The 71,345-nt window shown below is 49.9% G+C and overlaps 1 protein-coding gene across 1 annotated transcript; it reads left to right on the top strand.

The window, feature by feature from the left end:
• Positions 1 to 21,135: 21,135 nt before the first annotated feature.
• LOC135880040 (class I histocompatibility antigen, F10 alpha chain-like) lies at positions 21,136 to 54,146 on the top strand. The gene is made up of 8 exons (XM_065406130.1): positions 21,136 to 21,261; positions 27,567 to 27,830; positions 39,423 to 39,698; positions 42,151 to 42,426; positions 43,961 to 44,062; positions 44,479 to 44,511; positions 51,381 to 51,422; positions 51,996 to 54,146. Exons 1-8 carry the CDS (start codon positions 21,201 to 21,203, stop codon positions 51,998 to 52,000), a joined length of 1,059 nt encoding a protein of 352 aa, XP_065262202.1. The 5' UTR covers positions 21,136 to 21,200; the 3' UTR covers positions 52,001 to 54,146.
• Positions 54,147 to 71,345: the final 17,199 nt, after the last annotated feature.

Consider the following 71,345-nt stretch of genomic DNA (forward strand, 5'->3'; position numbering starts at 1 on the left):
ACCACTGAGAACAACTCTCCTGCCAGAACGGGCGCCCCTCTACTCCTGTCATGCTGAGCCAGACACGCCAGTCAGCTCCAGCACAGACCCAGAGGTTGGGCCACGCCCCTCTGCAGTTCACAGAACCTGAGATTCACTCAGCCCAGGGGCTGCACAGTTAACTGGGACTTTCCCAGTGCCCAGTGTTCAGCCTTTCTGGGAGCCTGAACCCCAAATAAATCCGTTTTACTCCGTATAACGCTTATACAGGGTAAATTCATAAAATGTCCGCCCTCTATATCACCAATAGAGAGATATGCACAGCTGTTTACCTCCCCCAGGTACCAATTACTTACTCTGGGCTTATTAATAAACAAAAGTGTTTTTATTAAGTATAAAAAGTAGGATTTAAGTGGTTTCAAGTAATAACAGACAGAACAAAGTAAGTCACAAAGCAAAATAAAACAACATGCGCAAGGCTAAGCTGATTATACTAAGAAATCAGTTAGAAATGTTAACTTCTCACCCAAGCTGTTACTTCAGATAAAATCCTTCTCAGGTCAGATTCCTTCTGTGACCGGGATCCAGCCTGTTCTCACCCACCTCTGTGATTACAGTCCTTTTGTTTCCAGGTGCTTGCAGGTATCTCTCTGGGGTGGGGAGGCCAGTCTCTTAAGCCAGCTAAAGACTCCTATTGTTTGCTTCCCCCACTTTATATAGAACTTCCCTAAGGTGGGAAACCTTTGTTTGAAATCCCATCCACCTCTGGAAAAGTACCAGCTTCAAGAGGAATTTCAGTATCAGGTGACAGGGTCACATGTCTCTGTAAGACCCCAGCCTCCATTCTTCCTGGGTTAGCCCACAGGTACACAGGAAGGCTTGCAGGTAAACAGGGCCATTCACAGCTCATTGTTTCTGAAGCACCCTTAACGGCTTCCACTTAATATGTTTACATCAGTAATACAAGTTTGTATCTTATATTTCTAACTTTAGATATAAGAATGATACATGCATACAAATAGGAAAATCAAATTCAGCACATTATAACTTTTTCAATGATATGTTACAAGAGACCTTTTGCATAAAGCATATTCCAGTTATGTCATATTCACATTCATAAGCATATGGAGTGCAATGTATTTATTAGCAATCAACTATTGATCAGCAGAATACACACACCAAGCATCTAATGCTCACCACTCCCAATAAAGCAGACAGACATCTCCTAAGGGCCAGTCAGTGTTGTGTCATCTGGGGCTCTGGCGTCTCCACAGTCTGGTCGTGCACGGGTTAAAAATCCTAGCAGTTCTGGCCTTGAGCTGTATCCCTGAGTTAAGTTCCAATGATCTTGTTTTCTCACCCCCATTATATAGTTAAAATGAGAGTTCTTTTCATAATACCTTCACACTGTACCCTACATCTAACCAATCATAACCCCTAATGGGCTAAAACAATTTCTCTAGCAACAGCAAAACCTTATAATTTCTACTCATCAGCAAAAGCAACTTTTAACAAAAGCTCACACAGGCTCCCAGTAAGAAAGTTGCAGAAACTCAAGGTTAGCTTGTCCATAATCCTTTCCATTCCAGTGAATCTGTGATTTTACTGTATCTATCCCTGTTAGTAATGCTGCAGCTGCAGCTAATACTTCTCTATCTGTGTGAGCCAGGGATCTCAAACCCAAATCACCACACGGGCCACATGAGGACTAGTACATTGGCCCGAGGGCCGTATCACTGAAACCTTTTCATACAATGATACAAAAGTATAGTAAAAAATGAAGAGTAATATAGTATGCTATATAGTATAGTCAATGTATTAACTTTTTAAAAACTGTAATGCGAAGAGGGGTTTTAATACAATATAAACACTCAGTAATCCACCTCACTCAAACGACAAAACACATATTTACTTTTAGAATTACTTTGGTTAAAGCCCCCTCCTCTGCCCCCGTCCCTGTCCCCACTCCACCCCATCCATGAGGCCCTGCCCTGGCCCGCCTCTTCCCCCCTTCCCCGCCCCCATTCCAACCCCTTCCCCAAAGTCCGCGCCGCAACTCCACCCCTTCCTTGCCCCTATTCCCAAATCCCGGCACTGGCCCTGCCTCTTCTCCACCTCCTCCCCTGAGCATGCCACGTCCCCACTCCTCCCCCCTCCCTCCTGGAAAGTCCAAAGTGCTGCCAAACAACTGTTTGGCGGTGGGAAGCGCTGGGAGATAGGCGAAGGAGTGGGGATGCGGCGCGCTTGGGGGGGCGGGGAGTGAGGGGAGCTTGGCTGCCAGTGGAGTTGGCGCCTGTGGCGTGGCCGCCGGAAATAGCCCGCGGGCCACGTGTTTGAGACCCCTGGTCTAAGCCAAGGCCAAATTCTCCTGACTCTATAGTTTGTTTCCAACTTATGGTGGTTGAGCCTACAAGGTGTCTGCAGGATATGCCAAGTCCATACAGAAAATGGCTGTGATTAATGTCAAGTCCAGGTCTATCCTTACACCTCCAATCCAACATTATTTGGTTAATAGTTACTCTTTGTTTGTGGTTGTTTAACTAATTATGTATCCACTTAATGGTAGTTCTACCAAGCCTGCATTTCTCCATCTTACTTATCAGAATGTCATGTGGGACTGTTTCAAAAACCTTGCTGACTTCCAGGTATATTCTATCCACCTTATTCCCCTTATCCACCAAACCAGTTACCCTCAAAGAAAGATATCAAAGAAGGAAATCAAGCTGGTTTGGCATGATTTGTTCTTGGTAAATCCATGCTGGCTGCTAGTGATCACCCTTCATCCTCCAGGCATTCACAAATTGAATGTTTTGTACATTGGTCTAGTAGTTTCCCAGGTATCGAAGTCAGGCTGACTGGTCTATAGTTCCCTGGCTCCTCCTTTCCCCCCTTTTTAAAGACAGGCACTTTGTTAGCCCTTCTCCAGTCTTCCGGGACCTCTCCTGTCATCCATGAGTTTGCAAACATTACTATTGGCTCTCAGATTTCTTCAGCTAATTCGTTCAGTACCTTTGGGTGAATAACATCTGGCCCTGCTGATTTGAGTTAATTCAGATTGGTCAGAAGCTCTCTGATGTGTTCTTTACTTATCCTGATCTGCATCCGTTCCCCTTTATTGTCTATGGTAACTTCGCTAGTTGTCCAGTGCGCTCAGGAGCACTGCAGGGGAGCTGCCTTGTTCCTTCCCCCATAGTGGGGCTGCATGGACCCACCACAGGTTGGTGAGGGCTGCAGGTGAGAGACAGAGATGGCCTGGAGACCCCTCCCCTACCAGCTCCACAGACTGGGCCAGTCCCCTTTGCCTGTCCCATGGAGCCTGCAGCGCTTGCTGGGTGGGGCTCTAACCTCCTGCATGACTCTGTATCACACCACAGTGTAATGGGGACATGGTGGGGCCTCGGGTGCTGGTGGCTCCTCCCTTGGGAATGTGGGTGCTTGGTGCCCAGGGTTCATCTCTCCCAGTGCAGAGAGCACAGGAGCAGCCAGTGCAAGTTTAAAGATGCCTCTGAACCAGGCACCTTCACCCAAAAGGGAGCTGATTCCCTGACCCATGCCAGGGCGTGAGCTGGCATCAAACAGCTCACTCTGGGCAGGGCCTTGTACCTTTACCTACCCCTATTTCTCCAGAGTTCAAACGTCAAAATCCCCCTCAAAACATCCTTTACAGTAAGAGATGAATAGCGTCTGAGCTGCGTGGACAGTGATTTGCACTACTTGGGGGGGGGGGGAGCTCGGTGTTGGTTGGGGTTGGGGAGCTCCCTGTACATAGCCTCAGAGGTGGATTTACCATAAAACACAGGGTGCCCTGGCATGGGGCCCCCCAACAACAGGGGGCCCCAGGGCCAGGCTGCTGCGGGGGCAGAAGCTTGCTCCTTCCGGCTCCAGGGTAGGGTGACCAGATGTCCCGATTTTATAGGGATAGTCCCAATTTTGGTGTCTTTTTCTTATATAGGCTCCTATTACCCCGCCCCCACCCTGTCCCGATTTTTCACATTTGCTGTCGGGTGGCTCTGAACCCATCGGCAGCCAAGCTGCCCCCTCCCCCACCTCTTCCCCGCCTCCTTCCCTGAGCACACCGCATTCCCGTCCCTTCCCCTCCCCCTCCCCCTCACCCTCCCCCGCCCAGCGCTGTCCCCACCGCCAAACAGCTATTTGCTGGTGCTCAGGTCACTCCAGGAAGGGGGGAGGAGGGGGAGGAGCGGGGCCGTAGCGCGCTTTGGGGAGGAGACGGGGCAGGGACTAGGAGAAGAGCTGGAATGGGGGCGGGGAGGAGTTGGAGCGGGGCAGGGAAGGGGCCTGTCAATATGTTAAAATTCCCTATAAAATAGAAATTCCAGGTTTTGACCAGCTCACCCCATAATTCCTGCCTCCCAGCCCGCATTATAACACGGCTTTCGCCTTCATTATCACAGTCGATGCTGGTCAAACTATAATGCAACTAAGACGGTTTAATCGAGTCTGAGGAAGAAACCAGGGATAGTCTGTTCTGTGTTTGTACAGCACCTAGCACAATGGGACACTCGTTCATGCCCATGGCCACTATGGTAAAACATATGACAAATGAAAATTCTGTTGGCAGAGGGATCTTGAATGCTGGGAGTGGGGTGTGAAGAGTCCTGGAGCCAGCAGAGGGCAGCAACAACCTCCTGAGCGACCTGTACTGCAGCTAGTGTCTCTGGGGTCATTAGTCGTGATTCTGTACTTAGCCTGTATTGGAAAATGCACAAAAAGCAGGACTGACCTGCCTCTCTACCACAGTGTGATCATCACACAGAGACTCCAGCTCTGGCACAACAACACGTCACAGGACAGCTGAACTTTCTGGGGAAAAATTGGCTAAATATAGGGTTAAAAACCAAGCATTTCTTAAAATGTTCCCTTGTGTCTCACGTTCCTAACCGTGCCTTTCTCAAAGGCCAGGTGAGATGATCAGAATGGAGCCTTCTGTCCTTAACATCTTTGAATTGGGGGAAAGGTGCAAAGTTAAAATGTTAGTAACCACTTGTTCATTCGAACCCTAATTTGGCCACATTGATTTGTATTTATTTATTTATTTTAATATGACGCCAAATAGTGCGAAGGGGGCAACCTGCCTTCATCACCTGCTCCATACAAAGTGGCCATCAAGGTCAGCAGTGAGAATATTTGGAGCTGACCCCAGCAATCTCTTCCATCAGCACTGGTTTGGTTTCGGCCGTTTTCTAGTATGGATCTATGAGGATAGAGGACCAATGACTCCCAAAATGTGTTTACAAAGGAATGGCACCACACAGAGTGGCCAAAGGCTGCAGTGGTCTGATAAGATCGCCAGCGAAGAACATAGACTGATCTTCCTGTGAAACCATCTGCAGGACTGAGCTGGAGATTGATACGGCTGGAGCTCAGTCTGCAAGGAGACTACGGCCCTGTGGGATTTGCATTGGGGAAGATTAGGATGATTTAGGGTATGTCTACACTACGGGATTAATCCGAATTTACAGAATTCGATTTTTTGCAACCAATTGTATAAAGTCAAGTGTATGTGGCCACACTAAGCACAGTAATTTGGCAGTGTGCGTCCATGTACTGAGGCTAGCGTCGACTTCCGGAGCGTTGCACTGTGGGTAGCTATCCCATAGCTATCCCATAGTTCCCACAGTCTCCTCCGCCCATTGGAATTATGGGTTGAGATCCCAATGCCTGATGGGGCCAAAAACATTGTCGCGGGTGGTTCTGGGTACATCCTCCCCCTCCCTCCGGGAAAGCAACGGCAGACAACCGTTTCACGCCTTTTTTCCTGGGTGAACAGTGCAGACGCCATACCACGGCAAGCATGGAGCCCGCTCAGCTCAAGATAGCAGTCATGAACATTGTAAACACCTCACACGTTATTGTGCAGCTTATGCTGAACCAGAATCTGCAAAACCAGGTGAGGAGGAGCAGGCTATGGCAGCGCGGCGACGAGAGTGATGAGGACATGAACATGGAATTCTCTCAAACTGCGGGCCCCGGCGCTTTGGAGATCATGCTGTTAATGGGGCAGGTTATAGCCGTGGAACGCCGATTCTGGGCCCGGGAAACAAGCACAGACTGGTGGGACCGCATAGTGTTGCAGGTGTGGGACGATTCCCAGTGGCTGCGAAACTTTCGCATGCGTAAGGGCACTTCCATGGAACTTTGTGACTTGCTTTCCCCTGCCCTGAAGCGCCAGAGTACCAAGATGAGAGCAGCTCTCACAGTTGAGAAGCAAGTGGCGATAGCCCTGTGGAAGCTTGCGACGCCAGACAGCTACCGGTCAGTCGGGAATCAATTTGGAGTGGGCAAATCTACTGTGGGGGCTGCTGTGATGCAAGTAGCCAAAGCAATCACTGAACTGCTGCTACCAAAGGTAGTGACTCTGGGAAATGTGCAGGTCATAGTGGATGGCTTTGCTGCAATGGGATTCCCTAACTGTGGTGGGGTGATAGATGGAACCCATATCCCTATCTTGGCACCGGAGCACCAGGGCAGCCAGTACATAAACCGCAAGGGGTACTTTTCAATGCTGCTGCAAGCCCTGGTGGATCACAAGGGATGTTTCACTAACATCAACGTGGGATGGCCGGGAAAGGTACATGATGCTCGCGTCTTCAGGAACTCTGGTCTGTTTCAAAATCTGGAGGGAGGGACTTTCTTCCCGGACCAGAAAATAACCGTTGGGGATGTTGAAATGCCTATCGTTATCCTTGGGGACCCAGCCTACCCCTTAATGCCATGGCTCATGAAGCCGTACACAGGCAGCCTGGACAGTAGTCAGGACCTGTTCAACTATAGGCTGAGCAAGTGCCGAATGGTGGTAGAATGTGCATTTGGACGTTTAAAAGCACGCTGGCGCACGTTACTGACTTGCTCAGACCTCAGCCAAACCAATATTCCCATTGTTATTGCTGCTTGCTGTGTGCTCCACAATCTCTGTGAAAGTAAGGGGGAGACCTTTATGGCGGGGTGGGAGGCTGAGGCAAATCGCCTGGCCGCTGATTACGCGCAGCCAGGGCCGGCTCCAGGCACCAGCTTAACAAGCAGGTGCTTGGGGCGGCCAAGGGAGAGGGGCGGCACCTGCGGCAATTCGGGGGCGGCAGGTCCCTCACTCCCTCTAGGAGCGAAGGACCTGCCGCTGAACTGCCGCCGCCGATCACGGCTTTTTTTTTTTTTTTTTTTGCTTGGGGCGGCAGAAATGCTGGAGCCGGCCCTGCACGCAGCCAGACACCAGGGCGATTAGAAGAGCACACCAGGTAGCGCTGCGCATCAGAGAAGCTTTGAAAACCAGTTTCATGACTGGCCAGGCTACGGTGTGAAAGTTCTGTTTGTTGAAAACCCACCCCCTTGATTGACTCGTTACCTGTAAGCAAACCACCCTCCCCCCTTAAATCACAGCTTGCTTTCAAAGGAAATAAAGTCACTATCATTTAAAAATCATGTATTCTTTATTAATTGATTATAAACATAGGGAGAGAACTGACAAGGTAGCCCGGGTGGGGTTTGGGAGGAGGATAGGAGGGAAGGAAAAGGCCACTAAAAAAGTTCAAAATAATGACAGCCTTTTGGTTGGGCTGTCCACTGGGGTGGAGTGGGAGGGTGCACGGAGCCTCGCCCCCGTGTTCTTACACGTCTGGGTGAGGAGGCTATGGAACATGGTGAGGGGGGAAGGAGGTTATACAGCGGCTGCAGCAGCACTCTGTGATCCTGCTGCCGTTCCTGAAGCTCCACCAGACACCGGAGCATGTCTGTTTGATCACGCAGCAGCCCCAGCGTTGCAGCCTGCCACCTCTCATCTCGAGCGTCCCTCATGACCTCACGTTCACTGGCATCTTTCCTGTACTTTGATACCGTGTCCTTCCACTCATTCAGATGAGCTCTTTCATTGCGGGTGGATTCCATGATTTCAGATAACATTTTGTCTCGCGTCCTTTTTTTTCGATGCCTTATCTGAGATAGCCTTCAGGAAGGAGGAGGGAGGCTTGAAAAATTTTCAGCTGCAGGAGGGAGGGAAAAAAGGTAGGGAAGTATTTAAAAAGATACATTTTACAGAACAATGCTTATACTCTTTCACGGTGAACAACACTATTCACATTACATAACACATGTGATTTCGGTACAAGGTCACATTTTGCATCTTAATATTGAGTGCCTGCGGCTTTGGTGTTAGAGAGCACAGACGCAGGTCTGGGCAACAGAATTCGGCTTGCATGCGGCCATGGTAAGCCATTGTCTTTCGGCTCCTTTCCCACATACCAAGCAAAGCCCATTGAGTGCTGCGGTTTTCCTGTTAACATGCAGCAGCAGAAACCAAACTAACCCCCCCATCCAATTCTCTGGGATGATCGCTTTATCCCTCCCCCCACCGCGTGGCTGTTATCAGGGAAGATCCCTGCAGAAACCAAACTAACCCCCCCATCCAATTCTCTGGGATGATTGCTTTACCCCTCCCCCCACCGCATGGCTGGTATCAGGGAAGAGCCCTGCTAGCCAAACTCTAGCCCCCCCCTCCCCCCCCCTCCCCCGCTTGGCTAACTGCAGTGAAGGATTTCTTTTCAGCCATAGGCAAACAGCCCAGTAGGAACGGCCACCTCTGTCCCCTTAATTAAATTCCCATATTTCAACCAGGTTACCATGAGCGATATCACTCTCCTGAGGATAACACAGCGAGATAAAGAACGGATGTTGCTTGAATGCCAGCAAACACCGGAACCATACGCTGCCAGGCTTTGTCATGCAATGTTACCAGATTACTTGCTACTTGCATGGCGTGGTCAAGTGTCCTACCATGGAGGACGGAATAAGGCTGCCCTGCCCAGAAATCTTCTGGAAAAGCTTTTGGAGTACCTCCAGGAGAGCTTCATGGAGATGTCCCTGGAGGATTTTCGCTCTCTGTCTCTGTGTGTGTCAGCAGCAGCCGCATTAAGACTTGTCTCTTCACACCTGTCCTTCCTTTAGCTCCAGGTGCAGCCTTTTCACTTTGCTTCTCTGCAGAGTTGGGGGAAGTCACCTGCCCCGAGGCCTGGTCTACACCTAAAAATTGGATCAATCTAAGCTTCTGAGAGCGTTCATGGCCTGTGTGACAGATAGGCTGACCTAACCCCCACTGCAAGCACCTAGGTCAATGAAAGAAAAACCCCTCTAAACCTGTAGCTGCTATGGTGTAGACATGCCCTTCGTCCCATACCCTGGGCTGCTCCCCTTGCCCAGGCACTGCCCAGCTCTGTCCCAGCAGTGACCCGAGTTTCTCTGAAAAGGCAGAGGCACCTGATATGCTCCAAGACTGTGCTGATGACTCAAAGATCTACCTCTGCTCGTGACCTGTCTTCTTCTGTCCGGATGAAAATCTTGGCCTATGTCTCTGTCTCCTTGTGGATGTCTCGCCATCAGCTAAAGATCAATGTGGCTAAAACAGAGCTCCTAATACCCCACCCCCAGCCCCCAGTTCTCCCTGCTACCGCCTTTCTCAATCACTGTGGACAACACCAGCATCACTCCGGCCCATAACTGGGTGTCATTTTGGACTCGGACCTCTCTGTAGGTTCTCACATCGAGGCGATGTTGAAATCTTGCTGAGTCTTTCAGAATTCTCAGTTCATCTCCAGCTGTATCTCCCACCCCCCATGCTGCCCCGCACACTTGGCAGAAGCCCCCTATAAACACCCGCATGGCTACCTTATTATCCTCCTCCTTCAAATCCCGCCCGGCAGACAGACAGCAGAGAGGGGCTGCATTCGTACCGGCAGCTGTTCTCCAGCCTGCCTGGGCTCACTAACCGAGCTGTCCCCTGGGCGGACAAGGGAGCCAGGCCTCCCATCAGTGTTCCTCATTCAGAGTAACTGGGAACACAGCCCAGGCCCCGGAGGGAGAGGTCAGAGACATGCTGGCTTTAGGGGTGGTCCAGCCACCCACCAGTCCCAGGGTCTCTTCCGTGGTGCTGGTCCCCAGGAAAGATGGGTCGATCCGATTGTGTGGGGCTATCGGAAGCTCAATGCCATCACCATGTCTGGTGCCTGCCCCATGCCTGGGCCTGACGAGATCCTAGACAGGTTGAGGGGGACTCGGTACCCCATGAACAGGGATCTCACCAAAGGCTACTGGCAGGTGCCTTTGGATCCAGATGCCAGGTTGAAACCTGCTGTTGTCACCCCTTTGAGGCTGTACCAATCCCTGGTTCTACCTTTCGGCCTCAAGGAGGCGCCGGTCACTGGCCAGCGTCAGGTGGATCAGTCACTGCGGGGGACGGAGAACTTTATCTTAGCGTACATTGATGATATTTGTGTTGTTAGCCAGACCTGGGAGGACCATGTGTCCCAGGGGAAGCGGGGCCTGGTCGCCTCCAGGAGGCAGGGCTGACTGTAAAAGCTGGGCCACAAGGTGGGGAGCGGCTGCCTAAAGGCAGAGCCGGCCAAGATGGAGGTGCTCAGAGATTGGGCCGCTCCCCAGACTAAGAAACAGGCCCAGGCCTTTATTGGGATGGTGGGGCACTACTGGAGGTTCGTGCCCCACTTTAGCTCTGTGTCAGTTCCCATCACAGAGTTATGCAAGAAGGGCAAGCCAGGCAAGCTGGTCTGGACCAGGCAGTGCCAGAGGGCTCTCTGTGCGCTGAAGGAGGCTCTGCTCAAGGATCCAGTGCTGGGAAACCGAGACTTTGACAAGCCCTTTATGGTGTTCACCGACGCCTCAGACACCAAGCTGGGCAGGGTGCCGATACACACTGATGCAAAGGGGGAGAAACACCCCATCGTATACCTGGACAAGAAGCTGCTGGCCCGGGAGCAGAGCTATGCAGCCATAAAGAAGCAGTGTCTGGGCCTGGGGTGGGCTTTTAAAAGGCTGCAGCCGGATCTATTTGGGTGCCGCTTCAGTGTGTGCACTGACCACTTGCCCTGCCATGGCTGCACCCAACGAAAGGGATCAATGCCAAGCTGTCCCTCCAGGAATATGAGATGGAGGTGGCCCCTATTAAGGGAAATGCAAATGTTATGGCTGATGCTTTGTCCTGGAGAGGGGACCTGGACTTCCCCACCTCACTGACAGACATAACCAGGAAGAAAAAGCTAAATGCAGTTCAGTGGACTGAGGAGTGTCAAAAAGCCTTTAACCAGCTTAAGGTGGCCCTTATGTCTGACCCTGCAGCCAGGTCCCTCCCTCTCAGAAACTAGAGAGAGTCTGTCTACTTGAGCTCTTGGCTCAAGCCTTTATAGGGCCAGCTGGGCCTTGATTGGGGCATGGTGGTTACCCGCTCCTGCCCTAAGGGGTTTAAAACAGCCCTGTGGGAGGGCTGTGAAAGGGCAAGAAGCCTGGGCTGATTGGGAGGAAGCAGGCTCAGGTGGGGCCATGCCCCAATCAGGGCCCAGCTGGCCCTAAAAAAGGCTTGAGCCAAGAGCTCAAGTAGACAGACTCTCTCTAGTTTCTGAGAGGGTGGGACCTGGCTGCAGGGACCCAAGCAGAGTACCTAGATTGGAGCAGGGCTTGGGAAGGGCCTGAGGAGCTCCAGCCAGGAAAGCCCCAGGCTGCGGCCTAGTATTAGGCCCAACAGATACTGAGGTTGCAGGGGACAGCCCAAGGTTAGACAGAGGTACCCGCATGGCCCCACAGTATGCCAACATTTTTATGGCTGACTTAGAACAACGCTTCCTTAGCTCTCATCCCCTAACGCCCCTACTCTACTTGCGCTACATTGATGACATCTTCATCATCTGGACTCATGGAAAAGAAGCCCTTGAGGAATTCCACCATGATTTCAATAATTTCCATCCCACAATCAACCTCAGCCTAGATCAATCCACACAAGCGGTCCATTTCCTAGACACTACTGTGCTAATAAGCGATGGTCACATAAATACCACCCTATACCGGAAACCTACTGACCGCTATACTTACCTACATGCCTCCAGCTTCCATCCAGGACACACCACACGATCCATTGTCTACAGCCAAGCTCTAAGATACAACCGTATTTGCTCCAATCCTTCAGACAGAGACAAGCACCTACAAGATCTCTATCAAGCATTTTAAAAACTACAATACCCACCTGCTGAAGTGAAAAAACAGATTGACAGAGCCAGACAAGTACCCAGAAGACAGGCCCAACAAAGAAAATAACAGAACACCACTAGCTGTCACCTTCAGCCCCCAACTAAAACCTCTCCAGTGCATCATCAAAGATCTATAACCTATCCTGAAAGATGATCCCTCACTCTCACAGATCTTGGGAGACAGACCTGTCCTCGCTTACAGACAACCCCCCAACCTGAAGCAAATACTCACCAGCAACCACACATCACTGAACAAAAACACTGACCCAGGAACCTATCCTTGCAACAAAGCCCGATGCCAACTCTGTCCACATATCTATTCAAGTGACATCATCATAGGATCTAATCACATCAGCCATGCCATCAGGGGTTCGTTCACCTGCACATCTACCAATGTGATATATGCCATCATGTGGCAGCAATGCCCCTCTGCCATGTACATTGGCCAAACCGGACAGTCTCTACGCAAAAGAATTAATGGACACAAATCTGACATCAGGAATCATAACATTCAAAAACCAATAGGAGAACACTTTAACCTGTCTGGTCATTCAATGACAGACCTGCGGGTGGCAATTTTGCAACAGAAAAGCTTCAAAAACAGACTCCAACGAGAAACTGCTGAGCTGGAATTGATATGCAAACTAGATACAATCAACTTAGGCTTGAATAGAGACTGGGAATGGCTGAGCCAATACAAACATTGAATCTATCTCCCCATGTAAGTATTCTCACACTTCTTATCAAACTGTCTGTACTGGGCTATCTTGATTATCACTTCAAAAGTTTTTTTTCTCTTACTTAATTGGCCTCTCAGAGTTGGTAAGACAACTCCCACCTTTTCATGCTCTCTGTATGTGTATATATATCTCCTCAATATATGTTCCATTCTATGCATCCGAAGAAGTGGGCTGTAGCCCACGAAAGCTTATGCTCAAATAAATTTGTTAGTCTCTAAGGTGCCACAAGTACTCCTGTTCTTTTTGCGGATACAGACTAACACGGCTGCTACTCTGAAACTAGATGGGGAAGTTTCCCATTAGTCTGGCTTCCTAGACAGGGCCGCCCGGGGGCGGGGGGGCAAGTGGGGCAATTTGCCCCAGGCCCCGGGCCCCGCAGGGGCCCCCACGAGAGTTTTTCGGGGTCCCTGGAGCGGGGTCCTTCACTCGCTCCACCCCCGGAAAACTCTTGCGGGGCCCGGGCCCCTGGAGCTTCTTCCGCTCTGGGTCTTCGGCGGCAATTCGGCGGCAGGGGCCCCCCGCTGCCAAAGACCCCAGGCCCCCTGAATCCTCTGGGCGGCCCTGTCCCCAGACCAGGAGAGACCGGCCCAGGACAGTATCCAAAGCCCAGTGATACTAACGCCCACAGTGACTGTACTGCAGCACGGGGCAAACTTCACAGGCCCCAGAGCCTTGGTACCTCCTCTCCCTGCAAGAGGAGACTAACCAAAAATAGTTCCCAGAAATGATGTAAACAGCCGAGTGACTTGCTGTCAAGGCTGTATCCCTACTTTGAACTTTAGGGTACAAATGTAGGGGCCTGCATGAAAACTGCTAAGCTTATCTACCAGCTTAGCTCTGGTCCCGCTGCCACCATTCTCGATGGATTCCCTCCCTGGGAAGCCTTGAGAAACCTTTCACCAATTCCCTGGTGAATACAGATCCAAACTGCTTGGATCTTAAACAAGGAGAGATTGACCCTTCCCCCCTCCTTCCTTTCACCAACTCCTGGTGAATACAGATCCAAACCCCCTTTGGATCTTAAAACAAGGAGAAATCAATCAGGTTCTTAAAAAGAAGGCTTTTAATTAAAGAAAAAGGTAAAAATCATCTCTGCAAAATCAGTATGGAAAATAACTTTACAGGGTAATCAAACTTAAAGAGCTCAGAGGAATCCCCTCTGTCTTAGGTTCAAAGTATAGCAAAACAAGATAAGCACTCTGGTAAAAGGTACATTTACAAGTTGAGAAAACAAAGTAAATCTAAGACGCCTTGCCTGGCTTTTACTTACAATTTTGAAATAAGAGAGACTTGTTTAGAAAGATGGGGAGAACCTGGATTGATGTCTGGTCCCTCTCAGTCCCAAGAGCGAACAACCCCTTAAACAAAGGACACACACAAAAACCTTTCCCCCCCCAAGATTTGAAAGTATCTTGTCCCCTTATTGGTCCTTGGGGTCAGGTGTCAGCCAGGTTACCCGAGCTTCTTAACCCTTTACAGGTAAAAGGATTTGGAGTCTCTGGCTAGGAGGGATTCCATAGCACTGTACACAGGAGAGCTGTCACCCTTCCCTTTATAGTTATGACACGCCCCCCAAATCACAGATAGTGTTGGACGTCCGGTTCCACACTGGCTGTGATTTCTTCCTGGAGCTTTAGGAGAAAACAGAGTTAATAAGACACACGTACCTTTAGACATACTACTGATTATATAAAAACTAACAATATGTTTCATTTCAAAAACAATTGTTAACCAGTTAACTCTGGGAAACTTTCCCGGGAGAGTGCATCAGCCACTTTGTTAGAAGCTCCCGAAATGTGTTGTATTTCAAAATCAAAATCTTGCAGAGCTAAACTCCACCGAAGAAGTTTTTTGTTATTCCCCTTGGCGGTATGAAGCCACTGTAGCGCAGCATGGTCTGTTTGTAGTTGGAAGCGCCGTCCCCAAACATATGGGCGTAGCTTTTCCAGCGCGTACACAATGGCGTAGCATTCCTTTTCGCTGATTGACCAGTGGCTTTCCCTCTCAGACAGTTTCTTGCTGAGAAACACGACAGGATGGAATTCTTGATCTGGTCCTTCCTGCATTAAAACTGCTCCCACGCCTCGCTCGGAAGCATCTGTGGTTACTAGGAACGGTTTGTCAAAGTCTGGGGCCCTTAGCACAGGGTCAGACATGAGTGTTGCCTTAAGCTGGTTAAAGGCCTTTTGACACTTATCAGTCCACTGAACTGCATTTGGCTGTTTCTTTCTGGTTAGGTCTGTCAGCGGGGCGGCGATTTGGCTGTAGTGTGGTACAAATCGCCTATAATATCCGGCCAAGCCTAAGAAGGATTGGACCTGTTTCTTTGACTTTGGAACCGGCCACTTTTGGATAGCATCCACTTTGGCCTGTAGGGGATTTATAGTTCCTTGACCCACCTGGTGCCCCAGGTACGTCACTCTGTTTTGGCCTATTTGACACTTTTTAGCCTTAACAGTTAGTCCTGCCTGCCGGATGCGCTCGAAGACTTTTTTCAGGTGCTCCAGGTGTTCTGTCCATGAATCAGAAAAAATGGCCACATCATCGAGGTAGGCAACTGCAGATTCTCCCAATCCTGCTAGGAGACCATCTACAAGTCTTTGGAAGGTGGCGGGTGCATTTCGCAACCCGAAAGGGAGTACATTGAATTCATACACCCCTGCCTGGGTGACGAAGGCTGACCTTTCCTTAGCGGGTTCATCTAGTGGTACTTGCCAGTACCCTTTGGTTAAGTCTAAAGTAGAGATGAATTGGGCATGTCCCAATTTTTCCAATAGCTCATCTGTGCGTGGCATTGGATAGTTGTCAGGACGAGTTACAGCATTTAGCTTACGGTAGTCCACGCAAAAGCGTATTTCCCCATCTGGTTTGGGAACTAGAACCACTGGAGATGCCCATGCACTGGTAGAGGGGCGGATTATACCCATCTGTAGCATGTCCTGGATCTCCCTTTGTATAGCCGCTTGGGCATGAGGTGACTCCCGGTAGGGTGGGGTTCTAATTGGGTGAGCATTACCTGTGTCAATGGAGTGGTATGCCCGTTCGGTCCGTCCTGGAGTGGCTGAGAAAATCGGTGCAAAGCTTGTGCACAGCTCCTTTATCTGCTGTCGCTGCAGACGTCCCAGGGTCGTGGAGAGGTTCACCTCTTCCACGCCACCATTCCTTTTTCCTTCATAGTAGACACCTGCAGGCCACTCCGCGTCATCAGTTTCCTGGGCTGTAAACTGGCAAACGTTTAATTCTCTAGAATAAAAGGGCTTAAGAGAATTAACATGGTATACCTTAGGCTTTATGTTGGAGGTGGGGGAGGCTATGAGATAGTTAACAGCTCCTAGGCGCTCCTGGACCGTGAATGGTCCTTCCCACGACGCTTCCATTTTATGGGCCTGGAGCGCCTTTAAGACCATGACTTGGTCTCCTACTTTGAAGGACCGTTCTCTGGAATGTTTATCATACCAGGCCTTTTGCTCTTCCTGAGCATTCTTTAGGTTTTCTTTAGCAAGGGCTAAAGAGTGTCGGAGGGTGTTTTGTAGGTTGCTTACAAAGTCTAGAATGTTAGTTCCTGGAGAAGGCGTAAACCCCTCCCATTGCTGCTTCACCAACTGTAATGGCCCCTTAACCTCGCGGCCATACACAAGTTCAAATGGTGAAAACCCTAAACTGGGATGTGGTACAGCCCTGTAGGCAAAAAGCAACTGCTGCAACACTAGGTCCCAATCATTGGAGTGTTCATTTACGAATTTACGTATCATGGCCCCCAAAGTTCCATTAAACCTCTCCACCAGACCATTGGTTTGATGGTGATGAGGGGTGGCAACCAAGTGATTCACCCCATGAGCTTTCCACAGGTTTTTCATGTTCCCTGCCAGGAAATTAGTTCCCGAATCTGTAAGTATGTCGGAGGGCCACCCTACCCTGGCAAAAATGTTTGCTAATGCCTGGCACACACTTTTAGTCTTGGTGTTGCTTAAGGGTACAGCTTCCGGCCATCGGGTAGCAAAATCCATGAAAGTCAGTACGTACTGCTTTCCTCTGGGTGTCTTCTTTGGGAAAGGACCCAGAATATCCACAGCTACTCGCTGAAATGGGACCTCAATTATGGGTAGTGGCTGGAGAGGGGCTTTAACCTGGTCTTGGGGCTTTCCCACTCGTTGGCACACCTCACAAGACCGGACATAATTAGCAACGTCCTTGCCCATTCCCTCCCAGTGGAAGGACTTCCCCAACCGGTCTTTGGTTCTGTTCACCCCAGAATGGCCACTGGGATGATCATGGGCTAAGCTCAAGAGTTTTACCCGATACTTAGTGGGAACTACCAGCTGTCTTTGAGGATGCCAGTCTTCTTGGTGCCCACCAGAAAGAGTCTCCTTGTATAAAAGTCCTTTTTCTACAACAAACCGGGATCGGTTAGAAGAGCTGAGAGGCGGTGGGGTGCTCCGTGCCGCTGCCCAAGCTTTTTGAAGGCTGTCATCTGCTTCCTGCTCGGCCTGGAACTGTTCCCTTGATGCTGGAGACATCAGTTCCTCCTTGGACTGTGGACTGGGGCTTGGTCCCTCTGGAAGCGATGCAGGTGCTGGGGCTTTTTCCATTGACTGTGAACCGCTGTCCGCTGGTGCACTATGTGGTATTTCAGGCTCTGGCTGAGCCTCTTGGGTAGGGTTATCTGCTGCTTCCGCCAGTTTAGGCTCGCTGGTGTCCTCTGGCATTGGAGTTGTAGACGGGGTTGCAAGCGCTGGACTCAGTGCTGGCAATGGTTCTGGTGCTGGTTGCGTTGCCAGTTCCGGTTCTGGGACTGGCTTTGGCTGGGTCTCTGGGATTGGATCCACTATGGCTGTTGCAGTCGTTGGCAGGGGATCCGGTTCCACCACCTGGTTTTGGGTCTCCGGTAACACAGACGGGGCCCTGGTGAACGGCTCAGGAACAGGGATGGGGGTGAAAGCTTGCTTAGCCTGGCTGCGGGTGACTATTCCCACCCTCTTGGCTAGCTTCACATGGTTGGCCAAGTCTTCCCCCAGCAGCATGGGAATGGGATAATTGTCATAGACTGCAAAAGTCCACATTCCTGACCAGCCCTTGTACTGGACATGCAACTGGGCTGTAGGCAAGGTTACAGACTGTGACACGAAGGGTTGAATTGTCACTGTAGCCTCAGGGTTGATGAGTTTGGGGTCCACTAGGGATTGGTGGATAGTTGACACTTGTGCCCCAGTGTCCCTCCAAGCGATAACCTTCTTTCCGCCCACTCTCAAGGTTTCCCTTCGCTCCAAGGGTATGAGAGAGGCATCTGGGTCTGGGGTTCTTTGGTGTGATTGGGGTGTAATGAACTGTAATCGGTTGGGGTTCTTGGGGCAGTGAGCCTTTATATGCCCCAGTTCATTACATTTAAAACATCGCCCTGCTAAGGTATCACCGGGGCAATGTTGGTTGCTGGAGACTGGTGTGGTGGGGTGAGAAGGCGTCTGGGGTTTCCCTTGGGATGTGGGTGGGGCCTTGGGTTGTCCCCGGTGATAAGGTTTTGTTTCGGCTTGCCCCTTCTGATATTCGCTCCAACTGCTACTAGCTTTTTTCTTTTCTGTCACCTCCACCCATTTGGCTCCAATCTCCCCCGCCTCGGTTACAGTTTTGGGCTTCCCATCTAGGATGTACCTTTCTATTTCCTCAGGAACACCCTCTAAAAACTGCTCCATTTGCAATAGGAAGGGCAACTCTTCCGTAGATTTAACATTTGCTCCTGATATCCAGGCATCCCAATTTTTCCCAATGTGGTAGGCATGTCGGGTAAATGACACATCAGGTTTCCACCTTAGGGCTCTGAACCGCCGACGGGCATGCTCAGGTGTTAGCCCCATTCTGATTCTGGCCTTGTTTTTAAAAAGTTCATAACTGTTCATGTGTTCCTTAGGCATTTCAGCCGCCACCTCTGCTAAGGGTCCACTGAGCTGCGGCCTCAGCTCTACCATGTACTGGATTGAAGGGATGTTGTATCCAAGGCAGGCCCTTTCAAAATTTTCTAAGAAGGCCTCAGTATCATCGCCTGCCTTGTAGGTGGGGAATTTCCTGGGATGGGAAGTGGTACCTGGAGAGGAGTTGTTAGGATGGTCTGATGCACCCTGCCTAGTCCTTGCTGCTTCCAGTTCCATCTCTTTTTCTTTCAGCTCCATCTCTCTTTTATGGGCCTCCTGTTTGGCTTTTTCTTCTCTTTCTCTCAGCTCCATCTCTCTTTTATGGGCCTCCTCTTGGGCTTTCTCTTCTCTGTCTCTCAGCTCCATCTCTCTCTTGTGGGCCCCCTCTTTGGCTTTCTCTTCTTTGTCTCTCAGCTCTATCTCCTTTTCTTTCAGCTCCATAGCTCTCTTGTGGGCCTCCTCTTTAGCTTTTTCTTCTTTGGTAGTCATTTTCCTGGTTTTCTTGTGCTGGGTCACACCCCTCTGCAGTTGACTGAAACTGGGATGTACTTAGCTCAGGCTCCTGCTGAGTGCTGCTGAGTTAACAGAGACTTTCTAACAAGCTACTCCCGAGGATGTAAAAAGAAAAAAAACACAATTCAGATTGTAAATTACCTTTACCAGATCAAAGTTTGCTCACTGATTGAACCATTCTCTTAACAAAGGACCTTGTTAAAAAAAACTTAACACCTCTGCCTTCAGGCAAGGAGAGATAAGATATGCATCTACCTTCAGCTCTGCTCTCCAAGCAGCTAGAAGGAAAAAAAAATCTTACTGGCTTTTGGGTTTAAAACGATCCCACCGCTGTGCCACCATGTCAAGGCTGTATCCCTACTTTGAACTTTAGGGTACAAATGTAGGGGCCTGCATGAAAACTGCTAAGCTTATCTACCAGCTTAGCTCTGGTCCCGCTGCCACCATTCTCGATGGATTCCCTCCCTGGGAAGCCTTGAGAAACCTTTCACCAATTCCCTGGTGAATACAGATCCAAACTGCTTGGATCTTAAACAAGGAGAGATTGACCCTTCCCCCCTCCTTCCTTTCACCAACTCCTGGTGAATACAGATCCAAACCCCCTTTGGATCTTAAAACAAGGAGAAATCAATCAGGTTCTTAAAAAGAAGGCTTTTAATTAAAGAAAAAGGTAAAAATCATCTCTGCAAAATCAGTATGGAAAATAACTTTACAGGGTAATCAAACTTAAAGAGCTCAGAGGAATCCCCTCTGTCTTAGGTTCAAAGTATAGCAAAACAAGATAAGCACTCTGGTAAAAGGTACATTTACAAGTTGAGAAAACAAAGTAAATCTAAGACGCCTTGCCTGGCTTTTACTTACAATTTTGAAATAAGAGAGACTTGTTTAGAAAGATGGGGAGAACCTGGATTGATGTCTGGTCCCTCTCAGTCCCAAGAGCGAACAACCCCTTAAACAAAGGACACACACAAAAACCTTCCCCCCCCCCAAGATTTGAAAGTATCTTGTCCCCTTATTGGTCCTTGGGGTCAGGTGTCAGCCAGGTTACCCGAGCTTCTTAACCCTTTACAGGTAAAAGGATTTGGAGTCTCTGGCTAGGAGGGATTCCATAGCACTGTACACAGGAGAGCTGTCACCCTTCCCTTTATAGTTATGACACTTGCAAAAGCAAAGAAAATACAGGGGTTAGGTCATTGTTATCCCCTGTGCATAGATCAGGGGGGTGGAGCCAGGACTCCTGGGTTCTATCCCTCTATTTGCTGCTTCCTTGGCAAAGCACTTTCCTGTCTTCGTGCCTCTCTCCCCAGCCACAAACTGGGGGCGATGATGCTGTAGAAGTGCCAGGGGTTACTGTGTTATCACTCACTGCAAAGGGAGAGTGGCGGGAAGGGCTTAATTAATTAAATTTCATAAAGTGCTTAAAGTTCCTAGCCTGACAGACAAGTTACTGAACTCCATGAAGGAGTCATGGGAAGGTCTTAGGCCTGGGTGCTTCGGGGGGTCAGAGTAGATGAGCTGAGGGTGCCGGGGCGCTGCTGGGACAATGTGTGTGTGGGGGGGGGGGCTGAGAGCCACTGACCTGAACTGTAACCCCATCACCTAATGCCAACCGCTCCCAGCCAGGGGGTGCGGCACCCCCCGAGCTCCAGCCCCAGGCACGGTAACCTCCAGCCTCAGAATACATGGAACAAATACATCTATGGAGGGGGGCCAAAGACGGGCGGAGCTAATCTCTGCTCCGGTCATTAAAGCCCCGAAGCCAAGTTCTCAGCGGCGCCAAACTCCCATCCTGCCCCCAGCCCCCCTCGCTCAAACTTTCGCTTTCCCTTCGCCCCAGCCTGCCCAGCGACCGGTGATGGGTTGGGTCTATGCGTCGCTATTGGCGGGATGTTCCCCTCTCAGCCAATCGCTGCAGACTGGAGGCTCCCACGGCCAGTAGCTGGCTCAGCGCCCCACGAAGTTCTCGGGTTGCGGGGCCGAGAGCGGGTCCATGGGTTAATTCCTGCCGCGCTGCGGGGCTGAGACCGGGCATGGCCCTGGCGCTGCGCCTGCTGCTGCTGGGGGCTGTAGCCCTGCAGGGGGGCCACTCCCGTGAGTATCGGGGTGAGACCCGGGGGGGGGGGCAGAACGTGGGCAGCCGGGCCGGGGGGGGGGTACAGGGAGGAGGGAGCTGGGTGTCGGGGGGGGGGGGGGCAGCCGGGCCGGGGGGTGCAGGGAGGGGGGAGCTGGGTGTCGGGGGCAGTTCTGGGCTCAGCGTTCAGAGGTGTCGGGATAACCACACTGCGCTCCCCCCCAGCACTGAGCGGTCACTGACATCGAACAGTGACGTTGCTATAGTGACTGGGGGGGGGTCCTGGCCCCCTTGTGCCAGGTGCTGCCAGGGGTGCTGCTGGGACAATGTGTGTAGTGGGGGGCTGAGAGCCACTGACCCGAACTGTAACCCCCTCATCTAATGCCAACCACTCCCAGCCAGAGGGTGTGGCACCATTAGGACCAGCACCCATGGGTGCTGCACACGCTGACAAGTCTGTCGTAGCCCCGTGAGGCTCCCAGGCTGCAGGGAAATCCCTGGTTCCAGGCACTGCCCAGGCTGTTTCATTCCCAGTGTGTCAGGGCGGGGCGGGGCTTTCAGACAGGATTCCTGTGTGCAGAGCTCAGGCTGATGGTTCCTGAGAGGGAGTAAATTATCTCCCCCTCCCCCCGTCCCATAGATCACGGTTAACTGAAGGGAAAAGGCTTCTTGGATCTCTCTGACCTTTAATAGGTCCCAGAAGGTTCTTCACGCTGGGTTTCACCCCAGTGCCTGGAACTCCTGAGTGTGGCTTGTCCTTGGCTACGGACGGCTAAGTTGTGTCAGCCCCAGTCTAGTTGCTCCCACAGTCAGCCATGACAGTGGGTCATATCTGTAGTGGAAGCAGGTCGTTAGAGGTGTCATCCTAGGGAGCAGATGTTAACCCCTCTCTGTTTGGAGCTCCTGGAAATGTGCGTTAATCAGGCCTTGGTTTGGGCGTGAGCTCCCGTTGCAGAGCACAGAACAGCTGCTGCGTTTGTGCTGTTAAGATCTCCTGTAGCTGCCAGATAAAGAGCTTCTGGATCCCAATAGGGTGGGGTGAGGAGAGGGGAAGGCACATCCTGCTTTTCCTAGTGTGGACTTGAATCTTCCTTGTTCCCCATGAGGCAGCAGCTCAGACCCTGGGGAGCTCAGCAACCCGTATTGAGCTGGGTGAGGCTGTGAGGTGGGTTTGGAGTTTGTTTGAAGTGGTTTAAGGTGCATTGGTGCCCTTGTGTCATCTCAGTAACAGGCTTGGTTTGACCTAAACAGGGTTAGGCCCCAGTGCAGCCTGGCCCTGCGGGGTCATAGAGTCATAAAATATCAGGGTTAGAAGAGACCTCAGGAGGTCAACTAGTCCAACCCCCTGCTCAAAGCAGGACCAACACCAACTAAATCATCCCAGCCAGGGCTTTGTCAAGCCGGGCCTTAAAAACCTCTAAGGATGGAGATTCCACCACCTCCCTAGGTAACCCATTCCAGTGCTTCACCACCCTCCTAGTGAAATAGTTCTTCCTAATATCCAACCTAGACCTCCCCCACTGCAACTTGAGACCATTACTCCTTGTTCTGTCATCTGCTACCATTGAGAACAGTCTAGATCCATCCTCTTTGGAACCCCCCCTTCCGGTAGTTGAAGGCTGCTATCAAATCCCCCCTCACTCTTCTCTTCTGCAGACTAAATAAGCCCAGTTCCCTCAGCCTCTCCTCATAAGTCATGTGCTCCAGCCCCCTAATCATTTTTGTTGCCCTGTGCTGGACTCTTTCCAATGTTTCCACATCCTTCTTGTAGTTTGGGGCCCAAAACTGGACACAATACTCCAGATGAGACCTCACCAATGCCGAATAGAGGGGAATAATCACGTTCCTCGATTCGCTGGCAATGCTCCTACTTATACAGCCCAATATGTCCTTAGCCTTCTTGGCAACCAGGGCACACTGTTGACTCATATCCAGCTTCTAGTCCACCGTAACCCCTAGGTCCTTTTCTGCAGAACTGCTGCCTAGCTACTCGGTCCCTAGTCTGTAGCAGTGCATGGGATTCTTCCATCCTAAGTGCAGGACTCTGCACTTGTCTTTGAACCTCATCAGGTTTTTTTGGCCCAATCCTCTAATTTGTCTAGGTCCCTCTGTATCCTATCCCTACCCTCCAGCATATCTACCACTTCTCCCAGTTTAGTGTCATCTGCAAACTTGCTGAGGGTGCAATCCACGCTATCCTCCAGATCATTAATGAAGATATTGAACAAAACCGGACCCAGGACCGACCCTTGGGGCACTCCGCTTGATACCGGCTGCCAACTAGACATGGAGCCATTGATCACTACCCGTTGAGCCCGACGATCTAGCCAGCTTTCTGTCCACCTTATAGTAGATTCATCCAGCCCATACTTCTTTAACTTGCTGTCAAGAATACTGTGGGAGATTGTATCAAAAGCTTTGCTAAAGTCAAGGAATAACTCATCCACTGCTTTCCCCTCATCCACAGACCCAGTTATCTCATCATAGAAGGCAATTAGGTTAGTCAGGCATGACTTACCCTTGGTGAATCCATGCTGACTGTTCCTGATCACTTTCCTCTCCTTTAAGTGCTTCAGAATTGATTCCTTGAGGACCTGTTCTATGATTTTTCCAGGGACTGAGGTGAGGCTGACTGGCCTGTAGTTCCCCAGATTCTCCTCCTTCTCTTTTTAAAAGATGGGCACTACATTAGCCTTTTTCCTGTCATCCGGGACCTCCCCCGATCGCCAGGAGTTTTCAAAGATAATGGCCAGTGGCTCTGCAATCACATCCACCAACTACTTTAACACCCTCGGATACAGTGCATCCGGCCCCATGGACTTGTGCTCGTCCAGCTTTTCTAAATAGTTCTGAACCACTTCTTTCTCCACAGAGGGCTGGTCACCTCCTCCCCATACTGTGCTGCCCAGTGCAGTAGTCTGGAAGCTGACCTTGTTTGTGAAGACAGAGGCAAAAAAAGCCTTGAGTACTTCAGCTTTTTCCTCATCATCTGTCACTAGATTGCCTCCCCCATTCAGTAAGGGGTCCACACTTTCCCTGACCACCTTCTTGTTGCTAACATACCTGTAGAAACAACATCCCTTGCTAGCTGCAACTCCTAGTGTGATTTGGCCTTCCTGATTTCACTCCTGCATGCCTGAGCAATATTTTTATACTCCTCCCTGGTCATTTGTCCAATCTTCCACTTCTTGTAAGCTTCTTTTTTGTGTTGAAGATCAGCAAGGATTTCACTGTTAAACCAAGCAGGTCGCCTGCCATATTTACTATTCTTTCTACACATCAGGATCGTTTGTTCCTGCAACCTCAATACGGATTCTTTAAAATACTGCCAGTTCTCCTGGACTCCTTTCCCCTCATATTAGCCTCCCAGGGGATCCTGCCCATCAGTTCCCTGAGGGAGTCAAAGTCTGCTTTTCTGAAGTCCAGGGTCCGTGTTCTGCTGCTCTCCTTTCTTCCTTTTATCAGAATCCTGAACTCGACCATCTCATGGTCACTGCTGCTCAGATTGCCACCCATTTCTACTTCCCCTACCAATTCTTCCCTGTTTGTGAGCAGCAGGTCAAGAGGAGCACAGCCCCTAGTTGGTTCCTGTACCAGGAAGTTGTCCTCAACACTCTCCAAAAACTTCCTGGATTGTCTGTGCACTGCTGTATTGCTCTCCCAGCACAGGTCAGGGTGATTGAAGTCCCCCATGAGAACCAGGGCCTGTGATCTGGAAACTTGTTAGCTGTCTGAAGAAAGCCTCGTCTACCTCATCCTTGTGGTCTGATGGTCTATAGCAGACTCCCACCATGACATCACCCTTGTTGCTCTCTCCTCTAAACTTAACCTAAAGACTCTCAACAGGCTTTCCATTAGAGAATGGAAAGTGACAGCAAAGTCTGTCTGGGTCTGTCCAGAACCCAGAACTTTCTCTTTTGTCCCAGTCCAGAAGCTTCTTCTCCTCCAACAGCCCACACTTAGCCCCAAGGGGCCCCTCCTTAGTCTTTTGTTCTTGTTCCTGCCAAACATTGTCACCTGGCCTCGTCTGCAGCTCTTTGTTTTCCAGCTGGCTGGCTTCCTGCAGAGGATGGGTCATCCATGGTCATTAGTTGCTAGGTGCCAAATGTCCGGGCAGTTGTCTTCTGGAACTCCCCATCAGCATGGGGCCCAGACCCCAGATAGTGAAGCATCAGTCACACCTGGATCTCTGCAGAGCCATTAATCTTTTCCCCCACCTTGTTAACCATGCAGCTCATAGGGGAAACTGAGGCACACACAATATTCATTATAACACATGGGGAGAGGTGGCTGATGGGTGATGCGGAGAGAGACCTGGTGATGGTCGGAGAAGGGGAATCAGCACCGGAGAGCTCAGAGAGCAGGGCTTGGTGAACACAAGTCCTGTGCATGGCCCTTTTGGAGAGTGGGGGAGCTGACCCAGGGCGGCCAGGTGAATGCAGAGGGGAGGATGAGGAGATGGAGAGCAGAGGGTCGGATAGGCCATCGACTTGGAAGCTGAAGTTACCGAGGACGAGTGTGGGAGGGTGGAAGAGAGAGCCACTTGTGGGGATCAGAAAGGGTGTGTGTAACTTCCCTGAGCAGTGTCTGATGTCAGTGGAATGCTCACTGGAGTGAAGGGATCAGGGGTTCAATCTCTGCAGCACCAGGCCCTTTGTCTGGGAGCCGTTGCCCTTCCCCACCCGCTGCTTTGGCCCTGATCCTGCCTGTGGATCTGTGGGGGGAACCCGACGGTAGGGACGGGTGATCAGCCTGTGAGCTCCATGGGGCAGGGCCTGTGCAGTAACTGGCACAAGAGGGGGACTGGTCCCTACAGGGGACCTAGGTGCAGCCACAGCGGGAATAAGTTAAGTCCGAAGCAGACTGCGAAGAGTTACAAAGGGATCTCACAAAACTGGGTGACTGAGCAACAAAATGGCAGGTGAAATTCAGTGTGGATAAATGCAAAGTAATGCACATTGGAAAACATAATCCCAACTATACATATCAAATGATGGGGTCTAAATTAGCTGTTACCACTCAAGAGATCTTGGAGTCATTGTGGATAGTTCTCTGAAAACATCCACTCTCTGTGCAGCAGCAGTCAAAAAAGCGAACAGAATGTTGGGAATCATTAGGAAAGGGATAGATAATAAGGCAGAAAATACCATATTGCCTCTATATAAATCCATGGGATACCCACATCATGGATACTGTGTGCAGATGTGGTCACCCCATCAGAAAAAAAATATCTATTGGAACTGGAAAAGGTACAGAAAAGGGCAACAAACATGATATGGGGTATAGAACAGCTTCCATAGAAGGAGAGATAAGGCTGGAACTTTTCAGCTTTGAAAAGAGACTAAGGGGGCTATGGTTGAGGTCTATAAAGTTATGACTGGTGTGGAGAAAGTGAATAAGGAAGTGTTATGTACCCCCTTCACGTAACACAAGAACTAGGGGTTACCAGATGAAATTAATAGGCAGCAGGTTTAAAACAAACAAAGGGAAGTATTTCTTCACACAACGCACAGTCAGCCTGTGGAACTCCTTGCTAGAGGATGCTGTGAAGGCCAAGACGATAACAGGGTTCAAAAGAGATCTAGATAAGTCCATGGAGGACGGGTCCATCAATGGCTATTAGCCAGGATGGGCAGGGATGGTGTCCCTAGCCTCTGTTTGCCAGAAGCTGGGAGTGGGTGACAGGGGATGATCACTCGATGATTACCTGTTCTGTTCATTCCCTCTGGGGCACCGGGCATAGGCCAGCGTCAGAAGACAGGATACTGGGCTAGATGGACCTTTGGTCTGACCCAGTCTGGCCGTTCTTATGTTCTTAATAAATTATGGTAAATTGTGTGCACAGTCGGTGTCCTGGCTCCCACCTGCAGCTTGGACACATTTCCCCCTGCCCCCCCTTGTACTCCCAGCTTGAGCTCCTGCATCTCCTACAGCCCCAGCCCTTCTCCTGCTCCCCCCTCCCCCATAACATCCCCCTCCTGCGCCTCACACCCCCCTCCAGCCCTGCCCTTCCTCCTGGGCCCCCCTTCTTTTTTCACACTCCCCTTCAGCCCCCAAACCCCCAGTACACTCCCCCCATCTGCTCCCCTACTCCTCACACGCTCCAGCCCCCCTCCCCTTCTCGCCCCCTCTGCATCCTTGCCCCCCTTCTCTTCCTACCCCAACTCCTCTGTCTCCCCGGTCAGGCTGTTCTGTGGGCCATTTCCCCAGGTCTCTCTCCCACAGGAGCGCTCCTGAGGGCCAGCGCCGCCTCTCATGTATTGCCAGGGGCTCCCTGGTAGGGTTGGGGCAGGTCTGACCTCCCCGCCCCAATCTTTCCCACCAGGCCTGCACTCTTGGCGCATATTCCACACGGTGGTGTCGCAGCCTGGCCCGGGACTGCCCTGGCACAGGTATGTCGGCTACGTGGACGATCAGGTCATCTTCGAATACAGCAGCGAGAAGCAAAGGGTGGAGCCTCGTACAGCGTGGATGACACAGAACGAGGTCCGGGTGTTCTGGGACCATCAGATCTTTTGGGCACGGCGCTGGGAGGCCTGGTTCAGAGCGAGTCTGAATACCCTGCGTGAGCTCTACAACCGGACCGAGGGTGAGTGTGGGACACGGCTTGACCTAGGGCCATGGGGACACAGGGACGGAGCGGGATGGTAGTATCAGTGTGAGCGGTGGAGAGGGGACGGAGGGGCTCACAGGGGCATTTTCTCACAGGAGTCAGTGTGAACGTAGGGGACAGAGGGATGTGGGGGGGCTGCAGGATGGAGGGTTCATGTAAAAGACATTTTTTACACCCTCCAAAATGGGACTATCATGCTGTTCCCTCCCCAAACACCCCAGATTTCTGCTACCAGTCCCACTAGCAGGTGCCTCTGCTGCCCTTTGGGGGACCCCCTGCCCCCATGTGTGGTCATTTCCCAGACAGAGCACCTCTGTGCATAGGCCAGAAGGTCCCATCAGACCTGGCTAGTCTGACCTTGTCACCCGGGCCAGAGAATCGCACCCAGTGATTCCTGCACGGAGGGGTTTGTTCCTCCCAGCTATGACAGTGACTCTGTCAGACCCTGTAGCTAGAACAGGGCTCTGAGACGTCTTGTCTCAATTCCCAGACACCGAGTGATGGGGCTGTCGATATTGGGATTCCCCAAGTGTTCAGACATCATGAGTCAGGTCCCCAAAATCCTGAGTTTGTCTTAAATGTTGTGAGTATTTTGGGGACAATATTGGAGGTTATTTTTATTTGCCCTCTGGTTTGACCCTTTAGGGGACACATTTCCAGGGTTTTCCCTGCTGCTAGAAGGACTAGAAGTTACTGCTGTAAGAAAAGACAGCGGAGACTCTCCCCTAATCCCATGAGTCCAGGAACTGGGGATTTAATAAAACCACCCGCTCTCATGAGACGCACAGTAAAGTCACGAGAGCAGGCAGTGCTGCATTCACCCCAGTCCTGGGGAGAAGCTGCTCACCAGTGAGCCTCCTTCATTGTTCACTTTGTCTTATTTCCAGAGTGAGTTTATCTAAGGTCAGATTCCTCTTCACTCCTCAGGAGGAGGGTCTGACATCGACTTGGGCTGGAGAGTTAGTGAGAGAATCAGCCCCTGCAACGTGCAGAGACTCCCGGGCTTCCTTACTCCTGGCAGCACAAACCCCAGCACGTGTCCCCCGGCTGGAGCCCCCTGGGGTCAGGCAGGTTCCCCTGCGCACTATCGATAGATGAGTAAAGAGCCATTCTTCCTGCTCGGTCCCTGATGTGTGGGGCTGTAGCCACCTGGCCAGGTCCCGGATTGTGCTGTCTCACTTAGCTCGGTGATGATCCATAAGCGTTCAGTGCCTGGCTCTGCTGAACTGTCCCTGGAAGGTGAGGGTCTCTCTGATGTAATTGCTCTGCCCTTCTTGACAGGGGACGGCAAGTGAAAATCCCTGATTCCCCCGTGTCAGTGGTACTGGCCTGTCACATTGGTCCGAACCCAGGAGTGTCCCCGGCCCCTTGTTGTAACAGCCCACTCCCCCCGCCCCAATCCCTCCTGGCTCCCAGCGCTGAGACAGCAGCAATGAGAACTAATTCCTGTCCTGCCCTGGACACCTGGTTTCCTGGCGGCCCTGCCCCAGGACTAAGCGACAGGGCAGAGGGTTGCCAAGTGTCTGCCCCCCAGCCCGCCCGCTCTGTAGCTAGTTTAACCCTCTCCTGACTAGTCTCGCCCATTGGTCCCCTGTTGCTGAGCCTGTCCAACCTGACCTGCTCACACGGACACCGGCCTCCCCAGTGCTGAGAGAGGGGCTCCACTCGCCCGCCCCTAAGCCTGCGCTGGGGAGCTGCTGTTCTGTCCTCACTACACCCTCCCCAACCACTGTCCCGACAGCCCCCTCCTGCCCTCCTCTCCCCATTTACCCCCTCCTCGCAGTCCTGGGGCTGCCAGCCTGCCGGAGACTGTCCTGAGTCCTGCATCTTGGCCACCAACAGTGTTCCCCTCTCTAGCTGCGTCTGCCCCCAACATGTGGGGGAATTCGGGGTCTGGTCCCTCTGAGACCCCATCGGTGCCCCCACCCTGCTCATCTTCATGGAGTGGAGCACGGAGGAGAAGAGGGATGGGTGGGGAGGCCTGACCCACCCCACTCCTCTCGGGTGCCTGGCTTGGGATATCTGCGTGTTCTGTGACCAGCCGCCCCGCACCTCTCCAGATTCTCAGTAATTATCTCGTTACTCCATCCCTTTCCCCTCTGTTGTTTCCTCACTTTTTGACTTTAGTTGATTGCTACGAGAGTCCAACTAACTATTTACACCAGAGTTTCCTCTGCTCCTGGAACTGGGCATACCTCGGTCTCCGGGCTTCAAACCCAGTGCCTCCTGCGGCAAGCCCATGCCTTTGAGCGACCTGCACTCTAGCTGTCTAAACTGCTTGGGTGAGACTCCTATTGCGGATCTCTGTCAGCTCTGCCACCAGTTCAGTCCACATATGAAAAAGGACAGGGAGGCCAGGTTGAAGTTGTGACGGGATCGGTCACAGAGAATCTCCTCGAGACTGTCACTAGATGTGCTGGGATACCACTGAGAACAACCCTCCTGCCAGAACAGGTGCCCCTCCACTCCTGTCGTGCTGAGTTAGATACACCAGTCAGCTCTAGCAGAGACCCAGAGGTTGGGCCATGACCCTCTGCAGTTCACAGAAACTGAGATTCACTCAGCCCTGCGGCTTCTCAATTAACAGGGACTTTCCCAGCACCCAGTGTTCAGCCTTTCTGGGAGCCTGAACCCCAAATAAATCTATTTTAATCTGTATAAAGCTTATACAGGGTAAATTCACAAATTGTCCGCCCTCTATAACACTGATAAGAGAGAGATGCAAAGCTGTTTGCTCCCCCAGGTATTAATCACTTACTCTGGGTTTCTTAATAAACAGAAGTGATTTTATTAAGTATAGAAAGTAGGATTTAAGTGGTTTCAAGTAATAACAGACAGAACAAAGTAAGTCACAAAAGCAAAATAAAACAAACTCGCAAGTCTAAGCCTAATACATTAAATAACTGATTACAGGAAATATCTCACCCTCAGAGATGTTCCAGTAAGTTTCTTTCACAGACTAGAATCCTTCCTAGTCTGGGCCCAATCCTTTCCCCTGGTACAGTCTTTGTTAGATCCAGCAGACATCTCAGGTGGTAAGCAGGGGTTTTCTCATGACTGGCTGCCCCCTTTGTTCTGCTCCACCCCCTTTTATAGCTTTGGCACAAGGCGGGAATCTTTTGTCTCTCTGGGTCCCTACCCCTCCTGCTAAATGGAAAAGTACCAGTTTTAAGATGGATTTCATTACCAGGTGAAATGGTCACGTCACTGTAAGACCCCTAATCTCCATTCTTCCTGGGTTGTCCCTCATGTACACAGGAAGGCTTGCCGGTATACGGAGCCATTCACAGTTCATTGACTCTGAAGCACCCTTCCACTTAATATGTTTACATCAGTATTATTTCTATATCTGGAGTTAGGAGAATAAGATATAAACTTGTATCACTGACTACGATACCGAGCCAGGTACCAACTCTCAGGACCTGGAGCTACGGGATCCGGTTGGTGCAGAAGGAGAGGAAGAAGGTCCCATGCTGGTGAAGGCTGCCTCCTCCTCCTCTTCCCCAGAAGAGGCAGGGATGGGTGTTTTGACGCCCCAGGACACTTCAAGGTTCACCAGGAGTTATGGAAGAAGGTGGCCTCGAACTTAGGTCTGAAAGTGGACGTAGTTAAAAACTCCTCCAACAGCCTGGTCAACATCTGGGCTGCAGTGGCCCTGTCGAAGGTAGCTCTGCCTCTCAATGAGGCCATCATGGGTCCAGTTAAAACCCGGTGGCAGACCCCTCACTGCCCCCCACGTCAAAGAAGGTAGAAAGAAAGTACACCGGACCCTCACTAGAACATGTGTCTATATAGCGCAAATTCGCATATAACACGGTCGCGGCCATGGATCCCAAATTAAATTACTTTAATTGCAATTCATTTTAACACGATCCCCACTATAACACTATAATTGGGGGAGGGATAGCTCAGTGGTTTGAGCATTGGCCTGCTAAACCTAGGGTTGTGAGTTCAATCCTTGAGGGGGCCACTTAGGGATCTGGGGCAAAATCAGTACTTGGTCCTGCTAGTGAAGGCAGGGGGTTGGACTCAATGACCTTTTAAGGTCCCTTCCAGTCCTAGGAGATAGGATAGCTCCATTAATTTATTTATATTTATTTATTTATTTATTTATAACGCGGTGTGACGTTATGAGTGTATATAATATTTCATTGGAAGGTGACAGGGCCAGAAAGAGTAATTAACTCAGACTAACCTGACCCATGGGTGAACCTTAAGGACTGGTTAGGAAGATATGTAAATGAATAAAGCTTTAAAATGCAAGTTTGCATTGTTGGAGATCTCAAGGGTAGATGTTTGCTCAGGTCTTGTGATGTAAGCAAACAAGTCTTGTCTATTGCTATAACTTTAATTCAAAGATCAAAAAAAGGAGTATTAACATTTATAATAATACTTAAGTGAAATAGTATTATTGTTTATATGTCTCTTTGAAGGTTGTGGTAACCTGTATCTGAACTGTTTAATGGATAAATTACCCTGTGCTAATTGCCAGGATGTTTGGAAGGAAAGTTAAGCCTACTGTTTTCTCAGGCCGAAAAGGCTGCTGGAAATGTATAAGAACCCTGAGACACGATCCTACTTCATCTCAGATCTGCTTTGGGTTTCAGGAGGGGGAAACCTTAAGCCACAAGAATTGAGATCCCCAGTCATTGACTGGAGCCACCCTGAATATGGACATTGGACTATAACTTATGGACTATATCTAAAAGAACTTTTGGCAACTACAAGCTCACCTCTGCCATGTATCTAAACCTCAAGAATTAAATTCAAGTCTGTATGTATATTGATCTTTTAACCAACACACTCTCTCTTTTCTTGTTTAATAAATTTTAGCTTAGTTAATAAGAATTAACTATAGCGTGTATTTTGGGTAAGATCTAAGTTCTAATTGGACCTGGGTATGTGCTGATCCTTTGAAATTGGAAGAACCTCTTCTTTTATATAAGAAGATAAGATTTTCAGTAATCATCATATCTAACAGGTGTGTCTGGACGAAGGCCTAAGGCTGGGTACTTTAAGGGAACTGCGTTGTTTGGACTTCTGAGTAACCAGTAAGGTACTACAGAAGCTGTTTTGTGCTGGCTTGGTAAATCTAAGTATTGAAATATCCACCAGCGTTTGGGGTTTGTCTGCCCCGTTTTGTTTGCAGTTCACCCTAATTGAGTGACCTCAGCTGGCTCCCACTGGCAGCACCGTCACACGCGGTCCCCGCATTAACGCGGTACCGTGCATGGATCCCAAATCCTCTCCACCAAAGGGTAGGAGTACTTATGTTCCCATCCCCCTCCCGGATCCTTGGTGGCCTTGGCAGCCAATGAGAGGGAAAAGCCAGGGTTGTAAGGGGCAACCCCCAAGTCAGAAGACTCAAAAAAGCAAGACCATTTTTGTAGGAAAATGAATTCTACCAGTGGTCTATAGCTCCACATCTCCAACCAACAGGCACTGCTGGGCAGATATGACTTTCACGCCATGTTGAAATTTAGACTTGATTCCCCAAGAGTCCAGGCAGGAGATTGTTGCTGTGGTGGAAGAAGGGAAGGCGGTGGCCAGGGCTTCCCTACAAGCCACCCTTGACACAGCGGATGTGGTGGCCGGTGTCACAGTAAAATAGCCCCATAAAAATGTCCCAGTCACAGTAAAATTGCCCCCCCCCAATGGGGTCCCCTGGGTAGGCACCAGCATTGTATATTGCTGACGCCTATATAGGCATATGCATGGGGAAAGGATTTTGGGAGGGGTTGAAGGTGTGAGTGTGGAGCGAAAGATTCCTTTGCAGGTTGCGAGAGGCCAAAGGGGGAGGAAGGGAGAAAGAAATGGGTTAACTCAACAATCCAGCTAGGTGCAAAGATAAAAAGCTGACTCCAGCCGCCCAAGGCCAATGCACCCAAGCAAACTCTCTGATGCCAAAAAAGGCGGGAGCCTGAATTCCAACCCCGACCTGCCATGAAAAAGGAAAATGAAGCCGAACAAGAACTGCAGGGACTGCAAAAACTAGTAAGACGGCGAAGGTCAGCGAGTGGGAAAACAAGAGTCTTGCGTCCCTGAAGCCGGTGTGTTTTGGGAAAGCTAAGGAAGCCGCAAAAAGCCGGTTTGGACTGGTACAAAGAGCACTGGGGACAAAGGTCCCTAAACAAAACGCCTCCCAAAAACTCCAGGGCTTAAAAATCCTCCCAAAAGCCAAAGCAAGTCGGAGATCAACAGCGGACCCTGGACGGCCTGTGCACAGGACAGAACTCTTGTCCACCCTTCCCCCTCTTCTTATGTTACACCCAGGCTTGGCCAGCCTTGCGTTGTGCGTGTGTAAGTATGAAAGTGGATTAGGGCGCGGGCACTAACGCTTTTTTCCCCCCTAAGTAACGTCGGGAGCACCCAGCACTCACCGCTGTTATTTTATTAATAAAGCTTTAAAATTTAGTCATTTGGTGTGCTCCTTCATCTCCTCCCCTAACAATCCTGCGGCCTCAGCCTGATCACCTAATGCCTCAGGCGGATTGGTAACATAAATCTGTCACACCGGGGCTATGGCATCTGCAGTGGCCATGCAAAGGGGCTCCTGGCTTCAGTCCTCTGGCCCAGCAGTCTCTTCAAGACCTTCCATTTAAAGGGACTTAGCTCTTCTAAGAGCAAACAGATGCCGAACTACACAGCCTGAAGGCCTCCAGAGCCATCCTCAAGTCCTTGAATCTCCATGTTCCAGTGCCTTTGAGGAAACATTTCAAGTCCCAACAGCCTGCCCGCTTCCCAGGCCCGCTGCCTTGTCAGGACCTGTTCAAAAAGCAGAACAGAAGTTATAGGCGCAGACAGCCACCCCCCTCTGCCTCAGCCTTGCTGCCTTGCCCTCACGGATACTCAGGGGGCTCCAAGCAGAACTTTTGACGGGGCACCTGAGGGCATTACATCAGTTCCCATACCGGATCCTGCCCCCCTTTTGTTTTTAGACTATCTCTCCTGCTTCAGCTCGGCATGGTCCCTTATCACCTCAGACCATTGGGTGCTGAGTACGATGGAGGAGGGTTATACGCTTCAGTTAGTTTCCTTGCCTTCCTCCTACCCCCCATCCCCGTCTGTCTTCAGGGACCCTTCCCATGAGCAACTTTTAGCCCAGGAGGTGCAAGCCCTTCTCTGGGTAGGAGCCCTGGAGGAAGTGTCTTGGAACTTAAGAGGAAAAGGGTTTCACTCCTGTTATTTCCTAATCCCGAAGGCCAACGGGCGTCTGACCCATTCGAGTCCTGCAATGCCTCAACTGCTACCTCAAAAGGTTGAAGTTCCTCGTGGTCTCCCTGGCCTCCATCATTCCTTCCCTGGATCCAGGGGACTGGTACACTGCCCTCGATTTGAAAGATGCCTATTTCCACATCTCCATTTTCCGAGGCCACATAAGGTTTGTCATGATCGTTGTGAACCAGGCTCATGACCAGTTTACCTTCCTCCCGTTCAGCCTGTCAGCAGCCAAATGGGTCTTTATGAAATGCCTGGTAATAGTGGCAGCCTACCTGAGAAGGTGAGGGGTGCAGGTGTATCTGTACCTCAATGACTGGCTGGTCAAGGGCCCGTCCAAGTCCCAGGTGAAAGCCAGCATCCACCTCGTCCAAGCAACCTTTCGAGGATGGAGCCTGCTGATAAACGAGCAGAAGTCAACACTCCTCCCGGCTCAGAGGATAGAGTTTATCGGAGCGGTGCTTGGTTCTACCCAGGCCAGGGCCTTCCTCCCAGAAGCCCACTTCCAGTCAGTGTCGTCACAGGTCAAGGTCCACTCAGGCTGTTGGGTCACATGGCCGCGTGCATATACGTGGTGTGGTATGCGAGGTTGCACCTCAGACCCCTTCAGGCTTGGCTGGCCTTGGTGTACTGGCCAGAGTGCCATCATTTGGACTCGGTGCTTGCCCCAGTCCTTGCCTCCCTCGACTAGTGGACAGACCCCTGGTTGGTAGGCTTGGGCGTTCCCTTCGTCAGGTCCCAACCCTCGGTATCCATGATGTTAGATGCATCCAAGCTCGGTTGGGGGCCCATCTCGGGCACCTCAGGATACAAGGTCAGTGGTCCCAGCAGGAACTCTTGTTACGGATAAACGTCAGAGAGCTCCGGGCGGTCTGCCTAGCACGGCAGGTGGTCTTACCCCACATCACAAGCAAGGTGGTGCGAGTTCTTACAGACGATACGGCAGCTATGTTTTACATCAACAGGCAGAGAGCAGCCCGCTCTTCTCCCCCCGTATCAGGAGCCATTTGCTTGTGGGAGTTCTGCATAAAGCACTCGATCCACCTCGAAGCTTCTCACCTTTTTGGAGCCCAGAACGAGCTGGCAGATCAGCTCTTCTCACCGCGAATGGTCCCTATGCCCCAACATAGCAAGGACCATTTTCCAGTGGTGGGTTACTCCCCTCGTAGACTTGTTCACAACCAGACAGAAAGGAAATGTCAGCAGTTCTGCTGTCTGCGTGACTGCGACCCGGGCTCGCTCACAGATGCCTTCTTACTCCCTTGGAGAAAGCACCTGTTCTGCACCTTTCCCCCCCATTCCTTTTGTGCACAAGGTCTTGCTGAAGGTCAAGGGCGAAGATTATTCTCATAGCCTCAGCCTGGCCACGTCGGCACTAGTTTGGCTTATTTCTAGACCTGTCAGTAGCAACTCCAATGCCACTCCCTCCCCTTCTGGACCTGATCTTCCAAGATCACGGCCAAATGCTCCGTCTCCCTGACAGCTCCACGGTTAAACCTGTAGAACTGGCCTGTTTGGAGCAGGTCTGCGAGGTCTTGCTAGGCAGTAGGAAACCATCTACCAGAGCTACTTACCTCGCCAAGTGGAAGCGTTTCTCTATTTGGTCTCCCCAGCAAGGCCTCTCACCGGGGTGCCAGAACCTCCCTATGAGTGGGGAGCCACCGGTGCTGAAACCGTGGCTCTGCCCCCTTCCCCCCTGCTCTCACCTGCTGCTGAAGTGGCAGGGCCATGGCCCCTTGGTCTCCCTGTTCCCGCACCCCTGCCTCTCACCCACTGAGTCACTCTCAGATGAAGCAGATACTCCAGAACAGTCTGGAAACAGCAAGGTCTAGTGATTTCATCTGTTAAGGCACACCTAGCAGCGATCTCAGCGTTCTACCCCTGCTGGGTGGTTGATCAGTTTTTTCACATGAAATGTCCATTCACTTCCTCAAGGGCTTTGAAAGGCTTTACCCGCGAATCTGGGATCCCATCCCCCTGGGGGACTTAAACCTGGTCCTGTCAGAGCTCACGGGGCCTCCCTTTGAGCCACTGGCATTGTGCCCTCTGTTGTACCTTTCCTGGAAGGTCGCCTTTCTGATAGTAATTACCTCAGTCAGGAGGGTCTCGGAGATTAGAGCTCTTATGTCAAAACTTCCGTATACAGTGTTCTTTAACAACAAGGTACAACGTCACCCCCACCCCGTGTTCCTCGCGAAGGTAGTCTTGAGGTTCATAGTAATCAGGCTATTTTCCTGCCCATTTTCTTCCCGAAGCCACACAAGAATAGGTAGGAATGGCGTCTCCACGCTCTGGACGTTAGGTGCGCCCTAGTGTTCTATATAGAAAGGACTATATAGAAAGTCGATCTGTAGATCCACGCAGCTCTTTGTGGCAGTAGCTGATAGGATGAAAGGCTCGGAGAATTTCATTGTGGATCACATTGTGCATTCGCATGTGGTACGAGCAGGCAGTGTCCCACCACCTGCCTTCCTGATGGCCCAGGCCCGATCCAGGACATTTGCAGAGCAGTAACCTGGGCGTTGGTACATACTTTTTCTTCCAACGACGCTATCACCCAACAAGCTAGAGATGACACGGGTTTGGTTGGGCAGTGTTGTAATCCATATGTCCGTGAACTCAGAGCCCACCTCTTATGGTACTGCTTGGGAGTCACCGAACATGGAAGGGATATGTGCAAGCAGTTGAAGAAGAAAAAATGGTTAGTAACCTTTCTGTAACTGTTGTTCTTTGAAACGTTTTGCACACGTCCAGTCCACAAGCCAACGTCCTACCCCTCTGTTGGAGTTGCACCTTTTCAGTTCCTTCTTGCCCGTGGGGTCGACCGGTCCCCTTATACTGCGCCATGAGAGTGCTGCACTGGAGGGTGCTAGAGCCAGCATGAGGGGTATCACCGAGGGAAAAATTTCTGGCGACTGTGTGTGGGGCACGCACACCTAGCGTGGAATGGACGTGTGCAACACATCTCTAAGAACAACCGTTACAGGAAGGTTAGTAACTCGTTTTTGTCCAAACCTGTGGCATAGTTCAGGGACACGGCTTAGTGGGCTTGGCTCTCACCTATGGCTGTAACACCAAATTGTATTTTGATCCCTTGGCCTACATTTTTCCAAAAGTGATTAGTGATTTTTGGGTGTCTGATATTCACAGGCTGGGTGCTCCCAGTTTCTGATCAGGCCCCTTTAAAAGGTCTCAGTTGGGCACCCAAAATCACTAGTGATTGCTGAAAATCTAGGCATTTACCTCGATGTATCTAATGCAGGGTGGGGAGGGGTGAAAATATTTGGGACCCTGTGTGGGTCATTTTTGTGCCCCCACATTCTGCCCTGTTTGCCAAGCTAGGGGTCTGATCCGTTCCCCACACATTTCAGTCTTCCTCGTGATCCCCACAGTGTTCTCTGTTCACCACAGCCTCCTTCCCTCTCCCCTAAATTCTTCTCCCTGTCCCCCCTCTTTCTCCCCCCTGTTTCCCTCTCTGCCTCCTGTCAGTCCAGGGGTGGCTGTATTAACGGAGTCTGCTCTTGGTGGTGTGTGAGATGGAGGCCATTGTTGTGAAGATTAGCCTGGCTGTAGGAAAATGGTGGCCAGCTGAACTAAGGGCCGTCAATGGCCTGATCCTTACAGGGAATCACCTTGAGACAGTGGCCATGTGAAAAAGAGGCCAAGCATCCGAAGTTGGTTCTTTGCCGTTCCTAGATTGAGTTGGGGGTACGGGGAAGATGGTGCAGGGAAACAGAGTGACCCTGGGGATTCTGTGAGGTCATTAAACCAGAGCAGAGGTTAGTTTGGGGGACAGACCTCCTGTACCCCCTCCCCACAGGGACATGGGGGTATTGTGAATGGAGGAGGCTAGGGACCAAGTGACCCTGAGGACCCTGCAAAATTAATACAACCAGAGCGTGGGGTACAGACCCCCTGCACACCCTCTCTTCTCCAGAATGACCCTGACTACCAGAAGTGGGGGAATCCTCAGAGAGCAGAAGAGAGCTGGAGGGGATAGACCCCTGCAGTATCCGGAGCACTCCCTTTGGGGTCGTGCCACCCTGCACCCCCTGCAGGGAACATACAAGAACAAGCAGCAGTGAGGTACTCCTTGAAGGTTGTGAGCTCTCTGCAGTGGGGGGTCTCTAGTGTACAAGACCCAACTGATGGAGAGGGCGCCCCCTGCAGGTTTGGGTTCCCTCCTGAAAGGAGCTGGGACGGTGTAGGACCCAACAGCATAAGTGGGAACCCCATTTCTCAGGGGAGGGAGGGCCCAGTAGCAAGGAGAAGAACCACTGGGCTACCTGCAGTGGGGTCTTGGTGAGATTTTCAGAGAGAGGCTGCTGCTGACCCTCAGCTGTGTTTCAGGGTTTCACATTATCCAGATGATACTTGGCTGTGATCTCCAGGAAGACAACACCATTCAGGGGTTTTACCGGGATTCATATAACGAACAAGACTTTCTTACCTTCGATAAGGAGACCATGACTTGGGTAGCAGCAGATATTGGAGCTCAGATCACCAAGAGGAGATGGGATGCTGAAGTATTTGACAACCAGCGGTGGAAACACTACCTGGAGGAGGAATGTATGCCCTGGCTAAGGAGTTCTCTAGAGTACGGGAAGGAGACTCTGCAGAGGAAAGGTAACGCTGGGAGACAAGCCCCACCTAGGAGGTCACTACTAGTTACATCTCCATTCCCCAGCCCTAGTTCCAAAATGGGGCAGGGGGGCAGGGGGCTGTTCAGGGATGGGTGGGGAAACAACCTCTTCCCCCCCCCCCCCCCAGCTCTGCTGGAAAACGAGATAAGAAATTGAAAATGTTAAAAGCAGTTCACTGTAGAGAAGCTGACCAAATGAGCCCAAATGTGCAGCACAAATTCTACCTCTTCCCCTGGTGTTACACAGTAGTTATCAAGGCAATCTGCCTATGCATGTGCATTTTAGAGCACTTTGCTTAATTATGGAAGTGCCACCACTTCTATGGACACCAGCTTCATTCACCATGTAATTCTTCCTCATTCACTGTACCATCGTATTTATTGTGTTACCCCCAGCCCCTGTGTTCCAACAATGACGGTAGCTTTGTTATTGTTGCCTCTTTGTCCAAACTTCTCCCACAGTCCATCTATGTGCTTCCTTCCATGCCATCCCCTATATGAGGAATTGCCCTCCCCATACCAATCTGGAAGAAGGCTCCCCTTGTCCTTAAAGTTTTCCCCCCTCAAGACCTACCTTTGCTGCAACACTTTCATACTTACTTCTTGATTCTTTTATCAATAAGACATCAGATAATCACACTCATATTTATTACCAAAGCTTTTTAGTTAAAAATTAATCAGCACAAACATACAAGGGAAGAGGTTAAATGCTTTACTATTCCATCTCAGGAGGACAGTTGCAGCGAAGTCTGTTTCAAAACGTTAACTCACTGTTACCCCTGTATGTACCTTATCTGTTACCATGGACACAAATTTCCCAAATTAGTTAGCATCATTACACACCCTATTCATTCCCTTCCCCAACAGTTTGCACTTGCTGTTCAAGGTTACTTGAAATTTGTACCCATTTTTTTTTTTTTGCAACATACTAGTTGCTTATTTCTCTCACAAACCTCAGCAGAACGTTATCTTGTCCTTTGCCATCTTTACAAATGCCAAGAAGAAAAAGCCAAACACAGCAGTGTAATTCAGTACCAAGGGGCTGGGAAACTGATTTTTCAACATAAGGGTAAATCCTTTTGAAATCCATAATATTGGGGTAAATGGATTTGGTAACAACCTACAAGAAATTAGCCAATTAATATTAGCTAGTTTGAGGGGCAATTTAGCACTGTGTGTCACTTTTTGTTAAATGGGCCCTTTCCATCTCTAAATGGTCAGTTTATCCAGTCCATTTTTTGCTCCCTGGCCAGGGCAAGATTCTTCTCTTTCAAATCCAGGGACTGAGAGGAGATGGGCACAAACATAGGACATGATTGACACCTGTATCTGGAGCTTAGTGAAGCCTTTCAAGGTACTTGTGTCACTGTGGCTGGGAGCAGAGTCCAGGTCAGGGACCTGGATTTAGGATTCACCGTTGCTGGTGCTGTGAATTCGGCACAGGAATCCTCTAACATGGTGGTTCTCTCTCATCAGAGGGATTCCATCTCATGGACTCTCATCCTCTCTGTCCAGGCTCCTTCCCCACTCTGAACTTTAGGGTACAGAGGTGGGGGCCTGCATGAAAACTTCTAAGCTTAACTACCAGCTTAGATCTGGTCCGCTGCCACCACTCCCAATGTGCTAATCTGCTTCCCTGGGTAGCCTTGAGAGACTCTTCACCAATTCCCTGGTGAATACAGATCCAAACCCCTTGGATCTTAAAACAAGGAGAAATTAACCATCCCCCCTCCTTTCTCCCACCAACTCCTTGTGGATCAAGATCCCAACCCCCTTGGATCTAAAAACAAGGAAAATCAATCAGGTTCTTAAAAAGAAGGCTTTTAATTAAAGAAAAAGGTAAAAATCATCTCTGTAAAATCAGGATGGAAAATAACTTTACAGGGTAATCAAACTTAAAGAGCCCAGAGGAATCCCCTCTAGCCTTAGGTTCAAAGTTACAGCAAACAGAGGTAAACACCCTAGTAAAAGGTACATTTACAAGTTGAGAAAACAAAGATAAAACTAACACGCCTTGCCTGGCTGTTTACTTACAAGTTTGAAATATGAGAGACTTGTTCAGAAAGATTTGGAGAGCCTGGATTGATGTCTGGTCCCTCTTAGTCCCAAGAGCGAACCCTTCCCAAAACAAAGAGCACAAACAAAAGCCTTCCCCCCATCAAGATTTGAAAGTATCTTGTCCCCTTAATGGTCCTTTGGGTCAGGTGTCAGCCAGGTTACCTGAGCTTCTTAACCCTTTACAGGTAAAAGGATTTTGGAGTCTCTGGCCAGGAGGGATTTTATAGTATTGTACACAGGAGGGCTGTTACCCTTCCCTTTATAGTTATGACACTCTCCCACTGCTGGGGTCTCAGAATTTCATGCTGCAAAGCTCCAGCAAAGACTGCCTGGATTAGAGTTTGAAAACAACTAACTTCAGTTTCTTCTTTTTCCCAGTGTGCCCAACAGCTAGAGTAAGTGACAGGTTATCTCATGACGGCCTCACCACCCTCTCCTGTAAGGTCAGTGGGTTCTACCCCCGGGACATCACCGTGACCTGGCTGAAAAATGGGGAGAGCAGTGAGCAAGAGACCTACTCTGAAGGCATCCTACCCAGTGGGGACGGGACCTACCAGACCTGGGTGACAATGGAGATTGATCCCAAGATCAAAGCCCATTATTCATGTCACGTGGAGCATGAAAGCCTGTTAGAGCCACTCTCTGTCTCCTGGGGTAAGCAGTTTATGTGTTTGTCTGTGTTCCTAGTGGGAGAGGGGGAATCCATTAAACTCAACCCCTGAAAAGTTCTCATTCGGATTTATAGGCTGAAGCTGGAATTTACCACATCCCAGGGGAAGCTTAAATGTGCCCCTTATTTCCAGACAGAATTGGTCTTGCTTCAGCTTGCAGACCGGTCTCAACTTCATGCACTCGTGGTCCTGCCATGAGTGCAGGGGACTGACTTGATGACCTCTCGAGGTCCCTTCCAGTTCTATGATCCAGCAGGTTCTCAGAAACACGGCTCTATGGGCCCTTCATTCTTGCCCATGTGGCCAGAGAGAGATGTTTAATGTTGGGAGCAGCTTGTTTCTGTGTGCAGTGATGCTGGAAGAGAGGGTCTGGCCTTGGAATGGAGCGAGGAGACAGATTAGAGCCCTACATCGGGGGGAAGAGTCTCCTATGCCCCTAGCACAAGAAAGTCAAGGAAGAATTTATTACAAATGGAGCTGCCTTCCAGCCATCTATTTGCTCGTTTAATCGGGATGTGGAAAAATGCAGCATTTGGAAGTGCAAATAGTTTCCTGCACTGGAAATCTAGTCATCAGATGGTTTCACATCATAATCCTGCTACCACGTCCCCTGCCAATTTTTGTGTCATAAACCACATTTCCTTATTCTCTTAGAAATATTTTTCTTTTTGCTGTATTATTATGTGGATCTTTCAGACAACAGGAGAAGCTGATTAGTGAAACTGAATGTGTATACAGAACTCGGGGTTTAACAGGTTCATATAAACCAAGAACAGTATTAAAATATCTCTATCATCCCCTCTTCACTTCCTGTCCCCTCAAAAAACATGCATTGTGTCTGTAACTCCATTCATGGCAGGGAAATCCAGAGCTTTGAGGTCAGTTTCCAGTTTGTCACCAGACTCCCACAATGGGACTGTGTTCCATTAGTCATGAAAGTCAGCATGGTCAAGGGGGGTTAGGGGCTGGGAGCCAGGACTCCTGGCTTCTGTCCTTGGCTCTAGGAGGGGAGTGGAGGCTAGTGAGTTAGAGCAAGGGGGCTGAGAGCCAGAACTCCTGGTTTCTATCCCTGTCTCTGGAAGGGGAGTGGGGTCTTGTAGGTTAGAGCAGGAGGGGCTGGAAGTCAGGATTCTTGGGGTCTATTCCTGGCTCTTGCACTGACTCACTGTGTGATCTTCAGCAAGTGTTCCCCCTTTCCCGTTTAGGGATGATACTGACATCCATGCTCTCCCATAGTTAGGTTTATGAAGAGTGACTAATGTTGTAAAAGTCTTCTATTTTAAGTGCTAAATATTTATTATGAATTGAAGTGGTAGAGGCTGTGCCCAGGACTTTCCATGATGGGGTGTAATGCATGGTAGGTGCATGGTGGCTGCACTGGACGGGGTGGAGGGTTGCAGGACTCAGCCCTTATCTGGGGAGCTGACTGTCTGATCCCTGCAGTGGGATGAAAGGGGGGTTTTAGTGGGAGGGAGGGAGATTTTTCCTCATTGATCATTCTCTCCATTCCATTTCAGAACCAAATAACAGTCTGATTCCCGTTGTGGCTGGAGTTATCACTGCAGTTGTCCTGATTAGTGTTATAATCGGAGTAGTCGTCTGGAAAAAGAGATGCCCAGGTAAAGAGCCTGGGATGGGGGGATTCCCTGGACTTGCCGGGCCCTGCGCATACTCGTAAGCACAACAGCAATACAGGAACCAGTGTCAGTACTGTGTAACTGCCCCACTGTGGGACTGACCTAATGACCCCCAATGGGAGCTGCTGGAGGGCCAGATCCAGAAATTGGGTGTGGGTTACAGTTTATATGGGGTTAGGTTTCCAAAGAGCTCAGCACCCAGTGCACCGAGGTCTTTGGAAACTGTCTCATTGTGTCTTTCTCTCCTGCCAACTGTGAGCGCCTGGGACCTTGAGTCCATTACTGAGCGCCAGGGGGCTGTGCTGGGCCAGGGGCCCTGTTTCTGAACTGTGGACACCGATTGCAGTCGGTTCCTGCCTTGGGAGCTGCATTCACTTAAATTTACCTTTTCTCTGCAGGGAGGAATGGAGACGGCTACGCTGTAGCTCAGGGTAAGTGACAAGAGACCCATCGCCTCTTTTCAAGTGGCCATCCCTGAACAGCCATCAGTATTTGCTTGTGGATTTTAGCCTGGAGCCACTGATAGGAGATCCTTGCTCCCACTCATAGGCCTTGTCTACAATGAGGATTTTAGGGAAATCTCCAACTATCGCTCTAGTACCATAGAATCGTAGGACTGGAAGGGACCTCGAGAGGACACCTAGTCCAGTTCCCTGCACTCATGGCAGGACTAGGTATTATCTAGACCAAGGGTGGCCAACCTGAGCCTGAGAAGGAGCCCAAATTTACCAATGTACATTGCCAAAGAGCCACAGTAATACGTCAACAGCCTCCCATCAGCTCCCCCGCCTCCCCATGCCTCCCGCCTGCGGCGATCAGCTGTTTCGTGTGCGCAGAAGGCTCTGGGGATAGGAGGTTTGAGGGCATGGCAGGCTTGGGGGAAGGGGTGGAGTGGAGGCACGGCCTGGGGCAGAGCAGGGGGTTGAGCAGTGAGCACACACCCCCTCCCCCGCACACTGGAAACTTAGCGTCTATAGCTCCAGCCCGAGAGTCAGTGCCTATGGAAAGAGCCGCATATTAACCTCTGAAGAGCCACCCCTGATCTACACCATCCCTGACTAACCTGCTCTTAAAAACTTCCAATGAGGGAGATTCCAGAACCTCTCTAGGCAATTTATTCCAGTGCTTAACCACCCTGACAGGATTTTTTTTCCTAATGTCCAACCTAAACCTCCTTTGCTGCAATTTAAGTCCATTGCTTCTTGTCCTGTCCTCCCAGGTTGATGAAAACAATTTTTTCCCTCCTCCTTGTAGCAACCTTTTATGTACTTGAAAACTGTTATCACATCTCCCTCCCCAGTCATCTCTTCTGTGACTAAACAAACCAATTCTTTCAATCTTCCCTCATAGGTCATGTTTTCTAGATCTTTAATCGTTCTTGTTGCTCTCCCATGGACTTTCTCCAATTTGTCCACATCCTTCCTGGACACAAGGAAGTTGAGGCTGTATCAGCGTGGAGTAGAACGGAAGAATTACTTCTAGTGTCATGCTTACGACACTCCAGCTAATACATCCCAGAATGATGTTTGCTTTTTTTGCAACAGGGCTACACTGCTGACTCATATTTAGCTTGTGATCCACTATGACCCCTAGATCCCTTTCTGCCGTACTTTTTCCTAGGCCGTCATTTCCCAATTCAGTTGCACACATAAACAGGGGCAGCTCCAGGCACCAGCGCACCAAGCGCGTGCCTGGGGCGGTAAGCCGCGGGGGGCAGCCTGCCGGTCACCGTGAGGGCGGCAGTCAGGTGGCGTTCGGCGGCATGCCTGCGGGAGGTCCCCGATCCCGCGGCTTCGGCTGCATTCGGCGACGGGTACACCGAAGGCGCGGGACCGGCGGACCTCCCGCAGGCACGCTGCCGAAAGCCGCCTGACTGCCGTGCTTGGGGCGGCAAAAACCATAGAGCCGCCCCTGCACATAAAGATTTTCTTCCTAAGTGGGGTCATTTACATTTGTCCTTATTGAATTTCATCCTATTTACTTCAGACCGTTTCTCCAGTTTGTCCAGATCATTTTGAATTTTAATCCTATCCCCCAAAGCACTTGCAACCCTTCCACCTTAGTATCGTCCACCAACTTTATAAGTGTACTCTCGATGCCATCATCTAAACCATTGATGAAGACATTGAACAGAACCAGACCCAGAACTGATCCCTGAAGGACCCCACTCGTTATGCCCTTCCACCGTTACTGTGAACCACTGGTAACTACTCTCTGGGAACGGTTTTCCAACCAGTTCTGCACCCCCCCTTATAGTAGCACCCTCTAGGCTGTATTTCCCTAGTTTGTTAATGAGAAGGTCATGTGAGACCGTATCAAAAGCCTTACTAAAGTCAAGATATACCACATCTACCATTTCCCCCCCTATACACAAGGCTTGTTACCCTGTCAAAGAAAGCTATCATGTTGGTTTGACACAATTTGTTCTTGACAAATCCATGCTGACTGTTACTTATCACCTTATTATCTTCTAGGTGTTTGCAAATTGATTGCTTAATTATTTGCCCCATTATCTTTCTGGGTACTGAAGTTAAACTGACTGGTCTGTAATTCCTCGGGTTGTCCCTAATCCCCTTTTTATAGATTGGCACTATATTTCCCCTCTTCCAATCCTCTCTCCCATCTTGCATGACTTTTCAGAGATATTGGCTCAGATAGCTCCTCTGTCAGTTCCTTGAGTATTCTAGGATACATTTCATCAGGCCTCGGTAACTTGAAGACATCTAACTTGTCTAAATAATTTTTAACTTGTTCTTTCCCTATTTTAGCCTCAGATTCTACCTCAATTTCACTGGTGTTCACTATGTTAGACGTCCAATCGCTATGAAACGTTTGGGTGAAAACTGAAACATAAAACATTTAGCCCTTTTCCCATTTTCACATGTTCTGTTATTGTCTTTCCTTCCTCATTGACTAATGGGCCTACACTCTCCTTGGTCTTCCTCTTGCTTCTAATGTATTTGTTGAATGTTCTCTTGTTACCCTTTATGTCTCTAGCTAGTTTAATCTCATTTTGTGCCTTGATTTTTCTAATTTTGCCCCTACATGCTTGTGTTATTTGTTTACAGTTATCCTTTGTAATTTGACCTAGTTTGCACTTTGTGTAGGACTCTTTTTTGATTTTTAGATCATTGAAGATCTCCTGGTTAAGCCAGCCTGGTCTCTTGCCATCCTTCATTTCTTTCCTGTGCAGTGGGAGAGTTTGCACTTGTGCTCTTGATAATGTCTCCTTGAGAACTTTCCAACTCTCCTGAACTGTTTTTCCCCTTAGACTTGGTTCCCATGGGATCTTACCTACCAACTCCCTGAGTTTGCTAAAGTCTGGCTTCTTGAAATCCATTATTTTATTCTGTTTTCCCTCCTACCATTCCTTAGAATAACGAACTCTATCATTTCATGATCCCTTTCACCCAAGCTGCCTTCCACTTTCAAATTCTCAACCAATTCCTCCCTATTTGTCAAAGTCAAATCTAGAACAGCCTCTTCCCTAGTAGCTTTCTCCACCTTCTGAAAGAAAAATTGTCTCCAATACATTCCAAGAACTTGTTGGATAATCTGTGCCCTGCGGTGTTATTTTCCCAACAGATGTCTTCTTCAGTAGTGTACAATGGCTGTTGACACATGTTCTATAACCTTGCTCAGAGGAAGTCTAGATGATACAGTGATTAAAAACACCTGAACCTCATCTCCTCAATTGCTCCACCTTTGCTGTCACTGGTGGAATTGCATTGCTTGCAGGTCTGGGTCCCAATTTTGCTAGTGTAAACAAGGCAATAGTCAGGAATGTATACGGTGGTTTTGGGCTGAATTATTATCCCCCTAGAGCTGTGCTGTGTTGTGGAAAATTGACCACACAGTTGATTTTGGATCAGACAGTCTGAGGCTCCTTTATTGATTAATCAAACATGCATGCAAGGGGGAGTCAGCCAAGGCAGCTGAACTCCCCCCCCCCCCCCCGATAGAAATGGTCTTAAATATACATACATACATACATACATACATACAGTTTACTTGACCAAAGTTTAGGCCTTACACAGTTGTGGAGGAAAATGGCCTATGGCTGAGTGTGACCCTGAAGGTGTCTGACCTGCATTTAATGTTACACTTATTTTGACTCATCTGAAAGTTGGTTTGGTGCTTGTGAAATCTGGGCCTGATCCAAAGCCTGTTGAAGCCAGTAGGAGTCTTTCCATTGACTTCAGATCAGCACCACTCTGTCACCTCAATGACAAGAAGTTCAGATCTACTCCTCAATTGTCTCCTGCAATTAGCTTTAGGAACAGGACCAAGACTAAAACTATGGGAAATATTTACATAAATTATCAACTGCATCTGAGGTCATCTAATGTCTGGCACCAAGAGCTGTTATAAAGTGCACAGATCTGCCGGGCCCTGCTAGGGTGTAGCACTCCAGCTCTCTCTTTACCCTCTCAGGAGTGCCTCCAGTGGGTAACAGAGGGTATTTGAGAAGTGCCAATAAAACCTCCTCAGAGCACCACCCTTCCTTCTACAGTTGGCCCTCAGTCGTCCCTCCCTCACTCTTCCTCTTTACTCCAGAACAACGGAAATTCACATGCAAGAGCTTTGTTAATGTGGAGTTAAGGTTGCAGTTGCTCAGCCCTGCCCTGGGAGTGTTTAATTCCCAGAAGTCAAAGGTTGGGAAACCAGGATATGCAGAGGTATTATGGCCAAATTCCCAGCCACAACAAACGCATCACGGACCATGAAATCTGTACAGATTTCACAGGGGAGACCAGCCTTTCTCAAACTGGGGGTACTGACCCAAAGAAGGTTGGGGGGGTGGGTTGCAAGGTTATTGTAGGGGATCACAGTATTGCCACCCTTACTTCTGTGCTGCCTTCAGAGCTGGGTAGCCAGAGAATGGTGGCTGCTGGCCAGGCACCCAGCCCTGAAGGCAGCGCCCCACCAGCAGCAGCGCAGAAGTAAGGGTGGCAATACTGTGACCCATCTACAATAACCTTGCCGCCCCCCAGCCCCTTTTTGGGTCAGGACCCCTACAGGTACAACACACTCTGAAATTTCAGATTTAAATAGCTGAAATAATGAAAACTACAATTTTTAAAATTCTATGGCTGAAATTGACCAAAATGGACTGTGAATTTGGAAAGGTCTTAATTATGATGCTTCCCACGCAACTCGAACTCTGCCCCAGTGGGTCTGGGAAAAGGAACAGGGAATAGACTAGTATCATGCCAAACCAAACTTGCCATTGTCTGTGTGCCCAGCACCACTCCAAATCAGCATTCCTCTTCATGGGGTAGGTTCAGATGCTAAAATAGGGAAAGAACAAGTTAAAAGTTACTTGGACAAGTTAGATGTCTTCAAGTCACCAGGGCCTGATGAAATGCATCCTAGAATACTCAAGGAACTGGCTGAGGAGATATCTGAGGCATTAGGTATTACATCTGAAAAGTCATGGAAGACGGGGAGATTCCAGAAGACTGGAAAAGAGCACATATAGTGCCTATCTATAAAAAGGGAAACAAGGGCAACCCAGACAGTTACAGACTAGTCAGCTTAGATAATGGAGCAAATCATTAAGGAATCAATATGATAAGATAATGAAGCAAAGATAATGGAGCAAATCATTAAGGAATCAATTTGCAAACATCTAGAAGATAATAAGGTGATAAGTGATAGTCAGCATGGATCTGTCAAGAACAAATCATGTCAGACCAACCTGATAGCTTTCTTTGACAGGGTAACAAGCCTTGTGGATAGGGGGGAAGCGGTAGATGTGGTATATCTAGACTTTAGTAAGGCTTTTGATACAGTCTCACGTGACCGTCTCATTAAGAAACTAGGGAAATACAACCTAGATGGAGCTACTATAAAATGGGTGCATAACTGGTTGAATAACTGTTCCCAGAGAGTAGTTATCAATGGTTCACAGTCAGGCTGGAAGGGCATAACGAGTGGGGTTCCACAGGGATCAGTTCTGGGTCCGGTTCTTTTCAATGTCTTCACCAGTGATTTAGATCATGGGATAGAGAGTACACTTATAACGTTTGCAGATGATACCAATATGGGAGGAGTTGCAAGTGCTTTGGAGGATAGGATTAAAATTCAAAATGATCTGGACAAACTGGAGAAATGGTCTGCGGTAAATAGGATGAAATTCAATAAGGACAAATGCAAAGTAGTCCACTTAGGAAGGAACAATCAGATGCACACATACAGAATGGGAAATGACGGCCTAGGAAGGAGTACTGCGGAAAGGGATCTAGGGGTCATAGTGGACCACAAGCTAAATATGAGTCAACAGTGTTATGCTGTTGCAAAAAAAGCAAACATAATTCTGGGATGTATTAGTAGGAGTGTCGTAAGCAAGACACAAGAAGTAATTCTTCCACTCTACTCCAGGCTGATTTGGCCTCCACTGGAGTATTGTGTCCAGTTCTGGGCACCACATTTCAGGAAATTGGAGAGAGTCCAGAGAGGAGTAACAAGGATGATTGGGGTCTGGAAAATATGACCTATGAGGGAAGATTGAAAGAACTGGGTTTGTTTAGTCTGGAAAAGAGAAGACAGAGAGGGGAGATGATAAGTTTTCAAGTACCTAAAAGGTTATTACAAGGAGGAGGGAGAAAAATTATTCTCCGTAACCTCTAAGGATAGGACAAGAAGCAATGGACTTAAATTGCAGCAAGGGAGGTTTAGGTTGGACTTTCGGAAAAACTTCCTAACTGTCAGGTGGTTAGGCACTGGAATAAATTGCCTAGGGAGGTTGTGGAATCTCCATCATCGGAGATTTTTAAGAGCAGGCTAGACAAACAGCTGTCAGGAATGTTCTAGATGGTTCTTGGTCCTGCCATGAGTGCAGGGGACTGACTTGATGACCTCTCGAGGTCCCTTCCAGTTCTATGATTCTATACCGTCCACACTGTTCTGTGCAGCTCCATTCATTAAGGTGGGAATTGCTGTTGATGGGGTGAGGGTGAAGTCTGTGGTCTGCTTGAGGGACCCTTCTGGGCACAGACCAAAGGGGACAGTGTTGAGGTTGTTTGTCAGGAGTATCCTTAGCCCAGCATCCCCTACTTTGCCAGCCTTCGAATGTGGAGTATTCAGTGCTCCCGTTCTGCAGAGGCATGAGAAGCACAAAGCAGTGCTGACCCCCTACACTGGTAAGGTTTTTTTGCATATGAATAATGGAAATCCAGGGCAGAGTCAGGTGATGACTGGTCCCTTTGGATAAGAGTCCCCGTATCTACTAACTACGCTGAAACCCTGCCTGTGAGAGATGCTCATATCCTCTCTCTTCTCCTCCTCCTCTGTGCAGCAAATGACCAAGGATCAAGTGGCTCTGATGTATCTGCCAGGGGTAAGTGAGGGGGGCTCTAGCCCAGGGGTTCACTGCTCTGTCTCTGGCCTCTGGAGAGAGACACCGAGTTCAAGTCATTGGACCCCGAGTCTCACTGGCCCGTCCCCTCGAGCAAACCAGCCCCAAGGAGCAGAACAGGGGAGTTCTGGATCTCTTATTTCCCTTTTATTCAGACTGGGGGTGCAGGAACAGGTTTGCAGCCAAATCCCCCTTGTTTTCTCTGAGATTAATTTAGGTGTAAAAGACTCTAGTGAGAGGGATTTCGCTGTGGCTGCTGATACAGCGTGGGCTGAGATCAGCTTTTGTAATGATAAATCCAGCTGCTTCAGAGAACAGTCTCCAGTGAAGCTGCAGGGAGGAAGCAGGAGGGACAGAGCCCAGCACCTGGGGCTCCAGGAACACAGGTCTCTGACACTGGAGCTAAAAGCTTTGTCAGCAGGGTTAGAGATTTTGTCCACTGAACACTGCAGCCACTAGGGTGACCGTCCCACTCCCACAGCAGTGTGCACTGTCATTGCAAAACATTATGGCAGGTTCCCTTTAATAGACGTTGCCTGTGTTTAACTTCTGCAGCTTAACAGAGCCTGTTGGAGTCTGTGCCTCAACCTGAGGGGATCCCAGAGAGGAAGATCAATGAGCTCTGCTCTGTCTCCCTACAGGAACCAATCAACCTCTCCCTAGCTTTTCTCTGGCCCTTGGAGTGTCCCGTGTGGGATTTCTCGCCTCATCTATCTGCTCACTGAACCACCTTTTACTTTTCAGATGTAATAGTTTTCTGTACAAATGTTTTGTTTGCACAATATAATTTATTGCAACATTTTAATGGATAAAAACGTTTTTAGTAAGATTTTAGTATTTGCTACATTTAGTGTGTGCGCTCAGTGCAGTGCTCTGTGCTGTGCAGTGCTGTTTGCACGCCCTGTACGGTACTCTAGATATGTGAGCAGTAACTGCTTGTGTGTATATGGTGGGGACGTATTTTTTTTCTGTAGAATTTCATGATTATAACATGGTAAATTGCCTGGTCTACTCGCTAGTAGCGCTGTTGCCATCATCAGCTGAGGACATCTGTTGGACAGGAATAAGTGCGTTTAGTTTATAAGTGCCTCTAATGTCCTTTTCACCATTCATAGAGCCATAGAAATGCTGGGCTAGAAGGGACCTCAAGAGGTCATCAAGTCCAGCCTCTGATCTTAGGCAGCACCAAGTAAACCTAGACCATCCCTGACAGGTGTTTGTCCAACCTGTTCTTAAAAGCCTCCAATGACGGGGATTTCACATTTTCTCTAGGCAACCTGTGTGATGAAGTGGGGAATTTTCCTAATGTTGTGTATGTATACTGTGAGTGCCTCAGTTTCCCCCATGTGCTGCATGTCTCACCAAGGTGGGAGGGGGCGTCTATTGTTGCAGAGGACCAGGTGTGGCCCAGTCTAGCAGCCTGGACCCCAGACCACGGCCTGGACACTTTGTAACTTAACAACTGATGACGGGAAGGCCCATCCCAACTTGGAGCCAGCCAGTTATGGGCAGCAGAGAGAACAAACAGCTGAAGAGAGAGTCACCTGGAGATCCGTTTGCACGGGAAAGAAAACAAAGATGGAGGCGGAGCCTTGGAGGTGATATGGGGTGGGCCGCAGAAAGGCGGAGTCACTTCTGGGCTGGGAACAGAGAGCGGCCTGAGCCCACCTGGACGGAGACAGACCCAGATGGACGCCCCTGAGAACAACTTGTGCTGTGCTCCAGACATACAATAAACACTTCTGTGTTGCGCTGGCTGAGAATCACTGAGGCTAGAGAGCGGCAGACATGCTGAAGGCTCAGACATGCGGTACTGGGAGGCGGAGGAGAAACCTACAGCTTAAACCCTGAGCAAAGAGTGTGACCTTATGTAGGGTCAATACTCTAAAGGGCGTGTCCTCCCAGGGGCCATATGGAGCCAAGAGAGCACTGGCCTGTGAGTCTGTGACAACCTGTTCCACAGTGAACTGTCCTTAGAGCTAGAAAGCTTTTCCTAATGTCTAACCTAAATTCCCCCTTCTCTTACTGTCAGTGCACGTGGAGAACAATTGATCACCGTCCTCTTCATAGCAGCCCTTTATGCCAGGGTAGTTAATTATTTTTTGTCAAGGTCCAAATTTCTTGGTCAAGATATAGTCACAGTCCAGACTCAAGAGAAACATTTTTTCACACCACAAGTGCCCCTGTTCAATGAACACATACAATGCTGCGAAATATACGCAGGGCCAATATTGTTTATATTCTTAGTGCATTAAATGAAAAATAAAATCAAACCATTGTATAGCCTAAAACAGTGGTCCCCAATGTGGTGCCTGTGGGCGCCATGGCGCCCACCGGGGCATTTATGTGCGCCCGCCTAGTGCCCAGCAGGGGAGAGAAGCTGCGGCCCCGTGCCTGACGGGGACAGAGATCTCTGGGGCTGCAGGCTGTGGGCACCCGTGTTCTCTGTCCTCGCGGCTTCTCTCCGGCTTCTCTCTGAGCTGCCCAGAACTGCAGCCCAAAAAAAAAAAAAAAAAAGCCCCGTAGCATGTGCTGCCCCAGGCACGTGCTTGCTCCACTGGTGCCTGGAGCCGGCCCTGTATGTGAGTATTCTTCCGCTGCACTAATACTGCTGTTTTCTTGTGCTTTGCGATTTATTATTTTTTTTAACATTTTGGCCCAAAATGAGTGGTTCAAATAAAAGACAACGTACGTATTATTTCAATGCAGAGTGGGAAGAATCCTATTGTTTTATTGAAAATAAAGGGAAATGTGTTTGCTTATTGTGTGGGGGTGCTGTTACAGTGCTGAAAAAACATAATGTCGAACGCCATTTCCAAACTAATCACGGCTCTTTTGACATTAGCCAGCCACTTAAATCTGAGTTGAGAAAGGTTTGATTTGAGTTGATTAATTTTTTCTATCTGCCCAGCCATCTGTTTTCACTAGACAAGTGGTAAAGTCTAACGGTGCTACTATTGCTTCCTTTAAAATTGCTCATCTGCTCGCAAAGAAGAAAAAACCCTTGCAAGGCAGGGCCGGCTCTAGCGTTTTTGCCGCCCCAATTGCACACACACACCCAAAAAAAAAAGAAAAAAAGCCGCGATCGCGATCAGCGGCAGCTCTACCACAGCTTCATTCTACGGCGGCAATTTGGCAGCAGGTCCTTCGCTCCCAGAGGGAGTGACGGCCCCCACTGCCGAATTGCCGCCGAACGGCTGAACATGCCGCCCCCCTCTTCATTGGCCGCCCCAGGCACTTGCTTGCTACGCTGGTGCCTGGAGCTGGCCCTGCTTTCAAGATGGTGAATTGTTGAAGGAAGCATTTTTGACTGGTGCTGATTGCCTGTTTCAAGGATTTCCTAAGAAGGGTGAGATTTTGTCGGCAATACAAGACTTGCAGTTATCAGACAACACAGTTACAAGGATGTTTTACTTATTTAAAATAAATAAGTGGAAAACTGTTTATGATATTTATTTTGTAAAAACGCCTTTATTTTTCTTACAGGTAGATAAAAAAGAGCAAATTCACATGGTAAGGTGAAAGAGTAATTGCCGAATAATTTAATTAATACCTTTTACATGTAAAATTACCGTTTTTATCTTATGGATTCATATATTATATAATATTAAATAATACGAAAAACATCATATTTAATGTGCAAATACAAAATAAGCCTTGAAAAATTGTTGGCGCCCGCCACACTCTTCTGAAAACAAGAACGTGCTATTGGCCACAAAATGGTTGGGGACCACTGACTTATAGTATAAGTACCCCTAAGTAAATCTCCCCATGCAGATAGAATGGCCACTAGGATTGTAGTTTTCATAGAGAGGTGTAGAAGAGAGCAGGAGGCTATGGTTCAAAGGGAAGTCTTGTAAGAAACCTAAGGACATGAGGTCCCATGAGAGTGTAGAACATCTGATTGCGTAGACTGCGAAGAGCTACAAAAGGATCTCACAAAACTGGGTTACTGGACAACAAAATGGCAGATGATATTTAATGTTGATAAATGCAAAGTAATGCACATTGGAAAACATAATCCAAACTATACATATAAAATGATGGGGTCTAAATTAGCTGTTACCACTCAAGAAAGAGATCTTGGAGTCATTATGGATAGTTCTCTGAAATCATCCACTCAATGTGCAGCGGCAGTCAAAAAAGCGAACAGAATGTTGGGAATCATCAAGAAAGGGATAGATAATAAGACAGAAAATATCATATTGCCTCTTTATAAATCCATGGTACATCCACACCTTGAATACTGCATGCAGATGTGGTCGCCCCATCTCAAAAAAGATATATTGGAATTGGAAAAGGTTCAGAAAAGGGCAACAACGCGGAATAGAATGGCTTCTGCATGAGGAGAGATTAATAAGACTGGGACTTTTCAGCTTGGAAAAGAGGCGACTAAAGTGGGATATCATCAAGATCTATGAAATCATGAGTGGTATAGAGAAATTAAATAAGGAAGTGTTATTTGCTCTTTCTCATAGTACAAGAACAAGGGGCCACCCCCAAATGAAATTAATAGGTAGCAGGTTTAAAACAAACACAAGAAAGTATTTTTTCACGCAACGCACTGTCAACCTCTGGAACTCCTTGCCAGAGGGTTTTGTGAAGGCCAATACTATAATGGGGTTCAAAAGGGAGCTAGATAGATTCATGGAAGATAGTCCATCAATGGCTATTAGCTAGGATAGGCAGGAATGGTGTCCCTAGCCTCTGTTTGCCAGAAGCTGGGATTGGGCGACAGGGGATGGATCACTTGATGATAACCTGTCTGTTCATTCCATTTGGGGCACCTGCCATTGTCCACTGTCAGAGGACAGGATAACTGGGCTTGATGGACCTTTGGTCTGACCCAGTATGGCCACTCTTATGTTCTTATTTGTGGGACGGGTTACTCATGCCCTGAGACATTTTCTTGTTGTAGTCTTATGATGGAAGGTGGTGTTGGCGGCGAGATGCACTTCTATGGAGCGTGGAGAGAACCCTGACATTTTTAGTTCTAGGATGCAATCTACCCCAAGTGGTAGTGGAGAGGATGTAGGGGTAACATGTCTCCAGTCACACAAGAGCTGGAATCTCTCCCATTATTGAGTGTATGTGGTCTTTACCTACTCAGAGCAGGTCATTTCTAAGCTTTGGAACCATTGAGTTGGAGAACCTGCAGATTGGGGTGATGGACCTTGCCAGTATCCTGGGAGAGGAGATGAGGAACAGGCTGGTGAGTGATTGGCATGCAAATCGCCAGTTGAGTACGGTATGGGAATCATGCTTGTCATGGCCTCAAGGAGTCTATAAGTATAACCCTGGCTCGCTCTTTTCTTATCTCAAGCAAGACCTTTGATATTAGAGGAATTGGAGGACAGGCATAGAGGAGACCTGTGTTCCAATGTAGGAGAAAGGCATCTCTGAGAGAGTGATGACTCAGGACAGCTCCGGAGCAGAACTGGGAGCACTTCTTGTTTCTGGCTGTGGTGAATAAGTCTATCTTGGGACTCCCCAATGTAGAAGTATGCTGTGGAGAATGGAAAGGTCTATTTCTCATTTGTGATCTTGGGAAAAGTTCCTGCTGAGAGTATCCACAAGAGTGTTCTTTGTGCCCAAGAGGTGAGCTGCTGAGATGTTGATGTGAACATAAGAACGGCCATACTGGGTCAGACCAAAGGTTCATCTAGCCCAGTATCCTATCTTACAACAGTGGCCAATGCCAGGTGCCTCAGAGGGAATGAACAGAACAGGTAATCATCAAGTGATCCATCCCCTGTCGCCCATTCCCAGCTTCTGGCAAACAGAGTCTAGGGACACCAACCCTGCCCATCCTGGCTAATAGCCATTGATGGACCTATCCTCCATGAATTTATCTAGTTCTTTTTTGAACCCTGTTATAGTCTTGGCCTTCACAACATCCTCTGGCAAGGAGTTCCAGAGGTTGACAGTTCGTTGCGTGAAAAAATACTTTCTTGTGTTTGTTTTAAACCTGCTACCTATTAATTTCATTTGGTGGCCCCTTGTTCTTGTATTATGAGAAGGAGTAAATAACACTTCCTTATTTACTTTCTCCATACCACTCATGATTTTATAGACCTCTATCATATTCCCCCGTAGTCACCTCTTTTCCAAGCTAAAAAGTCCCAGTCTTATTAATCTCTCCTCATACGGAAGCTGTTCTATGTGGTGGTGAGTGCACCAGTTCCAGAGTTTCAGTGCCTTGGTACAAAGGGAAGGTGAGCTTGCTCTTCCATAGTGATTTATGTAAAACGTACATGCAATGTTGTCTATCACAATCTTTATATGCTTGCCTCAATCAGTGGTAGGAAATGCGAACAAGCTTTCCTGACTGCTCTGAGTTCCAGTAAGTAGATCTGCAATGTGGATTCGAAGGGGAACCATTTGCCTTGAATAGTGTTGGTGTCCAGGTGGGCTCCCCATCCCAATAGGTATACGTCTGTTGTCATTATTAACATTGGGGATGGCTGAGTGAAGGGAACTCCTGAGCAGACATTGTGAGGGTCTTTCCACCAGTCGAGGGAGTTTTTGACTGTTGAGGGCATCAATAGAAGTTTGTTTATACTGTGTGTGCGTGGTATGTACTGTGATAGACCCAGGCCAGTTGGGTACAGCAGAATAGCAGAAGGGAGATATACTGGCCACTGGATTAACAGTTTTCTGTTCCCTGACTGACCAGAGCAGGGGCTGTTCCAGGCTAATGAGAACACCTGAGTCCAGTTAACCTGCAAAGAGTCAGGTGAGGCCATTAAGCTAATGTGACCACCTGACTCTAATCAAGGCCCCGCTGATACTATAAAAGGGCTCACTCCAGTCAGGCAGAGGAGAGCAAGTGTGGCTGAAGGGCTGGTTAATGAAGAAACCCTCAAGTCATTGGTAAGGGAGCCCTAAGGTAAGGGTGAAGAAGGGAGAAGCAGGAGAGCTGTGGGGAAGTTGCCCAGGGAAATGTAGCAACTCTGGCAGTGAAAGGTCGGCTGCCAACAGCTGCTACCATTAGGGTCCCTGGGCCGGAACCCGGAGTAGAGGGCGGGCCCGGGTTCCCCCCAACCCACCACTACAGGAACACATCCTGGGAGGGGAAGTCAAGCCCCTGTCAGGACAGGAGGCTAAACTGTTCTGAAATAAGCCCCTAGGGACAACAGAGACTGTGGGAGTTCTCTCACCAACCTCCTTGCTGGCCTATGATGAAAAGGGCTCAGTAGACTGTAACCCTGGCCCTAGAGAGAAAAGGGCTACGTGGAGGGTCACAGTGAGCCATTGAGGCTAGCATATACCGCCTAGAAGCACAGGACCCACAGGGGCAAGGTCAGAGCTCTGCCACAACTGGTGTTAGAGGTAGGATCGTGATTGTTCACAGCGTGGCGGAACAAAGAGGTTTTTACTAAAAAAAAAAGTGCACTGGGGTTTTTGGTTGTGGGTTTTTGTTTGTACCACCATGGAGGAGGTGGTGAGAGCGCTGGTGCAAGCCACAGCGGCCCAGAAGGAGGCAACCCGGGCTCAGGCGATGGCGCAACAGGAGTCCATGAGGTTACAGCAGGAAACCAACCAATTATTAATGAGCCAGGTGACCCAAGATCGAGCTCTCCTGCGCGAGGTTGTGGACCAGCTGAAGATCCTCACCACCCAGGCCCGGGGGTCCAATGGGACGTGAACCCTGAGGGCCACCAGTTGTCTGCCAAAGATGACGGCAGACGATGATATAGAGACGTAGCTCCTCTCATTTGAAAGGACTGCTCAGCGTGAGGCATGGCCCCTGGAGCAGTGGGCCAGCATTCTCACACCTTTTTTGTGCGGAGAGGCCCAGAAGGCCTACTTTGATCTGCCCACTGAAGATGCCGCTGACTAGTCCCGGCTGAGGGCAGAGATCCTAGCACGATCCGGGGTGACGGCAGCGGTACGGGCCCAGAGGTTCCAGGAGTGGAAATACAGGGAGAACAAACCTCCAAGGTCCCAACTATTCGACCTCATACACCTCGCTCGGAAGTGGTTACGGCCCGAGGCATGCAGCCCAGAGGAGATTTTAGAGACTTTGGTCATAGACCATTACATGTGGGGACTGCCACCAGATCTCCGCAAATGGGTATGCCAGAATGATCCATCCACCTACAATGAAATTATCACATTGGTGGAAAGATGGATGACAGCCAGGGAATTAACCCAACTACCCAAGGAAGGCCCCTCACGAATCAAACACTCAACCCCGACCGTAGAGGGTCGGGCGGCCAAACCCCCAGGAAGTCCTAGGTGGAAGAAGAGGGAGGTCGAAAACCAGTCGGGAACCCAGAAGGAAGGGGAAGGCCTGAGTGGGGGGAACCCTGGGACTAAACCCCCTAACCCACATGATAGGGGAGTGACTAGAAGCAATTATAGGTGTTATGGGTGTGGGGAGTTGGGGCACATAGCTGCCCAGTGCCCCAATGTCATAGAGCCAATGCAGTGTAACCTGGGGAACAGGGCAGACCCATGTAGCCTACTCAATATTGTAGGAGTCGCAGTCACCCCACATAAATATACAAGGCAGGTAAAGTTGAATGGGGTAGAAACCATGGCACTCGTAGGCTCGGGGAGTGCCATCACCCTAATTGGTGGGGAGGGATAGCTCAGTGGTTTGAGCATGGGCCTGCTAAACCGAGGGTTGTGAGTTCAATCCTTGAGGGGGCCACTTAGGGATCTGGGGCAAAATCAGTACTTGGTCCTGCTAGTGAAGGCAGGGGGCTGGACTTGATGACCTTTCAAGGTCCCTTCCAGTTCTAGGAGATGGGATATCTCCATTAATTTATTATTATTATTTATTTATAATTTCGGGTAAATTAGTGAAGCGCAGCCAGTTAATGCAGGCCAAGCGTACGGGGGTAACCTGTGTCCATGGGACTGTTAGCTACTACCCCATCATACCAGTAAAAATTGAAATTCAGGGAAATGTCACCGGGGTGAAAGCAGGGGTAGTCCCAAACCTCCCATACCCCGTGCTCATAGGTAGAGATTTCCCCGGGTTTGGAAACTTGCTCCCACTGGAGGAATTGGAGGGAGAGGAGCTTCCCGAACTTCAGGAGGCTTCCGCGGCAGAATGTCACCTCCCATTTTCACGGAAATGTCCCAGGAGCTATTCCCTGGCCCAGGGCAAGGCAGGAAGACCAAAAGAGAGAGAAGGGCGTCCAAGGCCTTGGGTACCTGAATCCTGATACAAGGACAGAGGGTCGCCTGTGTAGGCAGATATACACAGGCAATTGAAGGGGAGGGCCCCGAGACAGAGGAGGGGTCAGAGACCACTTCCAACCCCAACCTCACGGAGCCAGCTGAGAGGGCAGAGACAGATCCTTCAGAGTTCGGGCTGTTAAGCCCAGAGAGAGAGACTTTTGGACGGGACCAGGTGGAAGACCCAAGGTACGAGAACGCCAGGAAGGAGGTGGCTGAGATAGATGGGGTACCCATAGAGGGAAAGGCCCGGGGGCAAGGGCCTTATTTTGTGGTCAAGAGGAATCTCCTATACCGGGTCGAGCAAATGCAGGAGCAAGAGGTACACCAGCTCCTAGTCCCCCGGAAACACCAGAAGGCAATATTAAGCCTCGCTCACAGTCACCTTTTTGGAGGGCACTTGGGAGTGGAGAAAACCCAGGCGCGAATCTTTTGTGGGGGCGTCAAAGCATCATCAAAGGAGCATGCCTTGAAGCAGGCAATCATCTAGATACAGGAATATTATCACTCTTTGTTTGCGAAGGAGCACCAAAACCACAGAAAGGACCTTTGAGAACACTCTGGGTGCAGACAATGAAAGTGGTCTTGTCCCAGAGTGAATACTAGAAACCTTCTGTGGATTGCGATATGGAAATAAGCATCTTGTAGGTCAAGGGTCGAGAACCAGTCCCCGTGGTCCAGAGATGGGATTATTGCTGCCAAAGTAACCTTCTTGAAGCATTGTATCTTTACAAATCTGTTGAGTGATCTTAGATCCAGAATGTGTCTCCAAATCACCATTCTTTTTCAGTATCTGGAAGTACTTGGAGTTGAAGCCCTTCCCTCTGTGTTGAGTAGGAATTGGTTCTATAGAACCTTATGTTCAGAAGATAGCTTGTTTCCTGATGTAAAAGCTGCTCATGAAAAGGGTTCCTGAGGAAGGTCAGTGGGGGAGGGGGAGGCAGGAGTGGGGGAGGGGGAGGCAGGAGTGAGGGAGGTAAAATGGATTGAATATCCTGTGGAGATGATCTCCAAAACCCACTTGGTCCCAGTTTTGATAAAAAAGAGTAAGGCAGTTGCCAAAGTAGTAGTGATGTTTGGGTTTTTGCAGCAAATTAAAATGGGGGTGGTAACTCGGGGCCTCAAACAACACATCAGAATTCATGCAAAGATGTAGATGGCTGTAATGTTGATGATTGTGCGGCAGTTGATCTTCACTTTTGTATTCATTGTGTTTTCTGTTGGGGTTCATAATGCCTCTGGGGAAGAGAAAATTGATCAGGCCGGGATCTCTGTGTCATCTGTGATTTATTATATCTCCTAATTTGTGCAGGTGCATAAATTCTCAGTGAATGCAAAGTGGCTCTAGAGTCTTTTAGTATGTGGAGGAATTCATCCATTTTCTTTGCAAATGATTTGGATCCTTCAAATGGAAGGTCCTCCACAGTTGACTGGATTTCCCTTGGAAAGCCAGAATGGTGAACCCAGGAAGCCCTCCACATGCCCACTGCTGTTGAGATGAAGCAGGCAGCTGTGTCAGCGGTGTTTAGAGAGGGGCCTGCAACAATGTCCTTGCAAGAAGCTGACCCTCAGCAGTGATCACCTGAAACTGCTGGGGGATGGTCAATGAAGGCGTTTGATGTAGAATAATTGATATGGTTGTATTTTGCCATAAGAGCTTGGTAATTAGCAATCTAAAATTGCAGGGTCACCTAAAAATATGATTTTCAAGTTGTTTTAAGTTCTTGTCATAGGGTGTTGATTTAGCACGGTTCTGTCTGCCATGTTGATTTACAGCATCAGTGACAAGGGAGTTTGGGAATGGGTGTGAAAATAAAAAGTCCGAGTCTTTAGAGGGAACATAATATTTTTATCCGCTCTCTTGCATGTGGGATGTACTGTGCCCCATAGTCTTTGCTGGATTCAGCAATGTCTCGCTAATAGTGAGTGCAATACAGGCTGATGATTAAGTGTGTAGAATGTCGAGCAGCTTGTGTTGCAACACCTTGACTTCTTCCAGTGGAATTTGTAGAGAATCCACTTCTCTTTTGATGAAGTCTTGAAATGGTTTGAAGTCATTTGCCAAAGTTGGTGGGGGAGGCATAACAGCTTCATCAGAACAGGATGAAGAGATGTTTAGTCACTGGAGTAATCCCTTTGTCTAATCTCGCTGCCTGTTCCTGAAAGTTCTTCTCTTGTGGTTCAGGAGATCTAGACAGAGAAGCAGTAGGAGATTGCCTTGTCCTATACTGATCAGTAACACTAGGGGCCCTCAAGAATTGGAGTCTATAGACCACCCATGGGTTCCAGTATGGCCACTGAGGTGGTGCAAAGGGCATTGATGGGTGCACCCAAGGGTGTCCATACCAACTGCATGGGTCATGTCTCTCATGGTGGTAAGCTGGTTCTGCAGAGGTTTCTGGGTGATTCACTCCCTGGTAGTGGGACAGAGAGCCTTCCAAGGAGACTGAGGAGAATTTGTCATCCTCCTCCTCCTCCTCCTCATTGTCACTTGGAAGAGGTGGAGCTGTAATGGATGCTGTGGGAGACTCCACTGGTACTGCATATATGTCTGGGCACCGAGATGTGGTCAGTACCAAGAACGTGTCTGTGCCGAACCAGGGCGACTCAGGCATCTCTGAAACCAGCAAGTCTTTAGGAAAATGAAATTCCTGTGATACCAGAATAGCAGGTGGTACCACTGAGGTAAGCTGAGTGGAAGTGGCTGATGTAGAAGGAGCTGACAGTAGTGGGAGACTTTTGCACTCTGATAAATGGCCAGTAGTGTTGTTCTGGTCTTCGGCACAGCCAAAGTACTCGGTATCAAGGCCCTAGAGCACTATATTGGAGATGAGCTAGAGGAGCTGGTTCTCTCTTTACCACCCCTTTCCCCCGCCCCAGTGGTACCAAACTCCCATAGCCTGTGCCCTTTAGGTTTTTAGACTTACCGGTGGTACCAGTACCCGAGGACCCAGTTGTAGATCAGTCAGTGCCAAGGTGGTTGATCTTGTTGAGGCTCATGTCTTTGTGGTAGATTCTCTACCCAATGACTTTTAGCCTGTTTTTTTGTGGCTTTTTGAGAGGAATCCAAAAATTTCCTCTTCAAAGCTGCCATAGAGTGTTGAGCCGAGGAAGTAGGTGGATCTGGCCACTTTGGAGACTGTTGTACAGGGCGGGTGAGGGGGGGGGGTGTCCCAGGGCCAGGGTCAGAGGCTGATCCGAGTGAACTTTCCATCATTAGTAGTCATAGTTTTAATTCAAGTTTATTCCTAGCCCTTGATATTAATTTCAGACAGAAAGTACACTTTTAAGGCACGTGTGACTCTCCAAGACAGCGAATGCAGTGGGAATGTACATCACTGACTGGAATTGCTTCATGGCAGGAGAAGCAACACTTAAACCTGGAAGAGCCAGGCATACTCTGTCCAGGTTTCACTTCCCCAGATGGAGGAGACAAGAAAGAACTGAGGACAGGGAGTTCGCTAGTCTTATAACAAAATAAAGAGGGGGGATTATTTTATTGTCCCTTTTTTTTTGGAGAAAAGGAAACAGAAGGGGAGTATTAACACTAACTCACTGAAACACAATGAATGAACACTAATAACTCAAAACAGAAAGTAAAATACAGATGAGGTATTCTCAAATCGGAGGCTGCTGAGGCTCCATCTCAGGTCAAGGAGGTTGAGACGGAGCTGAGGGCAGTTTGCCTGTACAACGCTATATAGCCCTAATGCAGGGCATGAGACAGGGACAGTGTCTGTGGGGGCTGAACGGACACTACTACCTAAAATGTCTGATCTGAGGCATAGGGGGCACAAATACACCTGCAGTGGAGCACCCACAGGGACACTACTCAAAGAAGAATGATACTTCCTTCCTCCCACCCTTTGTCTTACAGTAACTCCTCACTTAAAGTCATCCCGATTAACGTTGTTTTGTTGCTACGTTGCTGATCAATTAGGGAAAATGTTCATTTAAAGTTGTGCAATGCTCCCGTCTAACGTCGTTTGGCAGCCACCTGCTTTGTCCACTGCTTGCAGGAAGAGCAGCCCGGTGGAGTTAGCTGGTGGGGGCTTGGAACCAGGGTGGACCGGCAGCCCCCCATCAGCTTCCCGCTCTCCTAAGTTCCCTGTGCAGCAGCTGCCCAGCAGGCGATCAATTGCCGGCAGTTCAGCTGTCCCTCCCCCCACTTCCGTGTGCTGCTCCTGCCCTCTGCCTTGGAGCTGGTCCCCGAGCCTCCTGCTTGCTGTGCGGGGGAGGGGGCAGGGGGAACAGGGGGGCTAATGTCAGGGTGTCCCCCTCCCCCCTGCTCCTGCACCCCGCTTACCCCATCTTCCATAGAGCAGGGGGGACACACGACAGTCCTGGAGGAAGCTTCCTGGCAGCAGCTGAGGTGGGTCTCAGCTTGCTGATCTAATTAACAAGGCAGGGTACTTAAGACAGGGATCAGCATACTTAAAGGGGAAATGCACATCTCTCTCTCTCTCACACACACACACACACACACACAGAGTGTGTGTCTCTGTCTGCTATGCTGTCTCTCCTCCCTTCATTCCTTCTGCCTTGTAGAGTGTGAGGCTACATTAACAACAATGAGTTAACCTTTGAGGGCTCAGCCAATTGCTAGTTCATCATTTAGCAGTAAGGCATTCCCTGGGAAATATCCCACCCTCTGACTCCACCATCTCAACACACAATATAATATAATATAGTCTTTTGTCTGGTGAAAAAAATTTCCCTGGAACCTACCCCACCCCCTATTTAGATTAATTCTTATGGGGAAATTGGATTCGCTTAACATCGTTTCGCGTAAAGTCGCATTTTTCAGGAACATAACCACAACGTTAAGTGAGGAGTTACTGTATCTATTTAGCCCTTCAGGCCATGTGTCTCTGAACGGTCCAGCACAACGGGGCCTTCAGTTCTATTGTAACATCACCCATAATAATAATAATAATGTAACTCTGCTCAACTCATGAAAGGACAAGCCGGAGAGATTAGAAAATGCAGAGAGGTGCAGAGACCTTCCTTCCTGCTGACAGTAAATCAGAGTCAAGAACATATTGAACTAGATTTGATTCTTTGCAACTAGATGTGTAACCCACTGATGACGTTAGTTAAAAGTCCCTCTGTGAGTCAAGCCACAGAGAATACAAGATGTTACAGCCCCTAGCTGTGGTGAACTCCATCTTTCTGAGGATCTGGCCTGAGCCAGTTGGAACCAGTTGTTGTTACACATAGGCTCATGTCACGCAGTGCTGATTGTGGGGTATTGGAGACTGTGTTAAGACTACAAGCTATTGTCTTAAGTGTGAGGGGGCTCCTGGTCCTGCTTGAAGGCTAGGGGGCTCTGTAGGGAGGTGTCGGTGTGTGATCTGGGGCTTAAGAACATAGGAATGGCCAGACCAGTGGTCCAGCTAGTCCGGTGTCCTGTCTTCCAATGGTGGTCAGTGCCAGAGGCTTTAGAGGGAATGAACCGAACAGGTCAGTTATCAAGTGATTCATCCCCTGTCCAGTCCCAGCTTCTGGCAGCCAGAGGTTTAGGGACACCCAGAGCATGGGGTTGAATCCCTGACCATCTTGGCCATTGATGGACCTATCCTCCAGGAACTTATCTAATTCTTCTTTGAACCCAGTTATATTTTTGGTCTTCACAACATCCCATGGCAACAAGTTCCACAGGTTGACTCTGTATTGTTTGAAGAAGAACTTCCTTTTGTTTGGTTTAAACCTGCTGCCTAATAATTTTACCTGGTAACCCCTGGTTCTTGTGTTGTGTGAAAGGGTAAATAACACTTCTCTAATCACTGTCTCTAAACCACTCATGATTTTATAGAATTCTATCATATCCCCCCTGTAGCGGGGCGGCCTGGCTCCCAGCCGCCCCTGGAAGGGACGAGCCAGAACAGCCGCCAGAGTGGGCGGGGCCACCGCTGCCTGTCCCCACCCCCCGGAAGTCAAGGGGCGGGACAGGAAGTATAAAAGCCAAGCCACAGCGCTCAGTACCTGGCCGGCAGCGGGAGAGGACAGACGCTGGTGCCCGAGCTCCCGCGGGCCTGAGCCTGCCCAGAGCCCGGTATCCAGAGGAGGACTGGCCGAGTCTGCCCAGAGCCCGGTATCCGGAGGAGGACTGGCCGAGTCTACCCAGAGCCCGGTATCCGGAGGAGGACTGGCCGAGCCGACCCCGAACCCCGTATCTGGAGGAGTGGCCTGAGCTAACCCCCGCCGAGAGTCCGGAGGACCCGATCCCCCTACCCAGTGCTCGGAGTCCGGAGGAGCCCATGGTCTGGGACACGGCAGACGAGACTCAGGACGTGCAGGTACCTATGGAGGAGGAGATGGGAAGTGGCCCGGGGGTAGCAGACCCCGAACCTATGTCTGTGTTGCGGTCAGGATCCCCACTGACCCCGCGGCAGACGGACTGCTGCGGATAGGGCCCCGGGCTGGAACACAGTGGAGTGGGTGGGCCTGTGTTCCCCCCTGCCACCCCACGCCGGGTGGCAGTCTCTCCTTCTCCCTAACCCTGGGCTGCCACAAACTGACCCAGCCCCTGGTTAAGGGCCTGGGCCTCTGAGAGACTGATTGCTTGCTGCCCCGCCCTGATCTAGGGCCTAGGCTGCCACTACTTGTGTGCTCAGCCCCCTGCCACAGGGCCTGAGCTCTGAACTATTACTTGTGTGCTCAGTCCCTGCCCAAGGGCCTGAGCCTTAAACTGTTATTGGCTTTGCAGCGGGGCGGCCTGGCTCCCAGCCGCCCCTGTAAGGGACGAACCCCGCCCCGGAACGTCTACACGTGGTGCCTTCTCTGAGGAGTTCCGCCCAGGATGTGGGCGCGAACTCTCGACTCCGGGGAGAGAGGGGCCGGGGGAGAAAGGTCCCCCTCCCGAGAGATGGATCTGTCCCAGCTCTTGGCCCTGGTGACGGAAACCCAGGAGCGGCAGCAGGCGGCCCAGTCGCAACAGCAAAAGGAGCAGCAGGCCGCACAGCTGCAGCAGCAGCAGCAGCTCGTGGAGCAGCTGGGAACACAACAGAACCAGCTCGTTCAAGACCTAGTCACCCAGCAGCAGGACTTCCAGCGGCAATGTCTCCAGCAGCTCGCAGCAGCACTGGCCCGACCTGGAGAGGCACAGCCGGGAGGCGCAGCCGGGACCACACGGCCCAGCTCCCCGATCCGGCTGACGAAGATGGTACCCGGCGATGACCCTGAAGCCTTTCTCATCACCTTCGAGCGGGTGGCCGTCGTCGCCGGCTGGGCCCCGGAGCTATGGGCTTCCATCTTGGCCCCGTACCTGACTGGGACTGCACAGATGGTCTATCGAGGCCTGTCGGTGGAAGCAGCCCAAGACTACAGCCAAGTAAAGGCTGCCATTCTGGACGCCCTGGATGTGAGTCCTGAGACTTTCCGCCAGCAGTTTAGGAGTCTGACCTACCCCACGGGGGCCCGGCCTCGGCGGGTGGCCCAGGAACTCCGGGAAACCTGCAAGCGGTGGTTGCAGCCCGAGCGCCGAACGTCGGAAGAGGTAATGGAGCAGGTGCTGCTAGAGCAGTTCACCCACGTTCTTCCACCATGGGGACGGGCCTGGGTCCTCCGCCACCGGCCAGCGACCCTGGCCGCTGCCGTGTCACTAATGGAGGACTTCCTCGCGGCTGAAACGCCGATAGGCCCAGGACTCCGAGTAGCCCCACCAGGGGCGGAGCGCCCTAACCTCGAGAAGAAAGGGGCGCCCGGTCGAGCGGGTTCACGGGTCTCCTCCCGGGAAACCGAGGACTGGACTCGTGCCCCGGTGGCACGCGGGCGACCCGCTCAGATTCCGATCCCCACAGGGCGAAGAGACCACCAAAGTCCGCCTGGACCTCACCCTGGGACTCGGCTCCGGACGGGACGGGCAACCCTGGGGCCCTGTTTCTCCTGCGGGGAGTACGGCCAGCTCCAGCGGGATTGCCCGGGACTGGAGTGTACCTTTGGTCAGGTCTGTGCAGGGGAGGCTCGTGCCCGTCCTTCCCAAGCGGCTAAGATCACCGTACCAGTGGTCATTGAAGGATACCCGACGGTGGCCCTCCTCGACTCGGGCTGCGGACAGACGCTAGTCCGCTGACACTTCGGTCCCCCGGCTGACGCCCGACTGGGTGAAATTCGGCTACAGTGCATCCATGGAGACATACGGCCCTACCAGAGTACCCGGGCCCAACTGACAATTGGGGGGGGGTCACCCGATCAATGGTGGTAGGACTTGCCCCGCGACTGGCATACCCAGTGATCCTGGGTCGGGACTGGCCAGAGTTTCCAGCAATCCTCCACCGGCACGCAGGAGACGACCCACGGGCCATGCCAGCCTTAGAAGGGGAGACCCCCGAGAGCGAGGGAGAGGAAAGAGAAGCCCCCGAGACAACCAGCTCGATGGGAGGACCAGAGAACGCTCCCCCAGGTGCGGGGAAGGATCCCTCGCCCACCACGGACTTTTGCCGGGACCAACGGGCCGACCCCACACTTCAGCGGGTATACGAACAATTGGCCGTGACAGACGGGACTGTCCTCGACCCCGGTCGAGCGGCCCAGTGGCCACACTTTGAGTTGCGGCAGGAGTGCCTGTATTGGGTCGAACGGGACCCCCACACGGGGGAGACCTGGACCCAACTCCTCGTTCCCCGGTGCCATCGGCAGTCCGTCATGAAGTTGGCCCACGACGTCCCCGCGGCTGGACACCTCGGTCACGAGAAGACCCTGGCCCGGATTTTGGGACGCTTCTTCTGGCCGGGGGTGTACCAGGAGGTAAAGAATTACTGTAATTCATAGATTCATAGATTCTAGGACTGGAAGGGACCTCGAGAGGTCATCGAGTCCAGTCCCCTGCCCGCATGGATCAAGAATGAGCTCTCAAAACTGGAGACTCTCATACAATACCAACCTTCCACACAAACTTCCACGTGGCTGGACTTTACAAAAATGAGACAAGCCATTTACAATGCACACTTCACTTCTCTACAGAGGAAAAAGGACAGTAAGCTATCTAAACTCCTACGTGCCACAGGGGGCTACAACAGTGGTACCCTCAACTCATCTAACAACATTGTCAATCTTTCCAACCACACACTTAGCCCAGCAGAAGAGTCTGTCCTATCTCGGGGACTCTCTTTCTGTCCCACCATCCCCACGAACACAATACAGTTCTGCGGTGATCTGGAAGCCTACTTTCGTCATCTCCGACTCAAGGAATATTTTCAACGCACCACTGAACAGTGCACTGACCCACAGGAACCCTCCTACCAACACTACAAGAAGAAGAACTCTGCGTGGACTCCTCCTGATGGTCGAAATGACAGACTGGACCTCTACATAGAGTGCTTCCGCAGACGTGCACAGGCTGAAATTGTGGACAAACAACATCACTTGTCCCATAACCTCAGCCGTACGGAATGCAATGCCATCCACAGCCTCAGAAACAACTCTGACATTATCATCAAAGGGGCTGACAAAGGAGGTGCTGTAGTCATAATGAACAGGTCGGATTATGAACAGGAGGCTGCCAGGCAACTCTCCAAGACCACATTCTACAGGCCACTATCCTCTGATCCCACAGAGGAATACCAAAAGAAACTACACCATCTGCTCAAGAAATTCCCGGCTACAGTACGAGAACAAATCTACATGGACACACCCCCAGAACCCCGACCAGGGGTATTCTATCTGCTACCCAAGATCCATAAACCCAGAAACCCTGGAAACCCATCATCTCAGGCATTGGCACTCTTACAGCAGGATTATCTGGCTATTTGGACTCTCTCCTCAGACCCTACGCTACCAGCACTCCCAGCTATCTTCAAGACACCACCGACTTCCTGAGGAAACTTCTCAGGAATGCATTGGTGTTCTTCCTGAAAACACCATCCTGGCCACAATTGATGTAGAAGCACTTTACACCAATATTCCACATGAGGATGGACTACAAGCTGTCAGGAACAGTATCCCTGATGAGGCCACAGCACGCCTGGTGGCGGAGCTTTGTGACTTTGTCCTCACCCACAACCACTTCAGATTTGGGGACAACGTATACCTTCAAGTCAGTGGCACTGCTATGGGTACCCGCATGGCCCCACAGTATGCCAACATTTTTATGGCTGACTTAGAACAACGCTTCCTCAGCTCTCGTCCCCTAGTGCCCCTCCTCTACTTGCACTACACTGATGACATCTTCATCATATGGACCCACGGAAAGGAGGCCCTTGAAGAATTCCACCTGGACTTCAACAATTTCCACCCAACCATCAACCTCAGCCTGGACCAGTCCACACAAGAGATCCACTTCCTGGACACTACAGTGCAAATAAGTGATGGTCACATAAACACCACCCTATACCGGAAACCTACTGACCGCTATAAGTAAACACAAAAAAGAAGCTTACAAGAAGTGGAAGATTGGACAAATGACCAGGGAGGAGTATAAAAATATTGCTCAGGCATGCAGGAGTGAAATCAGGAAGGCCAAATCACACTTGGAGTTGCAGCTAGCAAGAGATGTTAAGAGTAACAAGAAGGGTTTCTTCAGGTATGTTAGCAACAAGAAGAAAGTCAAGGAAAGTGTGGGCCCCTTACTGAATGAGGGAGACAACCTAGTGACAGAGGATGTGGAAAAAGCTAATGTACTCAATGCTTTTTTTGATTCTGTCTTCACGAACAAGGTCAGCTCCCAGACTGCTGCACTGGGCAGCACAGTATGGGGAGGAGGTGACCAGCCCT

This window comes from Emys orbicularis, chromosome 6, assembly GCF_028017835.1.
Source record: "Emys orbicularis isolate rEmyOrb1 chromosome 6, rEmyOrb1.hap1, whole genome shotgun sequence".
Lineage (NCBI taxonomy): Eukaryota > Metazoa > Chordata > Testudines > Emydidae > Emys > Emys orbicularis.

Bases quoted from the DNA above. Each gene is read 5' to 3' on its own strand.
- LOC135880040 (XM_065406130.1), top strand. From the start codon at position 21,201: ATGGCCCTGGCGCTGCGCCTGCTGCTGCTGGGGGCTGTAGCCCTGCAG. The intron at 21,262-27,566 runs GTGAGTATCGGG...CTTTCCCACCAG, and splicing joins CCTGCAGGGGGGCCACTCCC to GCCTGCACTCTTGGCGCATA. The intron at 27,831-39,422 runs GTGAGTGTGGGA...GCTGTGTTTCAG, and splicing joins GCTCTACAACCGGACCGAGG to GGTTTCACATTATCCAGATG.